The following is a 72,089-nucleotide window of genomic DNA, read 5'->3' as shown; positions in this document are numbered from 1 at the left end:
CCTTGATTGATCCGATTGAAGATAGCTTCCAGCTGCATGTTGTAGTCAAACTTCCCCTTCTTCAAGATTCTTCCAGCTCCTTCTTCGTTCTTCTCCATCCTTCCTCCAAATCTTCGGGATTTACATTCCTTTCTTGGCTTTGGCTGTTCTCTCTTTGTAGTGGTCAGACGGATTGCTTTCTTCGGTTTGATTCATACCAGGTGGGTTGCTCCAGGTTCCCATGCCCCAAGTTAGACTGGAGAGGTACTGCGGCCGAAGCTCCATGCTGGTAAACATGACATAGCAATCTGGGCTTGGTAATGCCCATTCCAACCACATTCTTTCCGTTTCTGCTCCACTGGACTTTCCTTCTTCAACAACTTTATTTTCCCCTGGACAGACCTGAACTGACATAAATAAAGAGAAAAATAGGGCCAAATGGCCCAAAAGTCGAAGACGCATCACACCTACACACTTAAACCATACTTGCCCTCAAGTATGTAGGTGGATTCACAAAAGATACGGACGAAAAAGTTGAAAGAAAAGAAATAAAACTACGAGACACGAAACTTGCACCAACATCAGGGTCAGATCATACTAACATGCATCATTCAGTTCAGTCAAACCACAAACCAGAGTAATGAATATGCATAAAGTGTGACAGCAGTCTCTCTTTCTCTCAAGTACCGTGCTAAGTGTATACACTCTTAATTTGCTGTGCCAGTTCTTCTAAGAGTTTGATTGAAAACTACAAGTGGACACACTAGTATGACTCATCAGAGGGTCTTTATTTGGTTGTAGTGGGGTATACGGAGCAAAGGTGGGATAAATATGGTTCAGTGGCTAATTCAGTATCACCCTTACTAAGCATACATGTTCAGTAAAGCTACAACCAACCCTTTATTCCCCCATTTTTAATAGGGTTCATCCTTTCTTTGATTTTTGGCAACAATTTTCATTCATTTTTTTTGTGCCCAGATTTTCTTTCTTCTCTCCAGTTCCTTATTTACTATTTCATGCACTCCAACAATTCTTTCTTTTAGATATAGCAATAGAAAGACTCAAGAAAGAATGAATTCGGCTCAAATTGGCATAACAAGGGATTCTTTTTGCATTTATCAACAACAAGGAATCTGGGGCCCTAATCAAAGAAATGTGCCCAAATCACATAAGTCATTACTAGCAATATAAGTTCTCCAACAAAATCTAGATTCCCTAGCACAGCAAAGTCTCACCAGAAACATGCAATTTTTTATAAATTTGGCCCTGATCTCACTGGTGGGGTACTATCTGTAAGCTCACAACTGCTATCATGCATATCATACTCAACCACCAAATCAAACCATAACCAAATCAGCATGCATATTCTCATCACCATCAAACAGTGCAAGTAAGACTCGACTCAAGCAAGACTCTAAAGACACTAAAACATGAAAAAATCAAAAGACAAAATAAAACCTAATCTAAGAGTTCAGGGTAGGGAAATTTAATTGTCTTGGTCGGAGGATCTCTCCTCCGCATTCAACCGGTCCATGATTGCCTTGAAGTCAGCGTCCATTGCTTCCCTCAGGGTTGCTATCTCCGCCCCCAACATCACCAGCTCGTCCTTCACTTCCTTCATCTCAGCCAACAACATCACACTCTCGCTGCTGACAAGGCGGGGTGCATCTTGCTCTTGTGGCCTCCTCGGTTCTGGCCTAGCTGCTGCTCCTTCAGGATACACCAAACGGTATCTCCCGCCTTCGTCGGCCTCAACCACCTTCCATCGCACGAACCTGCCCAGGTCCAGAAAGCGACTGTCGGCCAGAGCTGCATCGTCCGGGCTCTCCACGTCGAACTTAATAAGCTTCTCCGCCAGGATGGTCACCAGTGAGCAGAGGGAGAGAAACTTGTTAGTATGGGTTACCCCATACTGGAACTGAAGCGCCACGGTGAACCCGAAGTTCACCTTTTTCCTCTCCATCATACACCACAACAGGAAGACTTCCTGTTGGGTGACCACGTTGGAACCCTTCAACCAGCCGTAGATGTTGTAGGCCAGCCACCTGTGGCAGATCTGCAGGGCGGGGTCCCGAATCTCGTTCGACTTGCTGATATTTTTGACATACTTAGTTCCGGTAGACAATAGTGACCAGTAATGGTCAATCCGACTTCTCCACTCTGGTGTAGCTATAGTTTCCGCTTGCCTGTACTCCTCTTCGTAAACTTCTGTGGTTTCAATCACCCCCAGGTGGATATTCAGCTCATTGATCGAGAGCGGGAATATCCTACCTTGCAACTGGAACCGCAAGGTACCTGGGGTCTCAATCGTATAGTTTCCCTTGGGTTTAAACTCATCAGTACCCATGAATTCCTCCGTCAACTTCTGGAATGCCTTCGGATTCCACTTCAGCACCTTCTTCCAACCAATCCCCTCAAAATAACCCTCCACTTTCTCCTTTAGCCCCAACTCCTCCAAAGCTTCAGTCACTAGAAAATACCAAGGGGTAATTTCTCTGTTATGTAGGACGGCATACCTTTGGCTGTCTCTCGGTATGACCGCTCCTGAAGCAGTGGTGCGTATCAGCCCTTTTTGCTTTGCAAGTTTCGGCTGTGTGGTAGTGGCTGTACTGGAGGTGGGCTTCTTTGGCGCCAAAACATCCTCAGATCTGGAGCTATCCACTGTCTCAGTCCTCTCCGGATCTTCCTCGGCTTGCTTGCCTTTTCTCTTTTCAGCGGGGGTTGCCCTCCTAGTTTTTCTCTGGACTTCCTTGCCCTTCGTCTTACTTCCGGCCGCCGCCGGTCTGGTCTTCGTGGGCAGAGGGGGTTTGGTGACATCCAACTTCCTTTTCGCTCCAATCTTTGCCACCTTGCTTTGAGGGGTGGAGGCCTCCACCTCGGTCTCATGGGTGGCCTCTTCTCCCTCTTCTTCTCCTTCTTCGGACCCTGTCGCCGTCTTCCCTTCTTCAAAAGATGGCGCTAGTGGTGTAGGGAGAACTGGAGTGGGCTCCCGCTCTTTGGCAGTTTGAGCGGGAGTTGATTTCCTCAAAGCTTTCCTTGGATTTTTCACTGGCGTGATTGGTGCGATCTGTTCTTCCTCCATGGGCTTTTCCGATACCTCGATCATTTCCTCTGAGGTCTCCTTCTCTACCTCACGTTCTTCCATCACAGGGACGTCTTCTGGCCCTCTCTCCTCCGTCTGAATGGCCACGACCGGCTCTTCGGTAGCTTTGATAGATGTTTTCTCGGATGCGGTTCGTCTGGTGGTCCGTTTCGTCGGAGGTCGGGGTTTGGCAGCCTTCTTCTTCGCCGGAACTTGAGTGCTTCCGGAACCAGTTTCACCTTTTGTCTTTGCCATTGCGGGTTTTTGGGATTGAGAAAATGTTTGGAAAGTTAGGGTTTTGGGTAGGAATTTAGGGAACTAGGTGGTTTTTAAAGTGGTATGAGCGGTTACTGAAATTGAAAGTGGTAGGAGGTAGTGGAGATCGTGTGTAGCGGTTATGGAGTTTTAGGGTTTTGGAAGAAGTGGGGGGGAAGTGTTTAAAGGAAGTGGGGGTGACGGTTATGGCAGATTTTTTTAATTAAGGAAAGAAAAATCTCCCCAAAATTTGAATTTCAAATTTCCTTTGGAAACCCAAATGTTCCCGTCCCATCATGTTAGTCTGCTGCATCCGCCTCTCTGACGTCACCCTTCCCCGGTTGGACCTCTCCTGCTCGCAAAACTCCAAATCCTCCACCTACACACTTTGCAAAGCAAAGTGGGTTTGAATTCTCCGCTGGGCCTCCGCTCCCTTTCTTACTTTTTCGGCCCAACTCATCTGCAAGTTAGTGCATCCAAACAAAACAAAACAACTTAAAAGAAAAGAAAATTCGGTAAAGACCATACCGAAAAACAGCACTGGGTTGCCTCCCAGCAAACGCTCTTGTTTCTCGTCTTGAGCTCGACTCTTTCTTCATCATTACTCGTACACAGGGTCGAGAAGGTGGCATTCCTCCTTCTCCTTTTCCACTTCAGCAAGTTCATGGTATGGCTTCAAGCGATGCCCATTCACCACGAACGTATCAACTCCATTGTGATCATACACTTCTATGCTTCCATTTGAAAAAATCTCTTTGATCATGAACGGTCCTTGATTTATGCCTAATTGTTCTAATTTTAGGGGTTTGCATGTGCTTATTTTAAGTTAAATCTTCTGGAAATTGGTGCGTTTTATGGTCTATTTTATGCTTTGCAGAAGATTTAGGTTTTCGAGATGAAGAGTGCAAATCTTGGAGAATTTGGGCTAAGAATCGTGTGTTTGTGCACACTCTAGCATGGAAGAGAGGCAAAGCCCCCGTGCCAGAACCGAGAAGGCCGCGCCAGAGCTAAAACCCCGCGCGGAAGTCAGGCCAGAGAAGTCAGGCCAGAGGAATCGAAATGCCAGAGGAGTCACCAGCCAGAGGAGTCAAAAGTCAAAGGAATCGAGAAGCCAGAGCATAAGAATCACCTATTCCTCTGCCGAGAAGCGCCAGCATCAGAGAAGTAAAGTCCAGCGCTCGATAGCAGAGAACTCACCGTTCCTCTGGCGAATGCCAGAGAGGAAGCGATTCCGCTGGAGACCCATTCCTCTGGCGAATGCCAGAGCGGAAGCCATTCCGCTGGCGAGAGCCCCGAATTCGGCCGGAGTAGGAGTGTTCCCAGAACGCGCATTGCAGCTGGAAGTTGCCTTATTTTGCACGATTCTATTGCCTTTAGAATTCTTCTTTGCATGGCAACTTCCATGGTGATCCATAGGGAATTGAAGTCTATAAATAGGGCCATACTTTTCATTGTAATAATCAATCTTTTGCCCTAGTTTTAGACGCCATCTTTGAGATCTGTTGGCATCCGAAGCTTAGGATTTACTTGCTTTCTTAGTGCTTTCATAGTTTCGAGTTTTTATTGTTCTAAGTTAGATTTCAATTTCGTTTTTAGTTTAGTTTCTTGGATTGTGATTGAGTGACACAATTACACGTTCAAGATAATTACGGTATTTCGTATTTCAATTCAAGTTATTTTCGTTTAATCATGTTTATGCTTTTCGTTATTGTTTATGCTTTCTTTTCAATTATGCAATTTAAATTATGCACTTTAGTTTCATGCCTAGATTAGAAATCTCTAAATTTACAAATATTTAATTTCTTAAGTTAGGTTTAATTCGAGTTGTTTAAATTATTGCCTAGGTTAAGTTTAAGTTCAATTTACGTTTAAGTTTAAGTTACGTTTTTAAATCAAAACCTTTACTGCTTTCTTTTATTGCTTTTTCCTACGATACTACTAGAAGCCCTTTAAGACTTTCCTTGAGAGATGACACTGGGTCAGCTTACCATCACTAGAATGTCCTTGTCCTATTGCAAGTCAAACTAGAGGTGTTCTAGGTTGAGTCAGTCCTGACCACTTTGAACGAAGTTTCCCAGCCATCATCTTGAAGCGTGAATTGAAAAGTAGGACTTTTTGTCCCACCAGGAATTCCTTTTTTCTGATCTTGGCATCATGGATCCTCCTGGTTCGCTCTTTATAGAGCACTGCATTGTCGTAGGCCTCCAACCGAAGTTCTTCCAACTCACTCAGCTGCAGCTTCCTTGCTTCTCCAGCTAGGGTCATACTGAGGTTAATTTGCTTAATTGCCCAGTACGCCTTATGTTCGATTTCCACAGGTAAATGACATCTTTTCCCATAAAGCAAGCGGAACGGGGACATTCCAATGGGTGTCTTGAAAGCAGTTCGGTATGCCCATAACGCGTCTCCCAAATGGTTACTCCAGTCCTTGCGGTTAGGGTGTACCACCTTTTCCAGGATGTTTTTTATCTCTCGGTTGGAAATCTCAGCTTGGCCATTAGCTTGGGGGTGATATGCTGTAGTGACCTTGTGTGTCACCCCCACCTTCTTAGTCAGTGCTCTGATAGTGGCATTACAGAAGTGAGACCCCTGATCACTGATTAGAATTTTGGGTATGCCATACCTCTCGAACACTTGCTCCTTCAGGAATCCTGCCACGGTGTGAGCATCATTGCTTGCGGTTGCCTTGGCTTCAACCCACTTTGACACGTAATCAACTGCCACCAGAATATACTCGTAGTTCCTTAACTTTGGAAAAGGTCCCATAAAGTCAATTCCCCATACGTCAAAAATCTCAACTGGCATGATTGGAACTTGTGGCATTTCATCTCTTGCGGTAATACCTCCAGTCATCTGGCACTTCGGACAGCTCTGTACCCACTTTCTTGCATCCGCGAATATGGTGGGCCAGTAGAATCCACTCTCCAAAATTCTGTGGGCTGTGCGTTTTCCCCCAAAATGCCCGTTGTTTGCTGTTCCATGACACATGTCTAGAATTTAGGCATGTTCATCCTCAGGTATGCACCTCCGTATGACTTGGTCTGCTCCGGTCCTCCAAAGATATGGATCATCCCAGTAATAGAATCGTGCTTGCACAAGTAACTTCCTTTGCTCGAACCCGGTCAATACTGGGGGCAACTCTTTAGTGATCAGATAATTAGCTATATCGGCATACCATGGCTCCTGTTTGGTCAGAGCAAACAGTTCTTCCCCTTCCACTCGGGTGCTCATGGAGTATAACTTTTCGTCTGGAAAAGTATCGGTAATGGGTATACCATCATCCTCTTCCAGTTGTAAGCTGCTTAAATGATCCGCCACGAGATTTGCAGCTCCTTTCTTGTCCCTTATTTTGATGTTAAACTCTTGCAAAAGTAAAATCCACCTGATGAGTCGAGGTTTGGATTCCTTTTTGGCCATCAAATACTTCAACGCTGCATGATCCGTGTAAACTACCGCCTTTGTTCCCAAAAGATAGGAACGAAATTTCTCTATGGCAAACACCACTGCTAAGAGCTCTTTCTCAGTGGTGGTATAGCTGCATTGCGCTGGATTCAGAGTCTTAGATGCGTAATAGATCACGCAACTCTCTTTGCCTTTCTTCTGCCCCAGTACTGCTCCAACGGCATGGTTTCTGGCATCACACATGATCTCGAACGGTAAGTCCCAAACCGGAGGTTGAATAATGGGGGCTGACACCAACTTGTTTCTCAAAATTGTGAATGCCTCCTTGCAATCGTTATCAAACTCGAACGGCACATCTTGTTGAAGAAGTCTGGTCATGGGCTGGACAATCTTGGCGAAGTCTTTGATGAATCGCCGGTAGAAGCCTGCATGGCCAAGGAATGCCCGTATGTGCTTTACTGTTGTCGGGTAGGGCAACTTGGCGATGGAATCAACCTTCGCCTTATCCACTTCAATTCTCCTTTCCGAAATCACGTGCCCCAGCACTATTCCTTCCCTTACCATAAAATGGCATTTTTCATAGTTAAGGACCAGGCTCTTCTCTACACACCTTTTCAACACAAGCTCTAGATGCTTCAAACATGTGTCGAAAGAGCTACCATATACGGTGAAGTCATCCATGAAATATTCAATGCAATTCTCAAGTAGGTCAGAAAATATGCTCATCATGCACCGTTGAAAGGTTCCCGGTGCATTGCATAATCCGAACGGCATTCTCCGGTATGCAAATGTTCCAAATACGCAGGTGAAAGTGGTTTTCTCCTGGTCTTCATGTGCCACAAAGATTTGCATGTACCCGGAATATCCGTCGAGAAAACAGTAATAGGCATTACCAGCTAGTCTTTCCAGCATCTGGTCGATAAAGGGCAATGGGAAGTGATCATTCCTGGTTGCATCATTCAGCTTCCTGTAGTCAATGCAAACTCTCCATCCTGTTTGCAATCGGGTGGGCACAAGCTCGCCTTGATCATTCTCCACAACCTGTATTCCCGACTTCTTCGGTACGACATGGACTGGACTCACCCACTGGCTATCGGATATGGGATAGATGATTCCCAGTTCCAATAGCTTAAGAATTTCGTTTAGGACTACCTCTTTCATAACTGGGTTCATCTTTCTTTGAGAATCTCGAACAGGTTTGGCTCCTTCCTCAAGGTAAATGTGATGCATGCACTCCGTGGGACTGGTGCCTTTTATATCAGCTAAGGTCCAACCGATGGCTTCCCTGTTATCCCGTAATACTCTGACCAATCGATCTTGCTGCACAATGGTTAGATCAGCACTGATGATAACTGGCAGTGTCTCTTCTGGTCCCAAATAAGCATACTGTAAATGCTTGGGTAGTTGCTTGAGTTCCAAAACGGGTGCTTTTTGGATTGAAGGCAACAGCTTCTCGTTCTGCCCATACTGAGCCAATAACTCCAGTTTGCTTGTCTCCGTTCCTCCAGCTAAGTAGACCTCTTGGATTAGCTCCTTGATTTTCTGGTCTACTTCCACCTCAGCTTCCATGGTGCTTTCTCGGAGAGAGTAAAGTTCCATGATGGCTTCCTTCATCTCATCATCCTCCATATGTTCTGCATCCCGATCAGTCAGACCATACTGAATCACTTTCTCTGTGGTATCCCTAGAACCGAAAGCGATTCCCTGTTCTTGCACCAAGGGTTCAAACACATCGATCATGTCCACCGTTTCCATTGCTTGTTTCCTCTTCATGGTTTCATAGATGTTGAATTCCTCTTGGACTCCATCGAACTCACATGTTAAAATTCCGGTTTTCATATCGATCCTAGTTCCAGCGGTCATCATGAATGGTCTTCCCAATAGTATAGCATTCTCTCCTGTTTCGGGTCCGGTGTCCAGAACATAGAAGTCAGCTGGGAAGATTAAATCTCCAACCTTGATCAGTACGTCCTCCACCACTCCTTCCAGGTAAGCGTTGGATCTGTCGGCCAACTGTATGACCACACGGGTGTTCCTCATCTCGCCAATATTCAATCTTTTATATACAGCCAATGGCATCACATAAATGGAGGCTCCCAAGTCCATCATTGCCTTATCCATGTTTGTTCCGCCTATATTGCATGGAATGGTGAACATCCCTGGATCCTTCCGCTTCGTGGGTAGCTTTCGTTGGATCACTGCCAAGACACTCTCCCCCATCACGTAACGGACTTCTTCCTCCATTTTAACTTTTCTTGAACAAAGGTCTTTCAAGAATTTGGCGTACTTTGGAATTTGCCTGATAGCATCAAGTAGAGGTATGCTCAGTTCAACTTTTTGAAACATCTTCATCATTTCACTTGCTTCCTTCTCTTTAGCCTTCTGTCTCAGGCGTCCTGGGTAGGGTGCGTCGGTTAGGTTGCTACCTCCAGCTTGTTCATCAGTTGGACCCTTACCACTCTTATTCCAGCTTCCTCGAAGCAGTTCAGCCTCTGCTAACAACTCTTTTTCTTTTTCCTCTCCCTCTGGAAACTCAGTTAACACAACTTGGGCATGTTCTCTGGGGTTGATTCCCATGGCAGGGAGTTTACCAGCGTTCTCTTCCAATTTGGCCACTGCCTTAGTCAAGTGACTAATTTGCTGGTTGGTTTGGTTCATGCCGGCATGAATTTCATTGCGAAATTTCTCGCTTTCCTTAGCCATGTTTTCAATGGCTTCTTCCCAAGGTACTCTCCGGTGTGGTGGCTGATAAGGGAGTTGTTGTTGATTCTGGTTGTGGTGTTGAGGTGGTCCCAACTGGTACTGTTGTTGATGCTGGTTCTGATTATACTGAGGACGTTGCATCTGTGCGCCCATATTGTTTTGCTGTTGGGGCTGACCATCTTGCTTCCACCGAGAGTTAGGGTGATCTCTCCACCCTGGATTGTAAGTGTTTGCATAAGGATCATACTTCCGTGGATTCCCATCATGTCCTCCGATGGCATTAACGTCAACAATATCCTCGCCAAAATTGGGACAATTTTCAGATTGATGTCCGGTGGCATCGCAAAGGCCACACTGGCGAATCTTCTTCGGTATAGTCAGGCCCGACAGATGTTCCTTGAGTTCGTTCATGCTCTTCTCCATAGTTTTCTCCAGTTTGGACATCTCCTCCTTCTCTTCAGTTTTTCTTGGTTTTTCCAGATTTCTTTCATGCCCTTCATCGCGTGATTCTTCTGCCATGGTGCCCAACAATTGGAAGATCTCCAACGGAGTCTTACTCATCAATGATCCATTGCAGGCTGCTAGGACCAAACTGTGATCATTTCTCTGCATGCCCTTTACAAAACTCTCCACTTGGTCTTTTGGAGAGATCTGGTGATGAGGACAGTTGCTTAACATTCTCTTGAATCTCGTCCAATATTCGTAGAAGGATTCTAGCCCATCTTGCCTTATGCTGCGGATGTCCCATCTCATCCGCTCCACTCTTGATGCTGGGAAGAATTCTTCCAAGAAAGCTTGTTGCAGTTGTGCCCATGTAGTGACACTACCTTCGGGTAGGTCATACAGCCATCTTCTTGCGTTGTCCACCAAGGTAAAAGGGAAGAGTATCAACTTGACATACTCTTGCTGCTCATCATTGGATTGATGCATGACTGTCATCTCAAAATCTTGGAGATGAGTGTGAGGATCATCTCCTTGGTATCCATTGAACTTCGGTAAGATCTGAAGTAATGAAGGCTTCAGGTCATACCGACGAGGTGCGAACGGGTTTGCAGGTAGGGTGATTCCGTTCGGCCTTAAGTTGAGATTAGTTGGGTATGCCAACTGTCTGAGGGTCTGCGCCTGCTCGGCTGCTGCTTGCTCTGCTTCTGCTTCTGCCATAGCTTCGCGTCTCGCTATTCATGCTTCTGCGCGTAGTCGCCTTTCGGTGCGATCAATATCAGGGTCAACCACCAATGCTCTTACAGCTCTACGAGTTCCACGCATACACCAGTAGCGGAAAATGGAATGAGGAGAGAACAAAATTGCTGCGCGCCACTCCCCGGCAACGGCGCCAATTTTGACACACACCCGTCGTGCGGTGCGGGCAAAATATTTGTGTATGCCCAGTACAGAGAATACACGCTCCTACATCCAATAACAATAACTCAGTCTTAGTGGCAAGTGTAGGGTTGAATCCCGCAAGGAGTGAGGAACCACTTTGTTCTCCAACGATAAATTGAGGTGTCACAAGTCTCAATCTGTATATTCTGCACAAGAAAATAACAAGATAAATAATAACAAAGGGGTGAGGTTATTCGGTTAGGTCATAACTGTTGTTAACATTCGTTTTGGTCATAGGCATACTGATAATCCGTCCATGATCCATATAAACCCAAGGCGTGGCCCAAAGACATTGGGGCGTTTCAAGGGGTTATACTTCACATTTAGGATGGTTGATCCCATTGTGGTCACTTGGTCCGAAGGTCACACATTCCCCGGTCACAAGGCAGTGCTTCAGTTATCCTTAGATGGTGGTCATACCCGTTACTCACCAAGTATGACCCTCACCAACCTTCTCTCCCGAGGTCCCCAACTCCGCACTTTGAGTGACACATGCCTCCTGGACACAACCATTTTCGGCTTGTCAGCCGACTAGTCATAGACATGCTACGACGCCGAGATTGCTTTCCTCGTTTGATAACCATGGCTTTATGCCTCGTCACAATTGATGGATAGTCTCTAGAGAAGCCCAAGACTGGAGAGGGACAGTGTATCCCATCAATCCTTTCCCCACCGTCCGGATCTACAACGCCTTTTGTTGACGCTGCTCAGCTACTCGGTCTTGGGTATACCGGCTGTTATACCTTGGTACACCCTGGCCTTTGCTTGACATGGACAGCGTTTTACCGAACGGAGATCACCCGTTAGGCCCCTACTGCCCATGGTTTCGAACAGATCCTTCTGGAACCACGAGATTCAACCGAAAGAATAAATACCTCACGAATGTTTACATGTTAAAAACAATTATTTCCACCCCTAAAACCTCACCAACGGAATTACTCACACATAGCAGAATTCATAAATACGAAATGAATTAAACACATCATTAGACAAATGGAAATACTTAAATAAGATAAAATAATACCTAGGGCTACAAGCCTTGAATCTTGTTCGAATGCAAAACACAACGGTAATTAGAAATGGTACTGGAATGTAAATTGTTTGGATACCATACTTTGGCGAATTAAAGTAGTAAAACTAAAGTAAAACAAGAGTTCAAAAGGGCCAAGAGCTTGTGCACGCTGCACATCATCAATCTTTTATACTGTCGAATGGTCGAGGTCTAACCCTAGTTGTGCCAGCTTCATATCTTCATCGAGATCTTCTTTCCTTTTTTAGCTCAATCCTTGATTGATCCGATTGAAGATAGCTTCCAGCTGCATGCTGTAGTCAAACTTCCCCTTCTTCCAGATTCTTCCAGCTCCTTCTTCGTTCTTCTCCATCCTTCCTCCAAATCTTCGGGATTTACTTTCCTTTCTTGGCTTTGGCTGTCTGCTTCTCATTGTAGTGGTCAGACGGATTGCTTTCTTCGGTTTGATTCATACCAGGTGGGTTGCTCCAGGTTCCCATGCCCCAAGTTAGACTGGAGAGGTACTGCGGCCGAAGCTCCATGCTGGTAAACATGACATAGCAATCTGGGATTGGTAATGCCCATTCCAACCACATTCTTTCCGTTTCCGCTCCACTGGACTTTCCTTCTTCAACAACTTTGTTTTCCCCTGGACAGACCTGAACTGACACAAATAAAGAAAAAAATAGGGCCAAATGGCCCAAAAGTCGAAGACGCATCAAGGAGTCGAACTTCTGACAAGCTATAGATAGCTTATTCTCCTTGATTTCCTCGGAACCTACGCACATTCTTTCCAGGATGTCCCACATCTCCTTCGCAGTTCCGCACTTGATGATCTTCATGACATGCTTGTTGGGAACGATGCCGGAGATGATGCTTTTGGCGAGGTTGTCTAGCTCATCTTGCTTCCTTTCTTAAGTGGTGAAGTCTGATTTTTGCTTGGGCTGGACCTCATCGTAAGGATCTTGTTGTGGATCAACAGGAACCCTTTTGACAGTTTCGGTGATGGTGATTGGTCCGCTGGTGATGACTTCCCACATTCGGCAATGTTGGGCGGTGATGAAGCTTTCAAGCCGAAACTTCCATATGTCGTATTTTTTAATACTAAACAAAGGTAGAGAAGATAATCTGCTGTGGTTAGTCTCCATAAAAAAAAAAAAACAGATAACAGCAGATATAACAGATAGCAAGCACAAAACGAAAGAGAGAACTTTTTCGAGACCTTTAAGAAAAAAGATCTAGTTCAATTAGAACCTAGTCAGATACAGGTAGTTCTTGCGAACAACCTGCTCTGATACCAATTGTTAGGTCCTGAGGGTCTCGAATAGGTGTATGGGGGGGAATACACCTATGGGTTATTTTTCAATCAATCCTCAATCAAAGGGATCTCAGTCAGAGATCAAAACGAAACTTTGCATGCAAACAAAGACGCTTGTTTTATTGAAATCAGTTTTGACCAAACAGGGTTGACGACTGATACTGAAAGCTCTTCAGTAAAGAGTTATCAGTTAAGTTGCTGGAACTTAACTGATGCAAGTAAGGGCTTCAGTCGAGTTTGCTAAGATAGAGACGATAACACTCTTCCTGAATGACAGAAGATAGATCAGTCAGACTGATATCGTACGCAGCGGAAATTAAACTTAGTTTCGAAATAGCCTCGGTGGAGCAAGTTGTTGGTTATGGTTTCTCTTTGCAGTTAGTCAGTGTTCAGTTTTATGAAATGAAATAACACAAGTAAGAATGTAAAACTGAAAGATGTAAACAACACAGAGACTTTTACGTGGTTCGGAAAAACCCTTTCCTACATCCACGGTTGGTTGATCAGACCAACAATTCACTCCGCAAGTGCTTAACAGGTGCACTGCAAACCGAACCGTGTGCTTGCCGGGTGCACACAACCGTACACTGAAGAAAACCCTTCTCCAGTACCCACACTTCACTCGCGTCGGATTTCCATTGCTTAACACAACCCGTGCTAAGACTCTGAGAGTCAGAAAACCCTTCTGACCTCCGAATCACTCAAAACACTCTTATGGGGGGAGGTTTGAACGAGTGCCAACTATACTTACAAAGAACAAGTTCTTTGAAGCAAGTTTGACCTTTGGCTTCTGGGTAAACAGATATATGCCTAAGGTCTAAGAGAATATATGTAATCAGCAGTGACTGATTTTGGCTTTGGAATTCTCTTCTTCGATTCAAGCTTTGGGGAGGTTAAGCTTTAGGCTGAGTAGCAATTTCGGCAGAGCTTCAGCTTATGTCGTTGAATCGGTGAAGGTTGAAGTGATCCTCGAGCGCTATTTGTAGGAGAACTCTTGAATAGATTCGTTGGCGTAAATCGTCCTCAAGATTTCTTCCGTTGGAGAGCAATTTGAATTTGGGCTGAGGCTTCAATCTTCGAGGTTCCTTGTCTGGGTGGAAACGGCTCTCTTTGATGGACAGGAGATGTGACGTCTCTGAAAAGTAACCACCAGATAGGAATGACCTCTGCAGAGATAAGATCCTGAGATCTCTGCATTTAATGCGGCTGTACTTTGTGAGTACGTGGCTTCCTCTGAACGTTGGAAGATCAGTCCTAGGAGGAATGTCCAACTGATACTTGACTTTAGTATCAGTCATTTGCGCGCATTAAGTAATCAGTCTTCAACTGATTCTTCAATTGATACTTCAGTTGGTATCTGCAGACTTCAGTCTTCAGTCCTTCGTTCTTCAGTCTTCAATCTTCGACACCGCAAACTAAACTAGAAACGAACTCTAACACTTGAGTTCAAAGCAATTCTAGTCTATTACAGTTAAGTCCTATGAATTTTGGTATCATCAAAACAAGGGTTAGGATATTCCACAAGGTTTCCAACAGTTCTGAATTCACAATCGTAATAATTCACAACTAGGGTCTAGGTTTAGGGTTTCAGTTAAGTTCAGTTGTGAATTTACTGTTTCAGTTCAGTTGTGAATTCACAATTAGGGTTTAGGTTTAGGGTTTAGTGTTTGAGTTCAGTTCAGTTGTGAATTTACTGTTTCAGTTCAGTTGTGAATTCACAATTGTAATAATTCACTACTAGGGTTTAGTGTTTCAGTTCAGTTCAATTGTGAATTCACAATCGTAATAATTCACAACTAGGGTTTAGGTTTAGGGTTTATGGTTTAGGGTTTCAATTCAGTTCAGTTGTAAATTCAAAACTAAAAAAATCTGGTTGTGAATTAAATTTTGATTGTGAATTCGACTGGTTGTGAATTCACAAACAAAAAATTCTGGTTGTGAATTCGATTGGTTGTGAATTGTGAATTCACAACCAGTGTGAATTCACAACCAAAAAATTTTGGTTGTGAATTCACACTGGTTGTGAATTGCGGGATTTTTTAAAGGGGTGATGTAAAGTGGACATTTTTTTAATTTTTAATGTGAAGGGTATTTTGGTAACACTGGCCATTTTTTAATATTTTTATCTTAGCGGACAATTTTTAATTTTAGGGATAATTGCGTGAAAATACACAAACTTTGCCAAAAATTCATATTTGACGCAAAGTTAGGATTTTACATTTTAATACACCAACTTTCGTTGTTGTCCAAATTTGACACGACTTAATTCTTAAAAATTCAAAAAATAACCTTTTTGTAAATAATTATACAAAGACCCACTTATGTTATTATTTGGGACATTTAAACCTGTGACGCCCCAATTTTCTTATTAAATAAAAAGAAGTACTTTGATTAAAAATAATAAGATTTCAATATTTAAATAACTAAAACCCGAATCCAACTGAGAAAAGTAAATAAACATCATAAACTGAGTCTTTATTCCAATTGAAAATAAAACATTATTTCTTCTTTTATCTTGACCATCATTCGCCCCGCCTCTCATCGCCCGAGTCATCTCCTGAAAAAGATATTGTTTTGGGGTGAGTACAATAAACTCAGTGGGGTGCATTTATCCATATTATAAGAATCACAACAAAATATAAGTGCAATGAAAACTGTCTGCTCTTTCATATTGCCCGAAAGTAATAACTTTCTGTCTCTCAGCCCGAAGGCTATATAACTTTCTGTCTCATATAGCCCGTAGCTATAGCTTTCTGTCTCATATAACCCGTAGGTTATAACTTTCTGTCTCATATAACCCGTAGGTTATAACTTTCTGTCTCATAACTTTCTGTCTCATATAACCCTTAGGTTATAACTTTCTGTCTCATAGCCCGGAGGCTCTGCTTGCTTCTCACACATATAAATTGAGTAAAACGTATAATAAGGATAAATGTTAAAAGCAACGTTATAACCCCGCCTTAACCTTTCTTGTGCAAAAACTCGCAATTAAATAATCAAGTCTCGCGCGTCGTTCCTAAAATGAATTATAATTCATAATTAAAATATGTTTGACTAATGAATGCACATGATCATGAATATATATATATAGAAAGAAAGAAAGAAAGAAAACATGTAAACTTATTCTGCCAACAATTTTCTTAAAAAAAAGAATTAGAATTTATAAATATATAATTATGTATTCTGATGAAATCATATTCTTTAAACAAACATATACATATATACACACGTATAATTCTAGTATATGTATGTATATAACAAAGTTCTTTTCTATTTAAATTTACTAATATTTAAAATATACGAGTATATATATATTGCATAAATAAAAGGCACATAACTACTAATCATGTCAAACATAAAGTTAAAATTAATAAATCATGCGCATAAGAAATTAAGGGAATTAAGGTATACATGCTTAACACAAGTATATTATATATTACAATAAAAATCTATTATGTATCATAACTTTAAACAGATATACAAAAATGATTTCTACTTAATATATAAATATTAAACATTAGAAGGAACACTATCCAAACATATAAATATATATATACACGTATGACATCATTTAAATATGTATATATGTTTGCTTGTATAAATAAAATAATGACTAATTATTAGATCATCACTAAAGCATGTATCTGCACACCTACATATCTACATATGTATAGATTATAATTAAGTATATTCATGGGAATTGGAAACAGGATACACGCAGTGATAAAACAATTATAATACTCTGACATTTGAAAATTGAAGACTCACTACCATCATAAAGTTTTCTTCTAAAGACAAGACTTAAAAATAAGAAAAAAGGTTGTCTTTTCTTTCGAGATTGGATTGATAAAGAGAAGAATACAGAGAAAAAAAATAAGGGAAATGAGAGGGTGAGTTATTTACCTCTCCAGCAGAAAGAATTCGGTGGTTTATAGGTGTAAGGAAGAGAATGAAAAAGGGTGCTATTTATACTAGGAGCTAGGGTTTAATTTTGGTAAAAGAATCAATCAAGAATAATCTTTCCAAAATTTTAATATTATCAAGAAGGAAAGGTGAATTAGGGTTTCCAATTGGTGCTGAAAATTCTAGAGAAGAAATTACTTTGGGCTCCAAGAAAGAATTGGGCTTAAATAAAAATATAATTGTTTGGGCTTAAAATATGTAGTAACTTATAATAATAATAATAATAATAATAATAATAATAATAATAATAATAATAATAATAATAATAATAATAATAATAATAATAATGCTTGAAATGATTAAATGCTCATGCTCATGCAATATCTAGGCGCGACTTATAAGACTTAAAATTTAAATAGTAAAAATAATTAAAGAATTAAAAAAAAAATTGTAGTTAAAAAAATATTTTGGGGCACTACAAAACCAAAACAAGATATTTCCTTATAATGTTTTCTTTTAATCTTTGATCCGCGCCTAAAATAGTTTAAAAGAAAACATCATAAGGAAATATCTTGTTTTGGTTTAAATGTCCCAAATTATAACATAAGTGGGTCTTTGTATAATTATTTACAAAAAGGGGTTGTTTTTTGCATTTTTAAGAATTAAGTCGTGTCAAATTTGGACAACGACGAAAGTTGGTGTATTAAAATGTAAAATCATAACTTCGCGTCAAATATGAATTTTTGGCAAAGTTTGTGTATTTAGGTGCAATTTTCCCTTAATTTTACAATATGAAAGTGGCCATTTTAAAAATACACTCATATATATATATATATATATATATACACACACACATGTGTGTGTGTGTGTGGAGGGGGGGCGGGGGGGGGGGGGGGGAGAGTTCAATTAAAAATCATTTTTATTGTAAGAACTTACAACTAAATTAATTAATTTTTCATCTTAATGGATATGATTAAATCATATTCCAAAGGTTTTTTTTTTTTAGATTTAATAATTAAGAATAGTTATCTAATTTTGCATTTTGTGATCAACTTTGTTGCAATTTTTAAGAGATCTATAGTATTTTTCTATAGTAGTTTTTTTTATTCCTAATATACATAAGGTGTTAGAGGCAAATTAAAATATATTAAGTATTATTGATCAAAGGTATAGATTAGCTCTACATTCTTATCTTATGGATGGTTTTTATTTTAACTCAATTGAAGTGTTATATACGTTGAAACCTGAATTGGTCTGCCCATGAAGTCGAAGATAATTTTTTAGGGAATATAAATAGAATTAATAACATCAAAGTCATATATATTAAAGTAAATCATGTACGTTTTAAATTGAAATTGCAAAGTTAGATATCATAAAGTATAATATTACAATAATCATTACAACCTCAAAATTACAAATACTTATGTATTTTCTATTTTTCGTGTAAGGATATAAATAAAATTTTATTGATCAGTGGAATATTAGTATAATATTTTTTAGATATTGTAGTGGGCAAAATTCGTCAACTTGGCTTAAGCCCAATTAACCTTCCAAGCTGGACCAATGAGCTAAACAGCCCGGTCAGTCCAGCCCGACAAACTTCGAACCAACTTGGATCAATAACGAGGCTGACCCATTTACTTAAGAAAACTTGTTCGCCCAGCCTGATAAGTCAAGTTATACTTATCTCGAGATCAACCTGGACCGACCCAGGATGACTATCCCACTTCAAGTCCAACTTGTCTCAACAGTCCGGTTGAATAATTCACACTTAGTCCAAAGCCATCAAGTTAGTTCGCCAACCTGACATGACCCTAAAAAGTCAAATTGGCCCAACAGATTGGTGCATCTAGCTGGATATATTGCATGCGGCCCAATGGTTATTGACAACTAGGGGTGAGCAGAAACCGAACCGACACTGAAAATCGAACCGAACCGAACCGTATTGGTGCGGTTCGGTCCCAATTCTACTGGTTGTCGGTTCGGTTCGGTTTCAGAAAGTAAAAACCGAAAATTTTCGGTTCGGTGTCGGTTCTGAGTTTTTGGTTCGGTTTTAAACCGAACCGAACCGACAAATATAAATATTTTATTAAATATTTATATTTTATAATATATATTTAATTTTCTAAGAAACCATAAGTGAAAAATGAAAAATGAAAAATCTGACTCCCTCCTAAACCCTAGGCGCCGCTGCTCAGTCCCTCAATCTCCATTTCAATTTCTTCCGCTTCCAGCCTCTCACTCGGTCATTCCCTTCCATTCCAGCCTCTCATTCCAGTCTTTCGGCGTCCGCCCACCGTCCGCCCGTCGTCGGCGTCGCATCGCCGACTCCAGCCATCCGCGTTGCCGACTCTAGTCGTCCGCGTCGCCTACTCCAGCCATCCACGTCGCCGACTCCAGTCGTCCGTGTCGCCTACTCCAGCCGTCCGTGTTGCCCAGACTCACCGCATCCGCATCCTTCTTCCAGCGGCAGCCCATAGTCCAGACGGTTTGGCATCGGTTTGGAAAACCGAACCGAAACCGACGATTTTGCTGGTTCGGTTTCGATTCGGTTTGGCAGCTACAGTTGGTGCGGTTCGGTGCCAAATTTAAGCATCGGTTCAATTTTCGGTTTTGGATTTTTGGTTCGGTTTTACACCGAACCGAACCGATGCTCACCCCTATTGACAACATAGAAAGACAAAGTTACAAGGCCCAGCCGTCAAACCCTAAAACACGTTTCCCACCAAGCTGACACGATCAGACGGGTAAATCTTTGCGATCCCGTCCAAATCGCAACAACCCGGGAGATAAAGGCCTTGACGAGGCCAAACTGTAGAAACCCTAGCGGCTGGATGTCCACTATATAAATAGCCCGACTAGGTCATCAAACGGACACGAAATTCTACTGGCTCTCTACTCCGCTGCCAGGCTGAATACTCTTCCAAGTCGGATACGGCCTACTTGGCCTATCTCCGTCTCCCACATTCCATTATCACAACAGATCGTCACCGTTTCCACCCTCCGACGCCGCCTCCAGCCTGGAATAACCACGCATTCCAGCCTGTCTTTCTCTCTCATTTAATTTCATTTGTAATTCCGCTTTGCTATTCCGTTACTGACTTGAGCATCGGAGGCTCTACGGTCGACACCCCACCCGGTGCTCAACGTAGGGCTCTTACGTGTTCTCGTGTTGATAGGTTGCTAGTGCCCAATCTATCCGGACGTGCAGACGTCAACTTCAATTGTAGATTTTAGCCTCTACAATTTGGCGCCCACCGTGGGGCCCTAGCAATCAAGCGAATCAACGCACTTTCTTTATATCTCTACGAGCATCAATCATGTCTGACGGTTGTGACGAATCTGAAACTCTTGATGCACCCCACGTGGCTACTCAGGCTAACCTAGCCGCCCGGATCGCCACCAAGACGGAACTACATCACTCTTGATCCCGTCAAAGGGTACGTAGGCAACTCTACGGAGCATGGCTCTACGGAGCACAATCCGGCCCGAGAACTACATTTGACTTGATCCTCGCAAGAGGTATGTAGGAAACTCTTCGGAGTGCAGCCACCAACCTCAAATCAACGAGTTTCTAGCCTGCCCCGCGATGTTATCACTTTGCGAGAAACAAGTCGCCAACGATGACTCGTCTACATGGTCGAAACCAACCTGTATCATTGAGGAAGTAAACATCAGCACAACATAAAATTCAAAGACCATTGGCCCCTAGCCATCCAGTTGAACGAACCACCCAGCCTGGAGCAATCAACGAGATAGAAGAAGTTTGTAAATATTTATCTTTTTAAAGCTAGAATTAGCCACTTGTTAAAATGTCCACATGGTACTAGCCATAGTTGGTTGAAGTCAGTACGACCAAATATAATGAATTCCAGCTTGCTTCAATTTCAAATACTTGACTTGGACAATTTAGAGCCAACAACTCTACAATTTCATATTTTGCTTCAAAAATAATCCCAAGCCGACAAACTGCATGAAAGCATTAAATCAGCTAACACACCAAGATGGGACACAATTCGCCCAAGTCAAAAAAGTTGGCCAACGTCAGCCGATTCCAACTTGGATAACCAAATAAAATCAAAATCCAGCCTGGCCTTGCTCAAATCCAATAAATTCTCCAACATCGGGTCCAGGCTGGCTCAACGAAATAAAGATATAAGGATAAGTTACGTCTAATCATCTCTTCGACATATTATTCCTTTTTCAAATATACAATCTGCAATATGTTGCACCAATCCACACGATACTGAAGCCGTGATTTGAATAAAGCTTTTTACTTCATCGAATGAGATATTCAAACATATGAACACATATGCTTTCAACAAATTCGTATGCAAATATGGTGAGACAAGATATAAGGAAACCACATCAATTCATAGAATAAGCCAAATCTCACAAATAGTTAGCAATGTTGACTTCCCAAGAGTTCACAAATAAAAAATCATAATAAGAGAGACAGCTTGAACCGACCCAATAATCTAAAGTTCGAGCTGGAGGCATACCAATACGAGCAGTCAGTCAAGTAGCCAAGTCTCAAACAGGCAATACAAGAAAAATTACAAGATGTCTCTTCCCCGCATCAAGGAGTCACTCCCCCGCCTAAGGATGGTCGTCTCCAGTGGTCATCCCAGCAAAGTTGCTAGCAAGCTGCATCTCCTGCTCCACCTTGCCAGCCTTCCACTCATTGAACTCATCAACGTACTGCTGGACATCCCAAGTCTTGGGAGGCTAATTCTCGAGATATGCCAAGGCCATCTCGCCCCGAACTCGAACCTCCAACTCACAGCTTGTAATGAGGATTTGTTGCTCTAACGCAACAACCTTGGCTTCGAGTTCCTTGCAGTCAGCTGCAGCTCGCTCCAGCCGGCGAGCATCCTCCAATTTGGCAGATTCCAACCTCTTGACAACTTAACGGGCTTCATCACGCGTCTTCTTGATGGCCGCCATCTCTCCCTTCCAGTTCTCCCGCTCGGCCCTTAACTCACTAAGCTCCGTCTCCATAGCAACAGTTCTCTCCATGAGGAAGGCGGCTTTCTGCAAACTCTACAACAAATACGAAAATGTAACAAGTTAGAATCATTCTCATATCAATAAAATAATCTACACTCGAAAATATTTACCAAGAAGGCATGATCGAAGAGCTCACTAGCCACACTGCCACTTCTCATCTTCTTCAAATAATCCCTGTCACGTGGGAGTAATAGTTGTTTGGCCACCCCTCGAACAGGTCCAAGCTGGGCATGCGCCGATACATTCGGAAATGATAGGTTGACTTGATCGTCCGCCTGGTCAGATAAAGTGAGGTCAACCTCAGCAGATCTCTTCTTCTTTTGAGCTGGAACACGAGTCGAGTGCGGGACACGTGCTGTAGCAACATCGTCTGTAACCGCGCCACTCGAGCTAGCAGCCTTCTGCCTATTCTTAAAAATCACATCCATGGCAGCGCCCTTCCCAAGCAGAGGTGGAACATATGACTTCGACATCCTATGATCTGCATCAAAATAAAAACACTCAGACGTATAGATGATAAGTTGGAATAAAATGGAATTGACAAGCAAAGCAATACCTGCGGGCACTCGACTCCACAAAGAGCTAACTCGCAAATTGGCCTCGGTCAAAATGTTGCAGAAATAGCGCTCATCTTCACCAAAACTTAAAAATCAATCGATCTTGCTAGCACTATCGAAAGCCAAGCCGGTAGGCCCCCTCCTTAGACAAGCTGCAAAACAAAGGAAGTACGAAAAATATAAGTTATGAATACATAAAGATGATAACAAGTTACTACAACAAAAAATACTCAAATTCCAAGTCATCCAACATGTAATACTCACTACAAGCTTCCCACGCTTGTGGAATAATCGACTCATGCAGTTCCCCTAGTGCGTTATTGGATATGAAAAAGTATCTAGAACGCCATTTCTTAGCGCTATCCGGAAGAGATAGCACAAGTGGACGATTTACCTTAAATTGATATCGAACATTATCAGTTCTATGTGTCTCCAAACTATAAGCCTGCAAAACTTCAGAAAAACTGAAGTGAACACCCCTCAGCTCGCTAAAAACCTGAATGGCCATGAGAGTACGCCATACGTTCGGAACCAATTGACCTGGAGCAATGCGGTAGTAAGTGTAAGCCTCGAACACTAGTCGAGAAAAAGGAAACGAGCACCCATCTGAAGAAAACATTCATACAGGACCGTCCATCCTGGATATAACCAATCCGGCCTTTCCGAATCGGATGGAGCAGCCAGATTGGCACAAGGAGGAATAACATAGGCAGCACGGAGTTCATCCACCTTGTCAAAAGTTATAACGGATTTCGGGCTCCTGTCTCCCAGCTTGTATGCAGGAATACTCTCTTCAAGCGGCCCAGAAAGATTTTCACCAATCCCATAATCAAACACAACCATATCATGTCCGGCCCGGGACCTATTCCTTGGCATGCCATTTACAGTATCTACACAGCTCGTGTCATCATCCGATGATCTAGAATTTTTACTACTCGCCCACTCGACATAAAAGATGCAGACATGTCCAGAAATACCTAAACAAATAAATTGCTAAGTAACAACGAGAGAAAGGCGAGAGAGGAATGATAAAAAAGTAAAGCGTCACGACACAAGGAACATCTTGCCAATACAACCTGACAATAAGAAACAAGCCTTGCAACGAAAAGATGAAAGAAGACACAAGTCCTTGAAATAATCATATACTCGAGGGTCAATAAATTTGAGCAAAATCGACACGAGCAAACTTAAATTCAATGGAGTTGGTGATTCTATCGACTTGACTAACTCTACGTATGATTCATCAAAATAATTTGCACAATGCAAAATCAAAATTATAATGTGAGATTATATTCCCCATATTCACATGGGATGTTAGCAGCGCATTATGTGTAGGTTCAATGCCTATTTTTAAATTGCCATAAATCAATCACAGAAGGCATTTAACTAAAGATAGTATCAATATCCACACCATTAGCAACGCAAAACTAATTTACCATGAGTAAACAATTTCTACTTATTACAGTATTGATATTTTAAATCACAAGCTGTGGGCAATATAGCATTGAAAGGCAAAAGCATTTGGATACAACAAGCCTATCTGCTACTAGATACAAGCAACTCTCATAGATACAAGCAATTCCATCTCAATCCAAAATCAAAACCAAACATGGGCGCAGGATTCAACGAATCAAGCTGTCAACAAATCAAACTCCATAGCATCGACAAGGGATAACAAAAAAAAAATTGCTTAACCGCGCCGCTGCCACAGAAATTCCCGGCCAAACGGCCACCGAAGTCGACCATCACTCACTTCTTCCTCATTTAGAGCAGACGACCACCACCACTAAATCCGCCTGTCCAACATCCGATCGCTTCTCGAGCGGCGGCGCTTCCATAAGCGAAAACTTAAGCCCCAAATTGCTCAAATCGCCCTATGCAAGAACGACCCGCCGCCGCGGCTCCTCCTCCGGCGAAGCAACGCCCGACCGCCATTTCTCTCCTATTCCAGCCACCTCTCCACCCAACCAAGACTACACAGCGCCGCGCTTAGATTCGTAGGGTGGCCATTATCCGTTCTCGACAGCAGCGAGGAGAAAGGGACCAGCCCTAACCCATCTTCGCCGTCTGAGTCCGCCACATCTACCACTGTTGGGAGCCGGCGAGTCAGTCTTCCAAGATCCGTCGCTGCTCGAACTTCAGCGAGGCCCAGCAAGGCCAAACCTCGACTCTCACCCACCTTTCTCGACTCCCTTTCTATCACAAATTACCGCCATCGTCAAATCGAGCGGCGGCGCCACCCCTCAAATCCCAAATCTACAAATCACGCAGCCGATTAAATCACTAAAATCGGTGCTGCTCTCTCCTTCTTTCAGTCTTCTCGGCTCCCCCTAAAAAACCACAGATCCAACCCTCCTCCTTCGAATATCAGGCGAAGGGCGCCCCCTCCTGGCTGGTCCTCACCCAACGGTCGCAGCCACGAAGCCGCACCGGAAAAAGCCCTAGACATCACTCGCCACTCGATCTCCCTTGATCCGGCGATTTGAATGCTTCAGCCAGACACGAAGAGAGAGGCGCCAAGAAGAATATGATGGAGAGAAATTAAATATCCCCTTCACTCTTCTTTGGAACCAAACGATTAAGTCAAGAAAGAAATGTCTGCTTTCCTCTTTTTTCGAACCAAGCTGGAAGAGTTAATTACTCAATTGGGTTCAATACGTTGAGTACAGCCGACTGGAACAACTAATTATTTCGACAAATGGGTCAGGCTGGAGTAATTTAAAAATTCGCCTAATTCGAAACTCCAAGCTGGGAGCAACAAATCATTTTGACAAACGAGCCAGGCTGGAGCATAGCCTATTTGAATCGTCCCCTCCTCTTTTCGCGAGCCAGGCTGGAATCAGCCCATTGGAAAATTGAATTCAACGGATTGCTTACAAGCTGGAGCAACTAATTAATTTGACAAATAAGCCAGACCGGAAAAATTAGAAAAATCCGATACCAAATATCCAAATTAAGAAGTATCTGCTTAACTCAAATTTGGGCCAAGCTGGAGATTAGCCAAATTGAAAATTGAATTCGATATACTGCATACAGGCTGAAGTAGTTAACTATTTCAACAAATAGGCTGATACGTCACATATATTTTCTTTATTTATTTTTTTCAAATTTCGAGCCAGCTGAGAGAATAATCAATCTGAAGAATTTTACCCAATTGGACTCAAAACGTTTCAGACATGCTGGAGCAAATAGTTATGTCGACAATGTGCCAAGCTGGAGCATTGGAAATTTGCTCCATTTCAAAATTTCAAGCTGGGGCCGTCTAAAAAAAAATCCAAGCTGAAAGATATGCACCTATTTCAAATTATCAAGCTCCAAATTTCAATAGAACAAGGGGAAAAGAAACCCCCAAGCTGGTGAAGCGCTCCAAAGCTCAACAAGCTGTATTTCGAAGAAAATAAACTTCAAAATTGATTAATCGCTCCAAGCTTATAAAGTACCAAATCCCATGTTGGCAAACCGATCCAACTTAACTCACATATTTACAAGCTGGCATTTAAAAATTCGAACTTGTCCACGCTGTCTACTTTCGCGATATTATTTACAGGCTGGTAAGCTAATTTATATATACACGCTTTACAAACCGGTCTCGAAATTTAATAGCAAGTCGATGCTAACTGGAGTAATTTTCTTTCTACAAACCGATTGGTTATATCAACTGAGACAACCCGACGTTCCGAGAAATTCACCTCTACGGAATAGCTATAATCAAAATTGACTCTCCAATTAGAAAATTCTAATTGTAGAGTGGGGGGCTAACTGTAGTGGGCAAAATTCGTCAACTTGGCTTAAGCCCAATTAACCTTCCAAGCTGGACCAATGAGCTAAACAGCCCGGTCAGTCCAGCCCGACAAACTTCGAACCAACTTGGATCAATAACGAGGCTGACCCATTTACTTAAGAAAACTTGTTCGCCCAGCCTGATAAGTCAAGTTATACTTATCTCGAGATCAACCTGGACCGACCCAGGATGACTATCCCACTTCAAGTCCAACTTGTCTCAATAGTCCGGTTGAATAATTCACACTTAGTCCAAAGCCATCAAGTTAGTTCGCCAACCTGGCATGACCCTAAAAAGTCAAATTAGCCCAACAGATTGGTCCATCTAGCCCGGAAAGCTATAGACCGACTTGAGTCCACAACCAAGCTAGATATATTGCATGCGGCCCAATGGTTATTGACAACATAGAAAGACAAAGTTACAAGGCCCAGCCGTCAAACCCTAAAACACGTTTCCCACCAAGCTGACACGATCAGACGGGTAAATCTATGTGATCCCGTCCAAATCGCAACAACCCGGGAGATAAAGGCCTTGACGAGGCCAAAAGCGGCTGGATGTCCACTATACAAACAGCCCGACTAGGTCATCAAACGGACACGAAATTCTACTGGCTCTCTACTCCGCCGCCAGGCTGAATACTCTTCCAAGTCGGATACGGCCTACTTGGCCTATCTCTGTCTCCCACATTCCATTATCACAACACACCGTCACCGTTTCCACCCTCCGACGCCGCCTCCAGCCTGGAATAACCACGCATTCCAGCCTGTCTTTCTCTCTCATTTAATTTCGTTCGTAATTCCGCTTTGCTATTCCGTTACTGACTTGAGCGTCGGAGGCTCTACGGTCGACACCCCACCCGGTGCTCAACCTAGGGCTCTTACGTGTTCTCGTGTTGACAGGTTGCTAGTGCCCAATCTATCCGGACGTGCAGACGTCAACTTCAATTGTAGATTTTAGCCTCTACAGATATTCAATAGTTTTTAGATATATAATGATTTTTAGATATTTAATAGTTTTTGGATATGAAAATTGATTAAAAATTAAAAAAATAAGAATGAATGAGAATTGAGAAAAAATATAATGGAGTGATTATACGACGCCACGTAGGATATAATTTATTTGTTGAAATGTTTATATAATAATTTTTTTAGATATTTAGTTTTTAACTATATCATGACTTTTAGATTTTTAATGGTTTTTAGATATAGAAATTGATTAAAATTTAGAAAAAGAAATAAGAATGAATGAGAATTGAGGAAGATTAGAATGGAGTGATTATACGATGCTATGTAGGATAGGATTTATTTTGCTCAAAATTACAAATAATTATGTATTTTCTATTTTTAGTGTAAGGATATAAATAAAATTTTATTGATCAGTGGAATATTAGTATAATGTTTTTTAGATATTTAATAGTTTTTAGATATATAATGATTTTTAGATATTTAATAGTTTTTAGATATGAAAATTGATTAAAAATTAAGAAAATAAGAATGAATGAGAATTGAGGAAAATTAGAATGGAGTTTGATTATACAACGCTATGTAGGATAAAATTTATTTTGTTGAAGTATTTATATATGATTTTTTAGATATTTAGTTTTTAAATATATCATCATGATTTTTAGATTTTTAATGGTTTTTAGATATAGAAATTAATTGAAATTTAGAAGAAAAAAAATAGGGAAAAGGTGCAGATAAGCCCTCCTAGGTGTAGCCCTTATAGCGTATACCTCCCCATTCTCACTGTGCGTGCAACTAGACCCCCCAACTCAAGAAAAATGGTGCAAATAAGCCCCTCGCCCTAACCTCCGTTTTCTCACCGTTAGTCAACATTATTTTTTTATTTTTAATTTTCTGTGGGGCCCACCATCTGAAGTCACTTGCCGGCGAGAATCCTGGAGTTGTTTTTGAGGCCGAATTGGGTCAACTTGTCGGAGCCATCGCCGTCTCTCAAGAATTTGAATCCAGCCACCACAAACACCTCTCCACAGCGATCTCCACGCTCATCTCCGCCACTTCCGCCACCCGCTCCTTCCTCTTCCGCCACGACCTCCACCTCCTGCCCTCCCAAACCCTAGCCCTATAATCACTTCTATCCTCCACCTCTCGCTCTCTCTTCCACCTCCTCTCTCTCGTCTCCATCCCCGCACCCCCTTCCCCCACCCCGCCCCTATCCCCGCCACCTCAGCAGAATTGGTTCGACCGCTTCATGGCCACCTCTCCCGATTACGATCCCCGATGGGTTCAATTCTTCAACCTCTCCAAGCCTTCCTTCACTCTGCTCCTCCGCCTCCTCACCCCCTCTCTGACCTCATCTCTCCACCCCCTGCTCATAAATGCCGCCCTCGCTGCAACCCTCTTCCGATTATCTCATTTGGCGTCGTTCTCCGCCGTCTCGCGCCGCTTCTCTCTCGACTCCCGGACTGCCTGCATGGCGTTTTACTCAGTCTACAGAGCCATTGTAGAAAATCTCGGCCATTTGTTTGAATTCAACTCGGATATCAACAGAATCATTGTGGGGTTTGGGTGGATTTCTCTGCCCAACTGTTGTGGCGTTCTGGGGGTTGAGAAGTTCGAATTGGAAAGCGATTTGATCGGCGAAAACAGGCGTTTGCTAGTTCAAGCTTTGGTGGACTCGGAAGGGAGGTTCCTAGATGTCGAAATGGGAGGAAATGGGTGGGCCCCACAGCAAATTAAAAAAAAAATAGGTTGACTGACGGTGAGAAGACGGCGTCTAGGGTGAGGGGCTTATTTGCTCCGTTTTTTTGAGTTTGGGGGTTTAGTTGCACTCACATAGAGTAAGGGGAGGTATACGCTATAAGGGCTACACCTAGGAGGGTGTATCTGCACCTTTTCCCAAAAAAATAAGAATGAATGAGAATTGAGGAAAATTAGAATGGGGCGATTGTACGGCGCCATGTAGGATATAATTTATTTTGCTTTAAATATAGTTTTCCCAAGATTGATGTTTCCAATTCTCAAAATTGTAACAAAAAATAGAGAGAATTTAATTTGACAACGAAAAAATTTCCCTTAGTTTGAGGACTATGAATTATAGAATAAATAATTTCTTTCCGAGTCCAAGAATATCAATATACAAATTGGCTTTTTTGCTTAGAGTTACACAAAAATCCCTGAAATCATCCATTGATTTTGGACAATGAAAGAATCATGGGTAGAAAAGTTTAGCAAAAAGAAGTTCATTCCAAGTATCTTGAAGGCCAGGCAAACACCAATGCACACAATCCGCATAGCTCACCGGATTGGCCAGCTGCTCGGGCGTTAAAGGGCCCCACTGCTTCTTGTAAATGGAGGTGTGTGCATCCTTTCTGTAGCTCGAGAGCTGCGTGATGTTGAGGAACGTGATCGGATACCTCGACTTCCTAAACACTTCCCCTATCACGTTCATCACATTCTTCCGACAGTCTGAACCCCAGTAGTTTGCATCCTCAATCATATTTGTCTCATTGTAGCAGTTTCCCTTTCCATCCCCTCCCCAATCGCCGCTCCTGTAAAATATTAGATTCAATATCTTGCATCAGACAACAATGTTATACTATTATTCAATGGCTCATCGTGTCATGATTTTCCACTGACTTTGCATGTATAGGCGACATGCTCGTGAAGAAGACTCTCGTCTTGCTGGGATCCATGTTTTTCTTGGCCCACCGCACCATGCTTTTCATCGCCATTCGATAAGCTTCCTCCGTTGGCACCTCCGCTATGTCTTTGTCTACATCGTCAAAGCTTCCTTGTCTGTTCAATCACAAAAATATAAATTACTTACTTTTTTTTTTTTTTTGAAATCCAAGACGATTTTGACTTACAGTATCTTGAACTTAGGCCCCCTCATCCACCAAAGATACGTATTGAACACCATTATATCGACTCCTTTCCAGTGCTTGCCGTGCTTGTTGATGGAGCCCTTCCGCACCAACCTGTCGCTTATTCTGTGCACGATTGGATTGTCGGAGTTGGACTCCATGAGAAACGGCGCCCAGTAGAATTCAATTGTTGCATTGTAATCCTGCAAAACCAATGAAGCTGAAGCTATTCGATTTGTTTGATATAATGTGCATATGCAAATTGATTAATATACCTTGGCCGTGAAAACCGTGAGCGAACCGTTGGTGGTCATGGATTTGGCGTGATCGGGTAGAAGCTTGTGAACAAGGCAGACCATGGAGACGAACTGCCCCCAGTTCAAAGAGTCGCCCACGAACATCATTCTCTTGCCTCGCAGACTTTCTAGCACTAATGTCGCGTTGAAACTGTCGTGTTTGATCAACCACAATTAATTGGATACATAAATTTTTAAACACATATATATAAAGAGAGAATAAAACCTTGGAAGAGAGCAGGCGTGAGGCTGCCATCGCCAGTGCTGGTAGTTGGTGTCGGGGCGGCCTTGTTCCCGACACGTCAGCTGCGGCTGGATGTACGGACAGTCGGACTCCTCGTACAGCGGGCGGCGCTCGTCCCACACCCACCGCCCGCTGAAGACGTCGCAGCCGCTCTCCGCCTCTTCCACCGCGAAGGCTAGCTTTTCTCCCTTCTTCTCTGAACACCAAAAAAATGCATCACTCATATATTAGCACTAAAAGCCAGACTCAAAACACGATAAGTCGAAACAGCTCACTTGTTGCCAACGACAGGCTCCGGTACGGGCCGTAGTCCTCGAATTGGCCGCCGATGATGCAGCTGAAGTCTACGCTGTAGAGGATCGTCACGAACAGAATAAAGGCCAGTAAGGTGAAGAGGTACGGCGACAGCCGCCCCTTGCGGAGGAGGGCGGCGGACGTCACCTTCATGTTTTTGGCTATTGAGGTTTGTGTTAATTTTTGCGTTATTATACACGAGGAGTGCGTGCGTACGTACTTGAATAAATACAAGTATGCAATTGTTGGGAGAGACTTTTGATTCCAAAAGTTTCTCTGCTGTATGGATAATTCTTTTGATTAATTATATATATATGCACTTTTGTATGCAATGACATGATCACTACTAACAAGAGTATTATACATTTATTTAATTCTGTATAGTACTAAATTTATAATATTTCATTTGGTTAGGTGCAGAAATGACATGATCACTACTAACATACATTTACTATATAATAGTATTATAGTATGGAAGTTATTAAATGCTGATAATAGAGTTATAGTTGCAAAAGAGAAAACACATATAAACGATCATTCTCATGTACTTTTTGAGTCATTTCTTTGGGCGAAATATAACTATACATTTTTTTTTTGACTTGGGGGAGTTGGGGAGGGGGAACAGTGAGGTTTGAACTCGGGACCTCACTGTTCACACACAGAAGGTCTCACCGTTTGGTGTCTCCTTGGGGACAGAATTATAACTATACATGTGAAGTGAAAAATCAAATAATTAGTAGCAATGATAGAATAACGGAAAGGAAATTAAAAAACCTTCCAATTTTACGTGATTCTTATTCCATTGAAAGAGTGAGATTAGGGAAATTATATTCTTGACGATAAAATTACTCAATCATTCATCTTCCTCTACCATGTCTACCAAACCACCATCATGATGAATGGGAATTTGATCATCATCTATTATTGTATGATGTACTTGAGTAAATAACTTCTCTTGGAAAGGCAAAGAAGTCATTGAAGTTGTTTCATTGCTCGCGGTCTTGCCTTCACTTTGCAAGCTGCCAACCAGTTTCACCTAGTCACATTTCCACTTGGGTATGTGCAGTAAGAAACTTGAATAGCTTGTGGTGTTAGGACAAATGGGTCATATTTATTACTCCCTCCGTCCCAATATTGTTGGCCACATTCTTTTCGGCACGGAGATTAAGAAATTGAATGTTATGTTTTAATTGAGTGGTTTAAATTTTTAAATGACTTTTTGTTTATCTTAATTGCTTAATTAGCAAATCTCCCAACAACCACCACAAATCTGCTGGAAACTCTCCGGCGGCCGGTGATCAGCGACCGGCGAACCACCCCCAAATTCTCCCCCTCTCTTTGAATGGAATCCACATCCCTTTTGTACTTTCCCAAGCCAGAACAAGAAAACGAAAAGAAAAGGAAAATTGTAATAATAAAAAACATGATCCAAATGACCAAATTCAGGAGCACCACCACCGCCCTCAAACCCCAATCCAGAGCCGCCGCCAAACCACCGCCTGGAAACAACGACAACGGCGAGAGGGGAAAGGAGTCGCCGCCGCAGTGAGGGGAAAAGGGTCGCCGCCGCAGTGAGGGAAAATGAGTCGCCACCTGAACCCTAGCTTCTTCCCCAAACTCTAACTACCGACTCTTTCGATTTCCGGCCACCATGGATCTGACATAAAATATGTACAGAGAGGGGAAGAAGGGGAGATAAATCGGCGCTATCAAAATCCCTAGCCCCCAAATCCGCACACACATGCAAGCTTCGGCGCCCATCAAAAGCCATGCGGCGAAGAGCAAACCCGCGCCGCCCTCGCGGCCCTCCGATTCGAGCAAAACATAGAACAATCGTGTTCTCCAAAGCCATCTCCAAACTCAATGAACCCAAACTAGAGAAAACGAGAGAGGGGAGATAAATCGGGGACCAGAGAAAAGAGAGATAAGGGAGAGGTCAAAGGGCAAGAGGCGGCGGGACGGGGCGGCGGCCGGCGCTGGTGTCATCCGCCGGAGAAGAAGAGAGAAGGGGGAGAGACTGTGTTGGGTGGGGAGGGGAGGCGGCTGAGTGGTTGTGTTTGTGTGTGTAGGGTTTAAGTTTAATTAGATAGCCTGATTTTAATTAAGTGAATTTAATTAAATACTAATTTTTCCTTCTTTTAGAAAGTAGCCAATAATAGTGGGACAAACTAAAAAGGAAATGTGGCCAACAATATTGGGACGGAGGAGTATATAAATGAGTTTGGTTGATGGAAACCAACTTAAATTCTCGATCCACAAACGTCAAAGTTGGATAAGGGTCAAACCATTGACACTTAGCTTGAACAGAGTGGGTTTTTGATTGGTAGCCCAGGATACTCCAAAATTACAACCTCCAACAAACGCCCATAATAATCTTGTTGAACTCCACCTAACACCGAACCCTTTACACAAATTCCATTGTTGTCAGTTTTATTTCTCGACCTGTATTCCACTGTGTGAAATTTAAATCCATTGACATAAAAAACCTTTATAGCATGTCACCCTTTGTAATGGCCCCAACGACAGATGACACGAGTATATGTTGTCAATTTCATTGTTTGGATCTCCAACCTAATACAAGTAAAGTGTCAATAAAAAGAAAATTTACATATAAATAATTATGTGAAACTTTTAATAAAATTCTTACATAAGATTTGAACCAATTGAGAAACTCAGTATCAATCTTGATCTGGTGCTGATTGGTTGTGATCCTTGGGAATTTATATTTGATTTAATCAAAGAACAACCCAGTGTACGTGTTTGTAACCTCTAGGCAATTGTTAAGGACGTACAAATGTGCAGCGTCATACTCTTCTTTTTGCAAAAACCTTGACGAATTCTTCCCAAATATTCTACCAATATTCTTGAAAATAGACAACATATGTGGGTGATCTTCGATACCACTAGATGATGCACCAACAAAGTTTCTTGGAATATTTCGTTGTTTACTTTGAATATGACCTTCAAAATAATAGGAACAAAATGCAGAAGCTTCTTCAACAAGATATGCATTTGTGATTGATCCTTCGACCTTTGCTTTGTTTTTAACAGTTTTTTTCAACTTTCCTAAGTACCTCTTAAACGCATACATCCATCTATACTGAACTGGCCCTGCCAACAATGCTTCATATGCCAAATGGACTGGAAGATGTTCCATTGAGTCAAAGAAACTGGGGTTGGGATATGTGTTCTAGTTTGCAGAGAATTACTGGAATATTTTGATGCATTTACCAAAGATTGTCAACTTGAAGATTTGGTGATGCCAATTCTTTAAAAAAAATAGACACAAATCTGTTATTGTCTTCCACACATTAATCGGAAGAAGTTCTTTGAAGGCAATATGCAATATTCGCTGCATCATCACATGACAATCATGGCTCTTCATTCCAAACATTTGTAGAGTGCTCAAATTCACATATCTCCCCAAATTTGAAACATATCCATCGGGAAATCGGAGTTCTTCAATCCACTTCAAAAGAATCCTTTTGTCATCATTATCAAGCATATAAACAACCTTTGGATACTTACCAGTAGCATTGTTGCCTTGTAACTCAGGCATGCGACAAAAAAAAAAATTAATTCTTCGCGGGATTTGCTAGTGTCTTTTGTTTTGCCTCTAGCATCCATGATAGTGTTGAATATATTATCAAACAAATTTTTCTCAATATGCATAACATCGAGATTATGTTGAATAAGTAGTGAACGCCAATAGGACAAATCCCAAAATATGCTTTTTTTCTCCAACCAGACTAGTATGATCTTTGACGTTTAGATATACACAGTCTAATTTTCGGTACTGTTAATAATTCAGTGACCTTTTTTATCCTCAATCGCTCTATCTCAGCCAATATTTGATGTCTAGTTAGTTCTGCTAAGGGACCTTCTCTTACTTGCTTATTTTTTATGAAAGCAGTTTTGTTAGGTCCGGAGGTTCTCGAATAGGTGTATGGGGGGGAATACACCTATGGGCTATTTTTACAATTTCCTCTTAAAATAGAGAGATCTCAAGAATGAGATGAAAACGAAACTTTACACGCAAACTATAACGCCTGTTAACTGAAAACAGTTTTGACCAAACAGGGTTGGCGACTGATACTGAAAACTCTTCAGTAAGGAGTTATCAGTTAAGTTACTGGAACTTAACTGATCCACGTAAGGGCTTCAGTCGAGTTTGCTAAAACAGAGATGATATAAGTCTTCCTGATTATCAGATGATAGATCAGTCAGACTGATATCACACGCAGCGGAAATAAACTTGTTTCGTAATAGCCTCGGTTGAGCACGTTGTTAGTCTTAGGTTTCTCTTTGCAGTTATTCAGTATTCAGTTTATCAACAGTAAGAACACAGATAAGAATGTAAAGACTGAAAGCTGTAAATAACACAAAGAGTTTTACGTGGTTCGAAAAACACTTTCCTACATCCACGGTCTGTTGATCAAACCAACAATCCACTCCGCAAGTGCTTAACTGGTGCACTGCAAACAGAACCGTGTGCTTGCCGGGTGCACACAGCCGTTTCACTGAAGAGACCTTACTTCAGTACCCACGCTTCACTCGCGTCGGATTTCTCACTCCTAGCACGACCTTGCACTAGGATCTCACGGAGTCAGAGTACCTTCCTGAACTCCTTTTCACTCAAACACTCGGTTTCTTTCTTACGAAAGGAGGTTTGAAAAACTTGCCAACTAGACTTCAAAGAACAAGTTCTTTGGAACAAGTTTTGACCTGGACTTCTGGTAAACAGATATATGCCTAAGGTCTAAGAGAATGTGTGTAATCAGTAGTGACTGGTTTTGGCTTTGAAATTCTCTTCTTTGATTCAAGCTTTAGGGAGATTAAGCTTTGGACTGAGTAGCAATTTCGGCAGAGCTTCAGCTTAGGTCGTTGAATCAGTGAAGATTGGAGTTGATCCTCGAGTGCTATTTATTGGAGAGGTCTTGAATAGATCCGTTGGTGGAGAACGTCTTCAAGATTTCTTCCGTTGGAGAGCAATTCGAATTTGGGCTGAGGCTTCAATCTTCGAGGTTCCTTGTTTGGTGGAAACGGCTCTCTTGAGGGACAGGAGATGTGACGTCTCTGATAAAGTAGCCACCAAATAGGAATGACCTCTGCAAAGAGGGATGATCCTGAGATCTCTGCATTTAATGCGGCTATACTGTGTAAGCACGTGGCTTCCTTTAAATGTTGGAAGTTTAGTCCGAGGAAGAATGTTTAACTGATATTTGACTTTAGTATCAGTCTACTGAGTCCTCGAAGCACGCATTAATTAATCAGCTCTGAATTGATTCTTCAACTGAAACTTCAGTTGGTATCTTCAGTCTTCAGTCTTCAGAACTGCTAACTAAACTAGAAACGAACTCTAACACTTGAGTTCAAAACAGTTCTAGTCTATTACAAATTAAACCTAAGGATTTTGGTATCATCAAAATAAAACCTGATATTCCATGGGGTTCCCAACAAGTTTTATTGCGACGAAAATGATGATTAGCAGGTAAGAACCTTATGTGACAGTCAAACCACAATTTTTTACCACTTAATGGTAATCTAAATGAATTTGTATCATCAATACAATGGGGACATGCCACTTTGCCAACTGTACTCCACCCAAAAAGCATAGAATAAGCTGGAAAGTCGCTAATTGTCCATAACAATGCAGCTCGCATCTGAAAATTATTTTTTGATGAAATATCATATGTTTGTGCACCAACTTCCCAAAGATGTGTTAGCTCAGCTATGAGGGGTTGGAGGAAAACATCAATCATCTCTTTGGGGTTATGTGGTCCCGAAATTATAGTTGTAAGGAACATGTTTTGTTCTCTCATACACATCCATGATGGAAGGTTATAAGGTGTAACTATGATTGGCCACGAGGAGTATTGTTGCCCATATTTGTTGAATGACTTAAAGCCATTTGTGCAAAGACCCAATCTTACATTTCTCACCTTTGCTGCAAAATCGGGATATGTGGTGTTGAAATGTTTCCACGCAAGTGAGTCAGCGGGATCCTTCATCACACCATCATCTTGTGACGTCCTGGTGTTTAATGAAACCAATACCTAAAACTATGGAGAAAAACCATGAACTATACCTAGTGTGATGTCTGGAAGCAGACGGAGTAAAGAACAATTGGAAATCTTGCACGAAAGGAGAAAATATCAGTTGTATTTGAAAATGTGAGATAGCGTAAATCACAGTACACGAGCTCGGGCCCTATTTATAGATTTACAAGCGGAGGGGTAAAATAGTAAAAACATCTTCGGTGCATGCGTCTTGCGTGGTGGAAGGGTATGCTGGTAATTTCGATAGTATGCGGGAGACCTTCCCACGCGTTTATTGGCTCCTCTGATGGAAATGTCTTCTCTGGCGAAGGCGTCTTCTCTAGTGATGTTGACATCTCTGGCATGAAGGACTCCCCGGGTAAACATGTCTTCTCTGGCAAGGGCGTCTCCTCTGGCGGTAATGACTTCTCTGGCATGAAGGACTCCTCTGACGTGGATGACTTCTCTGATGGAGTTGACTTCTCTGATGACGATGACTTCCCTGACGATGGTGACTTTTCCGGCGCGGATGACTCTTCTGGAGAAGAGGGCTCCTCTGTCAAGAATGACTTCTCTGGTGCGGATGACTCCTCTGGCTAGAGTCATTCCTCTGATGGATGAAATCCTTCTGGTAAAAATGGTTCTTCTGACCCATACGGCTCCTCTGATGAGAGTGATTCCTCTGATTTGTACTCTCTCCCTACTCTGCATATATTGCTCCTCACCAACCACTCCCCCCTCTAGTCTGGTTGAACCGGGTATTCTTCGTGTTCAACCAGTGGTGTGTTATCAGCATCAACACTTTGTTGTTTTCCTTGACCCCTGTAAATCATAAAGACATAAGCATTTTGACATTATGAGAAAATAAAAAGAAGCCCTGTAAATTGTTCTCTGGCGTTTTTGTTACTCCCGTCCCCTGGTCTGGCTAGTTCACTCTGGAGAGATGCAACCAGTCAGAGGACTCGCCCGCGTGGATGACGTCATCCGCATTAAATGTCTGCCCAGTCTACAGTATTTTCCCCGTACCCCGAGGTTACTTTTTAACCTTTGCGTCCTTTCGCCTTTCCGTAGAAATTCTCATCCGTTGATTTCTTCCGTATGCCACGTGCCGTTCATCCTGCGTGCTGGTGGTTACCCGCGTACAATCTTACTTAGCCGATTCGAACTCCCCTTTTTTCACTATTCTTCTTCTCCAAGTTTTCCGAGCGAATTTTCTGCATTTTCCGGCGATTTCCTCACTGTTCCGGCATTCTCCCACGACCCTTCCGCTCCAGGTTTTACCGTCCATCTTTCTCTGGTCAAGGTAACTCGCGTATCCTCTTCACTGCAATTTTGTGTTTAATCGTAGTGTAGTGGTATAACTGTTGGTGCTCTGATTGAGCGTGCTAGAAACCCTAGGGTTGGCATCTCCCATCATGGCCTGCACCTCCGCCCCTCAACCCTCTCGCTCGCCCTCTCCTTCTGCCCGAGACCCTTCATCTTCCTCCCCATCGCGGCAAGATCTTGAAAATCTTCCTTCCCCCTCTGTTTCTGACGAATCTCAAACTGCACCACCTCCTTCTCCACTTAAGAAAAAAGGGAAAAAGCCCCGCCAACCCCCCAAAAGTGTTCCTCCATCCCGCCTTAGTGTCGCGGAGGTGGAGAAATTGAAGAGCAAATGTAGGCGTCCTGAAGGTTTGAAGTTCGAGGCCTTCTCTAAGGATTCAACGCCTCCCGAGAGCCTTCACCATCACAAATTGATAGTTGTTTGGAAAGCCCAGATAGAGGCTGGTTTAAGGCTCCCTCCCCCTACCTTGCTGGTTGACGTTTGTAATTACTTTCACATCCCCTTTTTTCAAGTCGCTCCTTCTGCTATCCGGAGGTTATATGCCTTCCATGTTTTGTGCCGGGCTAACGGTGTTGGGGACACCGCCAAGCTATTTTGTCAGACCCAGACCCTTCGCATGCAGGGCAGTCCCTTGTATAGTTTTGCCTCTCACCCTAAATATCCTACTACTTTTCTTTCCTCCATGAATTCCTTGGATAAGGGCTTTCTGGAATATTATTGTTATGTGCGCACCCTTTTCGGCAACTGGCGCGATTATGGTGCTTCGGAGCTGGAATGGCATACAAGTCGCACTACTTATAAATCAGCCTCTCCCGAAGTCCCTTCTACCCGTGACCAGAGTATTATAGCTCACCTTAATGCTATGAATAAGGCCCAGCCTCTAGACTGTAGGTACCTGGCCGAGAACAATTCCTCTCTGGCATATAATGGTCTGTTTCCCCTGTATCCAGAGAGATCAATAGGTAAAAAATATACATTAGAAAACACATTAGCTTTTGTTACCCTGCTTTTAATGATGTGAAATTTTGGTTTGCAGATATGTCTTGGAGATCGAAATGTGGGGACAATTTGCCTGACACCCCTTCTCTTGCTGGCAGCGGAGCACTTGGCCCAAGCGGTTCTGCTTCCGGAACAAGTCCCTCGGAGCAGCCTGCTGGGTCCGAACTGATCCCCATTCCCCCTGTAGTTGAAATCCCAGAGGGGAATGTGGAAGCCTCGCGCCCCTTTGATGCGGAGGAAGTTGATGCGGGGGCTCTTGTTCACAGAGGTAGGCACTCCAGTGCTGGTGATGCCGCTGGCACCCGTGAAGAAGATATCCAAGTCGTGGATATTACCGATGAGGTTCCTTCACCTGATTCGGCTCCCGATGCCACCCTTGCCGATCTTACGAAGAAGAGGAAGAGAGGTTCCCTGATCTCTGTGGGTGAGAAGGAGAGACAGGAGGGCCTAAAAAAGGCTGGCAAGTCCTCAGAGCCAGCGAGGAGGTCTGCTGGTGGTGTGAAGATTCTCCCTCCTGCTGGGGACAAGGGCAAAGGGCCAGCGAAGAAGTCAGCTGGTGGTTCCAAGGTTCTCCCCTCTGCCGGTGGAAAGGGTAAGGGCAAAGCTGTGGTGCCCTCGGCTGCTGAGTCAGAGGATCTTGTTCCTGGGCCAATTTCGAGTTTATCGGGTAAGGAATTAATTAATGCGCTGATAGCTCGTGTCCACTCGGAGGACCAGGAGAAAGTGGAGAATTTGTCTCGGGCGTCTTTGGCTACTCAGCTATGCCAGCTGGCTCTTCAGGTACCCTGCATATTATATCTTTGCCATAAAAAATTCGAGTTACTAACCTCTCTATTGTTCTGTCGGGCCCCCTTCTGTTTGCTTGCAGGTGGAATCACGGTTATGGGGTGCTGTTAAGTGCATCCATGACTATGATATGGCAGAGAAGGAAAGAGAAAAAGAGCAGGTAGAGGTCGCCAAGCGCGATGATGTTGTTGCTGGAGTTGTGGAGCGCTTGAGCAAGGCTGAGGCGGAGGTTGTTGAGTTGAAAGCTAAATTAGCTCAGGTGGAGGTGGAGAAAGCGTCCTTGGCCTCCGAATTGTCGAGGGCCACAAAAGAGGGCCATGAATGCCTGGCCAGGTTCAAAGCTGGTTATGAAAGAGACTACGAGGAAGCCAGGCGGGGCTGGAAAAGGATACTTGTGGAAGCTCAGAACCGCGCGTTCGTCCTGGGGGCTCGAGATCAACGCCTGGAGTATTTCTTGTCTCCGTGGGGTCAACACTTCCTAGGGTTGATGTTGGAAGGCACTCTGGAGGCTTTCAAAAAGACTCCCGAATACTTGGAGGATTTTGGACCCCTCTTTGCTTATGTGATAGAGCAAACAGCTTCCAAGGCATTGGAGATGGCGGGGGCCACCCCAGAGCAACTTGCCACTTTGAATTTCAGAGCCCTGATGGATAACCTCCAGGATGAGGAGATAAATAAGCGGATGGGGATCCCTGCGCACTCTCCAGAGAAGCCAGAGTGGTGGTACCCAGTACTAGAGAAAGCCATTCCCTATTTTTCTCTTGGGATTGGATCTGACTCGCTGCCCTCTACTCCCGTGTATGCACCTGCGTTCTCTGCTTCCCTGGTGCGCTTTGTGAACCGGCTGCGGGATCCTTCTGGCGAGAGCTCCCGAACATTTTCCCAATTCGGCCTGGAGCCTCCCCTGCCCTCTGACTTAGCGGCTTCTGTCTTCACTGACTCTGCCTCTTCCCCCGCTGCAGTGGAACAGCTGTTCGACCTGTACCAAAATGAGGATCTGTATGTGCAGGAGGCTGCAAAGTTGTTGGATTTGGGAGTTCGTCTTCCTCAAGTGAAGGAAACTGGCCTGTTGCCCGTGTTCACAGAGAAAACCGCTTCTGGTCATGCTTCTGCAAGTGGTGTTCCTTCCCCGGCTCCATCTGTCTCTGCTCCTGTCTCCTCTGCTGTTGCCCAAGCTGCCTCTATTCCTCCCTCTTGATGCTCCTGTCTTTACCCAAAAGAAATTTCTGTAACTCTTTTAATTTGTACCAGCTAAACACTTACCTTCATTTTTTGATGTATAGCTCTGCCTTCCGGGCGCGTTTTTAATGAAATTTCTTTCCCTTCCTCGCCTCTTTTATCTTTGTTGCCTATATTGTTTTCGTTGCTTGTTGATGACTCCTCTGGCGAGGATTCTGACGATTCCTCTGGCGAGGATTCTGACGACTCCTCTGGCGAGGATTCTGACAATTCCTCTGGCGAAGGTTTTGACGACTCCTCTTGGCGAGGATTTTGATGACTCCTCTGGCGAGGGTTTTGATGACTCCTCTGGCGAGGGTTTTGATGACTCCTCTGGCAAGGATTTTGACGACTCCTCTGGCGAGGATTCTGATGACTCCTCTGGCGAGGGTTCTGATGACTCCTCTGGCGAGGGTTTTGTTGACCCCTATGGTGGAGGCTTCACCGCCTCCTCTTACGAGGACTTGGTTGACCTTTATGATAGGGATTTCACCGCCTCCTCTTACGAGGGTTTGGTTGATTTCTCTGTCAATGATTTTGCGCTTCCCTTCCAAGCTGCTTCCCATCCGAGCTGCTTGCCATCCCAGCTTGAACACTCTGCGCGGAGCATGGAAGACCCAGAGGGGGTGCAACCAACTTTCGCGGCTTACGATTAAATAGTAACCCTCTGCGCGGAGCATGGAGGACCCGGGGGGTGCAACCAACTTTCGCGGCTTACGATTAATAGAACACCCTGCACGGAGTATGGAAAACCCTGGGGGTGCGACCAATTCTCGTGACTTACGGTTAAGGGCAACCTCTGCGCGGAGCATGGAGGACCCGGGGGGTGTAACCAACTTTCGCGGCTTACGATTATGTGCCACCTCTGCGCGGAGCATGGAAGGCCCGGATGGCACGACCAACTTTCGCGGCTTACGATTGTCAGGGACCTCTGCGCGGAGCATGGAGGGCCCGGGTGGCACAACCAACTTTCGCGGCTTACGATTGTCAGGAACACCCTGCACGGAGCGTGGAAGACCCGGGGGGTGCGACCAGCTTTCGTGGCTTACGGTTAAAGCAACCTCTGCGCGGAGCATGGAAAACCCGGGGGGTGCAACCAACTTTCGCGGCTTACGATTAAGTGCTATCTCTGCGCGGAGCATGGAGGGCCCGAGCGGCATAACCAACTTTCGCGGCTTACGATTGTCAGCAACCTCTGCGCGGAGCATGGAGGGCCCGGGTGGCACAACCAACTTTCGCGGCTTACGATTGTCAGGAACACCCTGCACGGAGCGTGGAAGACCCGGGGGGTGCGACCAGCTTTCGTGGCTTACGGTTAAAGCAACCTCTGCGCGGAGCATGGAAAACCCGGGGGTGCAACCAACTTTCGCGGCTTACGATTAAGTGCTATCTCTGCGCGGAGCATGGAGGGCCCGAGCGGCACAACCAACTTTCGCGGCTTACGATTGTCAGCAACCTCTACGCGGAGCATGGAGGGCCCGAGTGGCACAACCAACTTTCGCGGCTTACGATTGTCAGCAACCTCTGCGCGGAGCATGGAGGGCCCGAGTGGCACAACCAACTTTCGCGGCTTACGATTGTCAGCAACCTCTGCGCGGAGCATGGAGGGCCCGAGTGGCACAACCAACTTTCGCGGCTTACGATTGTCAGCAACCTCTGTGCGGAGCATGGAGGGCCCGAGTGGCACAACCAACTTTCGCGGCTTACGATTGTCAGCAACCCTTCTGTTCTGGTTGAGCGTGACCCCTCTGCTCTGGTGGAGCGTAATTCCTCTGATTTGCCCTAGTCTTGCTGAGAAGCAATTTTTGAATTTAAAAATTGGGACCTACGGGTATACACCCTACTCCCCCCTCTGGTGACATGTGCAATACTCTGTTATGAACATGTTGGCCCAATTATTTCTTACTCCCTTCTCCGGCCCATAAGCTCATGCGGGTCCATTACCCCTTAGCCCATTTCTTAAGCCCAGAATCGCCTCTATATATATCCTCTTCCGATCCTTCAAACCCTGGATTCTGTTGATGTTTTGCCTCCCTAGATCGGTTGTAAGGCACTCAAGTAAGGGAATTTCCCCTCTAAACACTCACATCCCTGAGGGCTCCGCCTTTTCCCCTGTGCTTCTGGTGTAGATCTCTAACTTTGTGGTTGTAACGAGTGGAGTTCCCTTGCTTGAGTGTTTTATAACCAGGCTTCTCAGATCTAGACGTTGATTTCCCAGATCTGGGCGTTGGGTTTCCGGATCTGAGCGTTGGTTCCTCAGATCTGGCCTTTGGTTTGTTCCTCCTCTGTATTCTTTCTTTTTGGCATTTTGACTTGTTGTTTTTCTTGGTATTCTGCAGACACAAAGTGGAGTTGAAGTAGATCTGAGAGGTGAGCGTGTCCCAGCCATGAAGAAGAACTCGGAGTGTTGGATCGTGGAAGAAAAGGTGTTAATCCCTGATGTTTGTTTTCCCTCTGACCTGCTAAGAAGCAGTTTTTTATTTTGAATTTGTAAATTGAGGATTACGGGTATACACCATACTCCCCCCTCTGGTGACATGTGCAATGCTCTGCATGAACATGTTAAGTGGCATTTGTAATGTAAGAAAACGATAAATAAAGTAAATAAAACGACACCAGGGAATTCCCTAGAACCACATATCTGTTTTATTGATATTATGGCCCCGGACCTCGTTAAAACCCCTGTGGGGAAAAAGAGTATCCGGTCTACAAAGCGGTCATTCCTGCTAAGAAGCAGTTATACATAGAACTTTTTAAGTGTGTTTATATTCCATGGCCTGGGGAGAGCTCTGCCGTCTGAATCCGACAGTATGTATGCGCCGCCTCCCAAGACCTCTGTGATGATGTATGGCCCTTCCCAATTGGCTTCGAACTTGCCCACCGCCTTCAACGCATCAGCTCGTTTGAGAACCAAATCACCCTTTGCCAATTTCCACACTCTGACTCTCTTGTCATATCCTGCTTTGATAATGCCTTTGTACTTGGCCGCTCTGACACGGGCTTCCTCCCTCTGTGCCTCCACCAAGTCCAGCTCTGCTCGGCGGAGCTCCTCATTGTGCTCAGTGTCATACGTGGTAATCCGGTATGATTCTAGTCGTGCCTCTGCTGGTATCACCGCATTGGATCCATACACCAGTGTGAATGGTGCCTCCCCTGTCGCCGTTTTTGGACTAGTTCGGTAAGCCCAAAGAACGGTATCCAGCTCCTCCACCCACTTCCCTCTGCTCTAATTTAGCCTCTTCTTGATGCCCTCACATATGGTCCTATTAGCCAATTCCACTTGTCCATTTGCCTGTGGATGAGCCACCGAGACAAACCGCTGTGTGATATCCATTCGATCGCAGAAGTCCGCAACCCGTTGCCCTGTAAATTGAGTCCCATTATCAGACACGATGATGCGTGGCACTCCGAATCTGCAACAGATATTCCTCCAGATAAAACGTTCCACTGTAACTTCATCGATCTTGCTCACGGCCTCAGCTTCGACCCATTTGGAAAAATAGTCCACTGCCACAATGAGAAAGCATTTCCCTCCAGGTGCTGTAGGCAGCTTCCCAACTATATCAACGCCCCATTTATCAAACGGACAAGCAGCGTACATTACACCCATGGGCTCCCCTGGTATGTTGATTTTCCCGGCATGCCGCTGGCAAGCTTCACACTTGCGGACAAACTCTCTGGCTTCCTGGTTGATGTGAGGCCAATAAAAACCTGCCCGAATGATCTTGCGTACAAGGTCTCGAAATCCGGTGTGCCCGCCGCAGCAACCTGCATGAATCTCTTTCAGAGCAAAGTTAGCTTCCTCTGGCGATAAACATTTTAGCAGAGGTTGAGTAAAAGATCTTTTGAAGAGTTGATCATTGATTAGGCAGTAATTTTCATAGCGGGCCCTTTGGTTGGATTCTCTGCTTAGTCGTTCCCCTGTCTTCAGAAAGTGTATAATCGGAGCCCGCCAATCATCTCTGATCTCTACCGAGAACACCTGCGAAGTTTCCATCTCTCTGGTATCACAGAGTAAAATAATCTCGTCGCTCCAAGTTTGCTCTACTGCGCTAGCCATGCGCGCCAGTAGGTCGGCCTTCGTGTTCTCCTCCCGAGAAATCTGTTCGAGCTTAAACTCCATGAATTTTTCTTTCATTTCGCTAATTTTGGTATGGTACGCCTTCATCCTCTGATCCTTGACATTGTAACTTCCCGAGAATTGTTGTGCAACCAACTGGGAGTCTGTCTTTATAATGACACACTCAGCTTTAAGCTCTGATAGGATGTGAGCCCCTCTGACCACGGCCTCATACTCCGCCTCATTGTTAGATAACCGACAGGTGAATTTGATGGCGAACTGGTATGTCCCATAACCCGGCGAAGTAATATAAACCCCGATTCCGCACCCCTCTCTTATCACTGATCCATCCACATAAGCCACCCAAAACTCTGGTATGGGGCGACGAGTTGTTTCTTGTATGAAATCTGCCAATGCTTGCGCCTTGATCGCCGTTCGTGGCTCGTATTCTACATCGTATTCCCCTAGTTCCACAGCCCATTTAACCATTCTTCCCGACAAATCCGGGCGTCCCAACACTTGCTTGAAGGGAAGAGACGTGCGTACTATCACTCGGTGTGAAAGGAAATAGGGCCTCAACTTTCTGGCGGTGACTATGACTGCCAGAGCCGCCTTCTCAATCACTGTATAATTCTGCTCAGGCCCTTGTATGATTCTGCTGACAAAATAGATGGGTCTCTGATGACTTCCCTCCTCTCTGATTAGTACAGAGCTGATTGACTCCTCCCCCATAGCTATGTATAGATACAACGTTTCTCCCGGAACTGGTTTGGTCAGAGTTGGGAGTTTTGCTAGGTATACTTTAAGATCCTCGAACGCCGCTCGGCATTCCTCTGTCCATAGAAATTTGGTTCCCTTCCTCAACACTTTGAAAAACGGCATGCTTCGTTCTGCCGATCGCGATATAAACCTGCTCAAAGCAGTGATACGCCCATTCAGAGTCTGTACCTCCTTGATTCCTCGGGGCGGTGTCATTTCTAAAATAGCTTTGACCTTGTCGGCGTTGACCTCAATCCCTGCTGGCGTGACCTTATACCCCAAAAACTTCCCTGTTGTGACCCCAAAAGTGCATTTGGCTGGGTTCAACATGAGTTTGTGATCTCTGACTACTGTGAAGATCTCTTCCAGATCAGCCACGTGATCCTCTGCCCTGACACTTCGCACAAGCATGTCATCCACGTAAACTGAAATGTTCCTTGACAATTGTTCTTTGAAAATTTTCTCCATCATCCGCTGATATGTGGCTCCTGCATTCTTCAGACCAAACGGCATACTCTTCCACCCATATACTCCACAACAGACGGCGAAGGCCGTTTTGGCGATGTCTCCCCTGTTCATCTTTACCTGATGATACCCTTGGTACGCATCCATCATGGATAATAAGGCACATCCTGAAGTGGAGTCCACCAATTGATCAATCCTTGGCAGAGGATAGTGGTCCTTCGGGCAAGCAGCGTTTAAATCTCTGAAATCCACACACATCCTCCAGGTGTTTGTTTTCTTGGGTACCATTACCGCGTTTGAGATCCACTCTGGGTATTGCACTTCCACAATATGCCCAGCTTTCAATAGTTCATAGACCTGCTCTCTGATGGCAGCGTCTTTTTCAGCCCCAAAATTCCTTGTCCGTTGCTTTACCGGCTTGACCTTAAGGTCCACGTTGAGGCAATGCTCCGCCAACCCTCTATCGATTCCCTTCAAATCTGCGGTGCTGAAAGCGAACACATCCGCATTTCGTCGAAGACAACCAATGAGCTCCTTTCTGACTTGATCACTCATGGCCGATCCAATCTTAGTCTGGAAACCCTCTTTCCCTGGAAATAACTCTATCATATTGCAAACATCGCTAGTGGACACCAGCGCGGTTTTCTCTGTGGAGTCTCTGTCTTTTAGTAAATCCGCCAGCTCTTGGCGCTCTTCTGCTGGGGCGTGCACCTCGCCCACTTTCCCTCTCTTCCGGGCATCCGACCCCTCTGTCCATCTGTCCCTTTTCTGTCCTGCTGACTGTGTGAGCATCTGTACGTGGCATGCTTTTGATGTCGTTTGATCGCCGCAAACTTCTCCCACTTTTCCACCCTCGATTGGAAACTTCATTTTTAGGTGAAACAAAGAGATAACTGCCCTGAATGCCGTCAAGGCGGGCCGGCCGAGTATGACATTGTACGAGGGTTTAGGCATATCTACCACTAAAAACCGTACCATCCTTGTTTTGTTGCCTACAACTGTATTGCCAAGAATCAACGGCAGCTCCACATACCCCAAAGGCATGACCATCTCTCCTCCAAACCCAAACAGAGGAGCATTTGTCGGCTCAATATGAGCGTTAATTCCCATATTTTGGAGACATTCCTTATACAAGATGTTTACAGCGCTGCCCGAATCCACGAAAATACGATGAATAATGCAGCCGGCAATGTCCGCTGTAATGACTAGTGCATCATCATGCGGGTACATTAATGTGCGTATATCTTCTGCTCCAAAAGTGATCGCAGGCTCCTCTGCTGCGGTGGTGACTTCCATGACCCTTTTAGGATAATACCCTGTTTTAACTGCTCTGACGACTTGCTTTTTAGCCCTATTTGATGTGGGCGTCCCGTTTTCTCCACAAATCATGTGAACTTCCCTCCTATACGGGGGGGGAGGAGGAGCTTGCCTGTCTGCCCCCTCTCTGCGATTATCCCGGTTGTCATCAAGTCTGCGATCTCTGTTGTTCCCCTGCTCTTGTCGCTGATCCCGGTTATTTCTTTGATCCCTCTGATCTCGCTGGTCCCTCTGATCCCTCTGGTCTCGCTGGTCTCTCTGATCAATCTTCCTCTGACCTCCGTTTCCCCTGTCAATGAGATGGTCGAGATATCCCTGACGCACCAGTAACTCCAATTGGTGCTTAAGGTGCCCACAATATTTCGTGTAATGCCCAAAGGAATTGTGATATTCACACAACTTATTGTTAGGCCCTTCCTGTGGCGGCCCAGTCCGGTAGGTCCCCGGTGCCCTAAAGAACGGCTGATCCTTGATCAGATGAAAAATTTCTTCTTGTGGTTTAATCAAGGGCGTGTATTCGGTAAACCGCGTTACTTCATTCACTGTGCGCTGTTGATTAGATGGCATTCCTCCCTGAGGTGGGAGTACCCTGGGAGGCAACCCTCTGAATGGGGCCCTTTCTTGCTGTCTCTGTCTTTCGGGTGCTTCCTCAGCTTTCTTGACTCTGTGTTTCTCATTTTCCACCTTCCTCGCCATTTTGGCATCCTCCAACTGTAGATAACCCGGCAGCCTTGCCATGATGTCATCAAAATCCCTTGCCGGTCGAATTTGTAATTCGTCAAAAAAGATCCCTGGCCTGAGTCCTCTGACATAGGCGCAGTTTTTAATTTGCGATTCTGCCTCTGGCACTTCCAGAGCGGCAAGGTTAAACCTCGCTGTGTACTCCCGTAGCGTTTCTCCCTGCTCCTGCTTAATATCCATCAGCGAAAGGGCTGACTTCCCTACCCTTCGTGAACTCGCGAACTGCCGCAAAAAACGAGTCTGTAATTCTTCGAAAGAGTGAATGGAATTTGGGGGCAGCGTTCCAAACCATAACTGAGCTGGTCCAGTAAGAGTAGTGGAGAAAATTCGGCACTTAATGCCCTCCGTGTACATGTGCAGCGTAACCAACCCTTCAAACCGATTGAGGTGTACCTCCGGATCGGTAGTGCCATCGTAATCTAGTGAGATGGGCTTGTAACTTCTAGGTAAGGTATCTGCCAAGATATCGTCCGAGAAAGGACTGCGGTTGTTGATCGGGTGGAACCTTGATGTCTTAGCTCTCTTGTCCCCCTTATGCCTCCCCTGCTCCCTTCTGTCTCTGGGCGCATTACGAGCGTGGCGCTTGTGGACTCTGTATTCATGTCTGCCAGAGGAATACTCCAGCTCCCTCTCCTCTGACCTCTCTGTGTAGTGCGATTTTTCCGATCGATGGGACTTCTCCACCCGATGCGATTTTCCTGACCTTTGTTCCCTATCCTCCCTTCGGGATTTCTCCCTAAGTGATTCCTCCAGATCCTGGAGTTGATGTTTCAGCTGAGACACTTGGTTTTTTAACCGAGCCTTCTCCCTTGGTCTCTCCTCCTCGAACACCAGGGAGACGGATTGACTATCAGACTCGTCAACCCTCTCTTTTCTAACAACACTGTTGAGTCTGACCCGGCTCCCCTCTGGTCTTCTTTCCACTTCCCTGTCAGCCGGATCCCCTTGCACTTCCAGAGGCATCGCAGCTTGTTTGTTGATTGCTAAAGCGTTTACCTCCTGAGCAGCGGGAGGTGGGGCCTCAGTGCCCTGCAAAGTAGCCGTTCCCACCAGTGGAGCTACAGTGGGAACAGTGGACAACATGGGAGTTCCTAGTGCCTGACGCACAGCGGAGTAGTGAAGCAGCGCCATCATCTGTTCCATTGACCCCAACGTAAGCTATCCCGCTCCAGGCGCGGGAGTTAAGCATGGCATATCAGATCCTGGAGTCACCAGAGCAGATCTCTGGAGGCTTGCATTCAACCCTGTCAACGGAGTGGCGGAGATAGCCTGAAACCCTGGTGGGGTAGTGAAGGTAGCATTGCCCTGTAGGCCGGTGAACAATGAAGGAGGCACCTCAGTGGTGAGAGCAGCGGAGTCGAACTCCCTCTCCAGGTTGCGGTGAGCATCTGATGATCCCATGGTACCTACATGTAAGCAAAGTGAGAAAAGTTCCAAGGGCAAAAGAACAAACCCTCCGTTACCGATGGGAGTCCCAATATAAGAAATCCAATAAAGAATCCCGAGCGCCGGTACGAAGACCGTTAAAAAGTTCCGAGTAATTCTACACTCTGGAAAATAAACCCAGAGTATAGATTGAGAAAAACAGAGCCCTCAGTAAAATCCAGCAGACGCGAGATACCCAGAGATAAGTACAAACAGAGCAACCACCAAAAGACATGTTAGCCCGGTTCATTAAACATGATAACAAAAAGAATTATGTAAAATACTACCATAATATGAAGATTAGTCAAGGAAAACATGGAGAACATGAATAACAGTTTCCCATAAGTGAAGATCGTCCACAAAACAACAATATGAATCTCACCATAACTAAGACAAAGCGTTTAATTATCATATTACTGAGGTAAATCCCTTGCATCGACGACAATAAATACTCTTGAGATCGAAGACTAGCCACAAAACCCATAGATCCACAGCAAGAAACCCCAATATATCAGGAACAGAACAGAACTTCCCATTCAACCAACGAAATCGAAGATCAACCACGAAAAACATGGAAAACGCCCATAAACCCCCTCCCTTAAACGAAAAACGTCTATAAGCCCCCGGCATAGAACTAACGTAACAAAAACAGATTATCACCCCCGATTCAGCGATACAAAGCGAGGATTAGTCACCAAAACATAGGAAGTAACGGTAATTATCAATTGCAAACAAAGAATACCCACGGATTAGCATCGCGAACCCGAGCACAACAGAAGCAAAGTATTAATCGGCGTATTATCGATGTAAACCCATGAATTAACAGTAATAACCACACGTTTCACTGAAAATAAGATAAAACACGAAGATCGCCCACAATTATCGCACTAATACGCAAAACAACCACATACAAGCAACATAAACCCAAAATATCGGGGATCCGTAAGGAAACGACGAACACCATCGGAACAGAGCACCCAATTACAATTTCCTCATGCAAAACATTAGATCGGTGAAGAGAACCTCAATTCTACAAGAGAACCCCTTATTCGCAGATAACTCCCCCAAACAAACGGTAAATAAACGTAAATTTCCCCTGATTCATGTTTTACGCCCGTCGCCACCTTTCCCCATGCACCCAAAACACAAATCAACGCAGAGCTCAACAGATTAACCACGTATTAAACCAAAAAACGCAATTAAACGATTAAACACAGCTGGAAATTCGGATTATCGGACCAATCGGTGCCAACGCCCGCAAATCCGATTGAATTCACAGATCTGCGTACGCCGGCGACCGTAATCTCACGTCTTAATTCAGTAGCTTTCCCACAGACGGCGCCAGTTGGTGTTTAATGAAACCAACACCTAAAACTATGGAGAAAAACCATGAACTATACCTAGTGTGATGTCTGGAAGCAGACGGAGTAAAGAACAATTGGAAATCTTGCACGAAAGGAGAAAATATCAGTTGTATTTGAAAATGTGAGATAGCGTAAATCACAGTACACGAGCTCGGGCCCTATTTATAGATTTACAAGCGGAGGGGTAAAATAGTAAAAACATCTTCGGTGCATGCGTCTTGCGTGGTGGAAGGGTATGCTGGTAATTTCGATAGTATGCGGGAGACCTTCCCGCGCGTTTATTGGCTCCTCTGATGGAAATGTCTTCTCTGGCGAAGGCGTCTTCTCTAGTGATGTTGACATCTCTGGCATGAAGGACTCCCCTGGTAAACATGTCTTCTCTGGCAAGGGCGTCTCCTCTGGCGGTAATGACTTCTCTGGCATGAAGGACTCCTCTGATGGAGTTGACTTCTCTGATGACGATGACTTCCCTGACGATGGTGACTTTTCCGGCGCGGATGACTCTTCTGGAGAAGAGGGCTCCTCTGTCAAGAATGACTTCTCTGGTGCGGATGACTCCTCTGGCTAGAGTCATTCCTCTGATGGATGAAATCCTTCTGGTAAAAATGGTTCTTCTGACCCATACGGCTCCTCTGATGAGAGTGATTCCTCTGATTTGTACTCTCTCCCTACTCTGCATATATTGCTCCTCACCACGTCCCATGCCAACACATTTGGGCTAAAGTAGTATTAGATGCGTACAACCTTTGTAGCCTTGGAGTTAATGGAAAATAATGCGACAACTCCAAATCTATATTTGAGTTAATGGAGTTATTGCATGTTATATAGTATTTTCCAATATTGAATTTTTCCAATTCTCAAAATTGTAACAAAAAATAGAGAGAATTTAATTTGACTACGAAAAAATCACCCTTAGTTTGAGGACAATGAATTATAGAATAAATAATTTCTTCCGAGACCAAGAATATCAATATACAAATTGGCTTTTTTGCTTAGAGTTACACAAAAATCCCTGAAATCATCCATTGATTTTGGACAATTAAATAAGAGGCAGCACCCTAATGTAGCCAAAACCTTTTAGTCATAGAAAATTCTAGCCATACAAATAAAAATATGGAAATAATAGCATTTCTGACTAAAACACACTTTTAGTGTGTAAAAGTGTAAAATACAGTATTACACACTTTTTAGAAGCGAAAAAGTGTGTAACAGTGCATTTTTACACTATGAAATACTTTTTCGCAATCACACATTTTTACGTTATTACACACTTTTGTGAAAAAATGTGTAACAGTGTAAAATACACTATTACACAATTTTTGCAATTATTACACGATTTTTAAAAAAGTGTGTGACAATTTTACAATGTTACACACATTTTCGCAATTACACACTTTTGCAAAAAAGTGTGTAATAATATTAAGGGGCATTTGCAAAAATGCCCTTTTCTTATAAACACTTGTAAAAATGCCCACTTTCATAAGTGAAAGTGGGCATTTTTACAATTGTTTATAAGAAAAGGGCATTTTTGCCTATTAACACTAATATTAATGGTATAATTGTACATTTACATTAAAGAAGGTTAGTTTTTCCATATTTTTATTTGGGTTGACACTTTTTCCTTTTCTTATACAAGAGGGCTAATTGAGTCCATTAACTCATTAAAAATCATGGATAGAAAATTTTAGCAAAAAGAAGTTCATTCCAAGTATCTTGAAGGCCAGGCAAACACCAATGCGTACAATCCGCATAGCTCACCGGATTGGCAAGCTGCTCGGGCGTTAAAGGGGCCCATTGCTTCTTGTAAATGGAGGTGTGTGCATCCTTTCTGTAGCTCGACAACTGCGTGATGTTGAGGAACGTTATCGGATACCTCGACTTCCTAAACACTTCCCCTATCACATTCATCACATTCTTCAGACAGTCTGAACCCCAGTAATTTGCATCATCTATCATATTGGTCTCATTGTAGCAGTTTCCCTTTTCATCCCCTCCCCAATCGCTGCTCCTGTAAAATATTATTCAATATCTTGCATCAGAGAACAATCTTATATTATTCAATCGCTGATCATGTCATGATTTTCCACTGACTTTGCATGCTTAGGCGACATGCTGGTGAAGAAGACTCTCGTCTTGCTCGGATCCATGTTTTTCTTGGCCCACCGCACCATGCTTTTCATCGCCATTCGATAAGCTTCCTCCGTTGGCACCTCGGCCACGTCTTTGACTTCATCGTCAAAGTTGCCTTGTCTGTTCAATCAGACAGACAAAAAAATATAAATTACTTATACTTTTTTTTTCTTCGAAATCGAAGGCGATTTTGACATACAGTATCTTGAACTTCCCCATCCACCACAGATAGGTGTTAAACACTATTATATCAGCTCCTTTCCAATGCTTGCCGTGCTTGTTGATGGAGCCCTTCCGCACCAAGCTGTCGCTTTTCCTGTGCACGGTTGCATCGTCGGAGTTGGACTCCATGAGAAACGGCGCCCAGTAGAATTCAATTGTTGTATTGTAATCCTGAAAAACGAATCAAGCTATTTGATTTGTTTGATAATCTGCATACGCAAATTAGTCAGCGCACCTTGGCCGTGAAAACCGTGAGCGAACCGTTGGTGGTCATGGATTTGGCGTGGTCGGGTATAAGCTTGTGGACAAGGCAGACCATGGAGACGAACTGCCCCCGGTTCAAAGAGTCGCCCACGAACATCATTCTCTTGCCTCGCAGACTTTCTAGCATTAATGTGGCATTGAAACTGTCGTGTTTGGTCAACCACAATTAAGATGCTTTTCTTTTGTTGGATACATAATTTTTTAAAGATATATAAAGAGAGAATAAAACCTTGGAAGAGAGCAGGCGTGAGGCTGCCAACGCCAATGCTGGTAGTCGGTGTCGGGGCGGCCGTGTTCCCGACACGTCAGCTGCGGATAGATGTACGGACAGTCGGACTCCTCGTACAGCGGTCGGCGCTCGTCCCACACCCACCGCCCGCTGAAGACGTCGCAGCCGCTCTCCGCCTCTCCCACCGCGAAAGCCAGCTTTTCTCCCTTCTTCTCTTAACACCAAAAAAATGCATCACACATATATTAGCCCTAAAAGCCAGACTCGAAACACGAAAAGTCGAAACAACTAACTTGCTGCCGACGACAGGCTCCGGTACGGGCCGTAGTCCTCGAATTGGCCGCCGATGATGCAGCTGCCGTAGAGGATCGTCACGAACAGAATAAAGGCCAGTAGCGTGAAGAGGTACGGCGACAGCCGCCCCTTGCGGAGGAGGGCGGCGGACGGCGTCGCCTTCATGTTTTTGGCTATTGAGGTTTTGCGTTGATTATAGACGAGGAGTGCGTGCGTGCGTGCTTGAATAAATACAAGTATGCAATAGTTGGGAGAAACTTTTGATTCCAAAAGTTTCTTTGCTGCATGGATAATTCTTTTGATTATAATTAGCTTGTGTGAAGTGGAACACAACTAATACTAATTAATATGGGTAAAGATTTTCTTACATGTATATACATAATACCCTTAAAATTGATTCTATTATTAAAATTGATTCTATTATTAAATATTTAAGATCATGGCTGATTTGCCCCTTTCATATATTATCGGTTATTTTATTAAACGTAACAAGTTTTTTGGTTTTTACCTTCTATACACTATTGAAAATAAATCATGGATTTGGATCCTTAAAAATCACTACAGTCCTTAACAGATATGCAATCAATCTTACTTCAACGGTCTTATTTAAAAAAAAAAATGCTTGAACAGTCGCTCCAAGTTCCAGAATGAAGCCAACCATAATTTGTTGATTTGCCATGCCAAAGAAAACGTTTTCTTTTAATTTCATTTTTCCAGCTATTTCTTTCTTTTCTTCTATTTTTGCTCTTTGTTTCCAGAAATTGGGGTATTTATTTTAAAATAAAATTTGTAATATGCATTATATTATAGATTGTGATAAAAAATTTATTAATGTATAATTTGTAAAAAAAGAGCTTAAAATATGAAAAATATGATCGATTAAAGTTTGAGATTATTAGGGTTAAGGTGCAGATCTACCTTGAAGTGGAGGCCCCTAGAGCGTATACCCCCCATTCTCGACCTTGGCTCAAATACACCCCTAGAGTCCATAAAAAGGTTGCATTTAATCCAGCGAGAAAATGGCCGTTTCTCGCCGTTAACTTATTTTTTTTCTTATTATTCTGGAACGGGGAATGGGCCCGCGTGTTCCAGTCCTTCGACGTTGTGGAGACCGCCGACGAGGAAGACAACGTCGTGCAGTCGGCATCGGTGTCGGATTCCCGAAAGCTGACGGAGGAGTAGTAGACCGCGGCGATGATGCTGAGGATGCCGAGGAATCTGCCGGAAGGGCGCCGATCTGCACGACGGTGAAGTCCGAGGTTTCGGTCGGGCTCTCGGGCGCGGGCGCGAGGCACGTGCCGATGAGGAAGCACACGGTGCCAATGAGGAAATCCTTGATGTAGCCGACGACGAAGATCTCGACGGAGACGGCGGAGATGTCGCCCGAGACGAATTCATCGGAGACGCGGAAGAGGAACTTGTCGTTCCAGGTAGGGTTTTCACCGCCGAGCGAGTCGACTTGGGTGCGGAGCTTGGCGGCCGGGTTGACACAGGTGAGGGTGTAAGTTTGCAACGACGGGGAATTGCTCGATCTGCAGGCCGATGGTGGCGAGGAAGATCCCATCTTGTCCGTCCAATCAGAATCTTGACATGCGCCTCCACTTCCAGAATTAGAAAAATAAAAAATAAAATAAGTTAACTGCGAGAAACGACCGTTTTCTCGCTGATTTGAAATGCACCCTTTTTATGGACTCTGGGGGTGTATTTGGGCCAAGGTTGAGAATGGGGGTATACGCTCTAAGGCCTCCACTTCAAGAGTGGATCTCCACCTTAACCCAAATTATTTAAAACTTATGTTTTTAATTATTTTTAATTTTCTTGAAATATTATTGCTTTGACCAAATTTCTTGATACCCCCGCCATTTTCTCTTTTTCTTAATTTTCTTAGTTTCGCTAATTTTTTTTTGTAGAAATTTTTAAGTCTCTTACAATTCTTTTGATACATTTTTTTTATTTCTATATAATTTTTCAAATCAACATTATTCGATTATTTCATAAAAGTATACTACGATATAGAAGATTATAAGATATTAATGAAATTAATACTAATAATTAAAAAATTGAAGAAACAAACTATAGCTATGAAAATTGTGCCACGCGTTGACCGTGTCGTGATCAATTATTTCATATAAATATATTATAATACATTAAATTATAAGATATTAATGAAATCAAAACTAAAAAAAAAATTGAAATTGATATAATATTGATTATAAGATATTGGTGACATTGATACTAAATATTATAAAAAATGATATAACAATTATAATTGCGAGAATTTTACCACACATTACCAATATAAAATTCAATAAATACCTTTCGAGTACATAAATAAATAACTACTTAAATCTATTGCAAGATTCTAATTTTCATATACACGTAATTTTCTAATACACACATTTAGGGCTGGAAAAATATACCGAAAACTCGGTATACCGGCCATACCGTACCGTAAAATATCGTAAAATACCAAATTTAAGGTATACCGATTTTTTTGGTAAGGTATGATACCGTACCGAAAATTTACTGTAAGGTAAAGGTATGGATTTTCCAGATACCGGAGTATACCGGTGTATACAGATACCGTGGTATATACCGGAAAAATCAATAAATACCGTATTAAATGTATATACCGGAACACGGTATGATACCGTATTACTGGTATACCGAATATTACTGTATATACCGGTGATGCGGTATCATACCTTATTCTGGTATACCTTAATATTCGGTATATTTCGGTAATAAGGTACAATACTTATTCTGATATACCGCAGTTGTCCGTATATATTGGTATACCGAAAATCGTGGTATATATCGTATCAAAATCTATAATTTAAAATATATATTTTTATGTTTATAATTTTAAAAATATTTATAAGTTTTATAAAATGATGTATATATATATATTATGTGAATATATACAATTGTACATGAATTTATAAATATCATCAAATGATACAAAAATAAATAAAATATAGTATATAGTATAAGTCATACAATAAAATAAAATTGTTTATTTTGATATTATAGTATAGTTATAATATATAACTAAAATTATTGTTTTACAATAGATTATACATCTAACTTATAATAGTTACATATATAATATCATACTTGTAATATTAGTATTATATTATAAATAATATTACGACTAACATATAAATTATATGTAACTTATAACATCTATATAATTTACTATATATTACATGAATGCATACAAGTATGCGAATATAAATATCATCAAATGATATAAAAGTGAATAAAATATAATATAGTATGTAAGTTATATAATTTAAATATGAGACTAATTATTATATGAAAGTATTGAATACTTGGGCACGAAATGATTGATTAATAGTGATTTTAGTTTTAAGTATATGTTCTGTCTTGGAGTCTTTGATTTCATTTAGTATGTCTTCTATTTTTTTTTTTTGATGAACTAAATATATTATATTCTCTAAAGTTTAGGATTTTCTTTTTCTATATATAAAATATAATAGAAATTACATCTGATGGGTGTTAATTTACATGGATATCATTAATAATAAATGTATTACTTTTTATTTATTTGTGATATATTTTAATTATTATGTCATTATTATATTTGTTAAATATTATTCATTATCTAAACATGTTTTAAATAAATAAGTTATCAATTTTTTATCGTATTGAATTTTTTCGATTTCGGTAATACCGATTATTTTGGTATACCGTTAAAATGCGGTATACCGTGAAAGTACGGTATACCAAAATTCGGTAAGGTATACCGAAATAAAGGTACGGTAAAAGTTTTGTATATTCTCCATACCGTACTTAAGGTATACCGAACTAAAGTATACCGTAGGTAAAGGTAAAGTAAAGGTATGAATTTTCTCCATACCGGAGATAAAGGTATGATCGATTTAATAAGGTATACCGTACCGTCCCACCCCTACACACATTATCATATTATATCATTTGGATATTTTAAATAACTTAAAATCATATATTTAACTTTTTGATTGATAAACTTTACTTAGCACATTTTTACTTAATTATATATATACACACATAATATACTTTTAGGTTTATTTTTATTTTAATATCGTAACATAAGTAACTGATTGGTTCCAATCTTAGCGGGTCGTCAAAGGGGAACTCCCTCAAATTCTGTCGATCTTGCGACGTTGTTAGCGGCTACGGTTCTGACTGCTATTGCTAATGTTACTTATGCTACTATGGTCGCTGGTAATAGCGATCCTCTCCTACTGCTGGAGACAGAGTTCCTATGCGGATATCTCTAGACCGAAGTCTCGCACCCGAAGGCTTGATGTTCTTGTTCATCGCCTCAACACCCCTGAACCGAACGTTGATGGAGAGTTTATTACGGCATCTATTCATGCCTCTATGTATCAACATCGTGTTAAACAATTTGAGCATGCCGTCATTGGGCGGCTTTATCTTTGTAAGGGTGATAAGCCTAAGTTGGCTGAGGTAATTAGGCTGGAGCTCCAAGATTTGTAGAGAGTTACTTGTGAGTGGCAATTAAGTCCTATGAGTAAAAGCTTCTATATTTTTCGTTTCGAGTCTGCTGAGGATAAAGCTATTGTAAAGCAGAAGGAGGTTTGGGAACTTCCGTCTGGCAATTTGAGAATACGGGAATGGGTTCGAAATTTTGATCCATACAAGGAAATCTCGTCTCTTCGCTAGGTTTGGACTCGTATTTATTGTTTACCTGTGGAATACTGGACTCCTCAAATTATCACGGCTGCCGGAGTCTTTGGACACTATGCTCAGGTTTTGATGGAGGTTGATTTGGCTCTTCCTTTGCCGGAGAGCATTCTTTTTTACTGCTCGGATAAATCCTTCTATGTAGAATTTGGGTTTGAGCAAGTTGCGTTTTTTTGTTCCAAGTGCAAGATCATGGGGTATGCGACTGCGAAGTGCAAGAAAAATCAGAAATCTGACTATGGCGACTGATACTGACAAGCATACGAAAGCCAAGGTTCAGGATGATTTCCAGCAGGTGAAACCCCGCAATAACTGGAAACCTAAACCACATAGAGAGCCGGTTGATGATGGGAAGGAAAATCAGTATGCGGTTCTTGCCAATCAAGATGAGGACATTCGCGGGCCTGATTTGCTAGTTGCCTTTACGGTTCCGATTAACGAGGATACTCAGGAGATTGGTTCGGCTGCTTTGGAGGAGGGTCAGATTGAGGATGAGGAGGATTATGATGTTGATTAGGGCTGGGAATTTCGGGATCGGGTAATTGGGTACCCGATACCCGACCCGAAAAAATCGGGTATCGGGTACCCTATACCCGAAAAATTCGGGATCGAGGTCGGGGTCGGGTGTTTAGGGTGTGAAAAAATCGGGTATCGGGTATACCCGAATTACCCGATTTTTTAATTAATATATTTTAAATTACTCCCAATCCCAGCCCAGCCCACTGCCGTTCGGCCCGTTCCCATTTCAAAGTAACCCCCAGCCCCATGTAATCCCCAATCCCATCAATTCATCCCAAATCAATTCATCCCTCGATTCCCTCCCAATTCCCAAATCAATTCATCCCTCCCAATCAATTCATCCCTCCCAACTCCAGAAATCCCTCCTGTCTCCGACGAGTCGGCGACCCAGCGCGCCCCTAGCCCACCCGCCGTCGCCCAGACCAGAGTCGGCGACCAAGCGGCGCCCCTCGCCCAGACCAGAGCCTGCCGCCATTGGGGAGCTCGCTCCCAGTCCCAGCCCTCCAAGTCCCGCCGCCGCGCCGCTTGTGGAGCTGCCGCGCTTGTCGCCAGTGGAGCTCCGACTTCTTCTTCTTCTTCTAATCTTCTCTTTTTTTTTAAATACAGATTTCCTATGTCAATGTTGAATTTGCTGCTTTGAATTTGGTCAATGTTGAATTTGCTGCTTTGAATTTGGTCATTTTCTTCATGTGAATTTGCTTATTAGCCTCATTTGAATTTGATGCCCTGTTACTGCCTTGAATTTGCTCCTTGTTATTTGTTGGTTTAGGGAAAGTCGAATTTCAGAAAAATTAACACTTTTGATCGGGTAATTTAGGGTACCCGAATACCCGACTCGGGTACCCGAGTCGGGTATTAGGGTACCCGATTTCAATTTCGGGGTCGGGTATAGGGTTTAGGGGATTTTCGGGTTCGAGTACCCGATTTTTTCGGGTAGGGTACCCGAACCCGACCTGATTCCCAGCCCTAATGTTGATGGATCGGTGGATGGAGTTCAGGAGCCGAGGCATAAGCAAACCTCGGCTGAGAAGGGACGGATGATGGATGAACAGAGGGTTGATGCGGCTGAGTCCAGTAGGCGTGCTGTTTATGAGGTTTCAACGTATTTTTCGTGTTCTTGTTACTTTTCTGTTACAAGGTGATATTTTTGGGCACCAACAGTAATTGATTTGGATTATTTTATTTTAAAAATATATTTTGTATTTCTTATATTTTGATTATGTTTAATATTTATATTTATTTATTTAAATATATCATTTAGTTTCAAAAATCGTCCTGCATTGCATGAGCAAACATATTAATTTTAAATGACATGACAATCATGTTGGAGAAAAAATTATATAGCGTCGTTATGAAGAGACAAATCAAACACTTTCCAAAAACCACGATCTTCAAATAATTTGAAGGATTATGATTTTGAATGCGCAGTTATCAGGACTTGTGATCGCTTGTTGGTGAAGGAAGAAGGAGATCGTTGGGGGATTCGATTGAAAAATTCCAAGACTAGATCCAGAAAGATAATCAATAATAAACATCACAAATATGCCTCTCGTTATTCAAAGCAAACAAATTAAAATCATTGAAACCAAACAACTTTAATTCGATTGATCAAATACCATACCTACCCATTCTTTTGTTAATTTCTTCAACTTTACCGGTCATCTTAAATCATACACCTTCTGTTTTTTACATAAAAATTATGCATTTATTTCATATTTGATATACCTTTTAATTATATGCATCTTTTATCTTTGAACATTACTATGTGCCCAAAGATTTCCCACATAATTTTGGGGAGCGAAAAGAGTATACGAAAATATGGAATCATCTGATTCCCTCTTTTATTAGGGGTGAGCAAAAATCGAACGCAACGCAAAACCAAACTGAACCGCACCATTTCGATGCTCTGCGGTTCCGAAAATTGAAAACCGAAAACTTTTAGTTCGGTTTAGATTTTAAATTTTTGGTGTGGTTTTGCACCGAACCGAACCGATAAATATATATTTTATTATATATTTATATTATATAATATATATTAATTTAAATTATAATTTAATAATTGTAAACCCTAAAAACACAATCTGAAAGTGAAATCTCAAATCTGCGCCGCTGCCTGCTACCTCTCAGTCCTCTCCTCTCTTGTATCTTCAATTTTCGATCTCTGAGCTGCCGGCGACCGCTCGTCGTCCAGCCTAGTCGTGCGTCTTCTTTTCGGCGCGTCGCGACTCCCACCTTCCGGGTACCGCGACAGCACAGCCGCGACCGCCTTGGCGTCCCACAAATCACTGGAACGAGTTGCAACTCACTTGCTACAAATGACATGAGATATGTATAAAAATATTTGTTGTAGTAGTTGTGAAGACAGAAAACAAGTAAGCTGATTTATACGTAACAATATTATGAATGTCTCTACATAGTTTTCTTTATTCTCATATTTGCTTATGAAGCATGACAGCATGTGCTGCACTTCTTCAGCATTCATCTCTTCATTTACGTTGCGCTATATTTCTTTCAAATTGTGAAGAGGCGATAAAAGATATATTTTTTTTTCCCATAAATTCATTCTCCCTTTAAGGCCTTCAAGCAGAGGAAAAGTATTGATCAAATGTGTTCTTGTGGCAGTAATTTTCCTCCAAATTTTGTATCGGTTCGGTTTGCCACCTCCTATTGGTGCGGTGCGGTCTCCATTTTTACCATAGGTTCGATTTTCATTTTTTATTTTTTGGTGCGATTTTGCACCGAATCGAACAAATGCTCACCCCTTTCTTTTATCTACACCCACTAGTAAGTTGTAGCATGCTTCCAAGCTAGGGATGACAATTTACCCGAGGGTAACAGATATCCGCGAGTACCAGACCCTAATAGCTGCGGGTTTGAGGGGCATTTGATATGCATGGATAGTTTCGTGGTTACAATTCACTATCCATTTAGTTTGCGTGTATAGGTTTGGATACTTACTATCCATACTCGCGAAACTCATTTACCCGCGAAAAATATCCACGAAAATACCCGTGAAATAATTGTTTATTTCATAGGTCGAGGAAATAATGAAAGTTTTTAGACATGTCTTAGGGTTCAATGAGGATTGCTCTATTTCAACTGTCGAGGAATAATATAACTTTGTTGGATTTTTAATTGATGAATCTGGATATCAATTTTGGATTTAAACTATCATTTGTAGATTTGAACATCGATGAAAGATGTGGATTTGAACTATATGATTTGTGGTTAATTTTTTGTGTTAAATTTATTATTAATTTATATTTAAATACTGCTTCGTGGGTATCCAATGAATAGCGTGTGACGGGTATTTGACAGGTAGCGAGTGGCAGGTATCCGACGGGTAACGGGTTGACGAATACCCGACGAATAGCTGATATCAGCGGGTGACGGGTTTGGATAGCATTTGATATTCACGGATAGTTTCGTGGTTACAATTCACTATCCATTTAATTCGCGGATATGGGTATGAATAGCCACTATCCGTGCCCGTCGTATCCGATTGCCATCCCTTTTCCAAGCTAACATGAAACTATTCAAGCAGAGAAATTTCGAAAAAAGAAAAACAAATAATTTACTACATAAAAATAGCAATAACATGAAAGCAGAAGTCGATCCGTTCCTCAACTTATTTATTGTTATTGTCATTCACATGAGAATTATGAGCATAAGGTCAAATTGTAAAAACTATATATCACCAATGACCTAAGATCACCTAACTTCAGCGAGATTGAGATAATCCTTTGCATAAGCAATGTCAGTAGATCTATGCGCAGACATTCCGACATACACAGCCACAACCAAACAAATGGATGCCATGACGACATGAGGGGTGTAGGTGGGTGCAAATAACCTTCATCTCGTAAAGTTGTTGCGCTCTCAAAATTTCAGCCGTGACATACCACATTCACATTTTGTCGTGGCAGTGGCAGCTCAAAAATCGACTGGAGAATACGAGCTCCTGTAAACTTGTGAAGGTCCTGTGAATCTCCTCACTAAAGAATGAAACAAACTCTGCACCGATAGCGGTGGGGGGAATTAGAATATACACAAATGCTATCTCCCCTTAATAGAAAAGTAGGCAGAAAGACTAGCAACTGTTGAAGGATAAAAGCACAATTATCAGATTGAAGCACCTGTATTCTATGCGGTAAGCTAGCCCACAACTCCAGGTTGGGAATTACCTGAAAATGGCAATTAACAAATTTATCAAAATCATGGTGATTTAACCAAAGAAATACTGGTATGGCTCCATGACCAGATTATTTTTCTTCTTATTCCTGAAACATACATGTCACCACTTTCTACATAGCAGGTCGGAAGAGGCCATAGCATGAACACAATATAGAGTACCAAACACCTTGTCCTAAGCATAAATATTTTCATAAGGAGAAAATGATTCTTCTCTTATGTCATTAAAAAACAGGATCATGGAGAAATTGAAGAGATGAGTTCGTGGTGAAGAATGACAGAGAAACGTGGCATTTTCTCCTAATTGAAACTATCAAGAAGGCACAATAGGAAGTCAAAAGTATAGGGAACTTCTTCAGATCATTTTCATGCATGATATACACATGAACTCATCTAATGCTTGATCCAAATTGATTAAGGCCATCAAGTTTAGTCATCCCTGGACAGTGGTAGATGCATTTCCATACATGTTTAAATCTCATTAAGGAGAGTTCGTATTCACACATTTATACTATTTTCAAGCTTCAGAATTAATTGTAATAAGTATTAGATCAAGGGTTGTCTTGATTTAATTTTAAACTTCTCTTAGTAATTAGTAAATGAATAAACCTAAAATGATATTCAAAGTAATATTTCAGGAACAAACACATAATAAAACAGTCAAATTAAAGCTAAACAGGAAAAGAGACAAATCAAGATAGATTAATGAAACCACCAAATACTACGCCTAAAGAAACGAATAATGCAGTGAAATTTACTTCTCTTACATAATAACACTACATATTTATTTTTAGAACTGGGATAAAATAACCTTGAGTTTGCCAGTTGAGGATATAATGATTGGAGCTTTATAAATGAAGTTGAAACAATGTAAATAAGAAAATCCTATAGGCTCTATCCAAAAAAAAAAAAAGAAATCCTATAGGCCTTCTTGTACAGAAATTAGGACAGAAGGTTGCTTTTTTTTTAATTTTTCTTCAATAGTTATAACTTAAAAGTTGTAAACGGTGGGCTGGGAGGCCCCACATCTTTTCTAAAACATATGGCAGAGGGCATATTAGAAGATGATTTTCTAGGGTTGAAGAGGGTGCAAACTTGGAAGGGTTTAAAATTAGAATGACGAAAGCCCCCCTCCTCCCAAATCCACTGTTGCAATGCATCTTGGTTGTTCCTTCGATTATGAATAGCACCTAGTAAATGTGTTAAGTAGCACAATAATTGGTCTGCAAATTACCACCCCTTTTATATAGGAAGTAACAGACACTAGCTACTAACATTAGAACCATTATCTTTTCAGCTGCCAACTTATGATAATCCCTAAGTGAAAGAAAGGTTCAAAAATCACCAAAACCTGATTAACTTTGGTTCCCTCCACTATTAAATGTCTAGTTGTTTTTCTTGATTTTACAATTGCTATGGGTAGGCGTGTGCAATCGAACAAATAGAACAATAGTAATTTTGTCTTCAGTATTGGAGCCCTTACTTCTCTTCAAGTTCTCTGTAACAGGTAATTGCTAATTTGCTAGTGCAACCAATTCATCTCAAGCTTATTGCTTACACTTTTCTCATGGTGAAAAAGTTTTCTCAGTATCATCTTGTTCCCTACTAATTTTTATTTGCTTTGGATCACTCAAGATAGCTCTTGGACATCTATAGCTCCTATATTTGAGTCAGTTTTTTACTTAGGGGGGTTTACTTTGAAGGATTAGGCTTGATAGATAAAAATAGTAAGCTAATCCCTTGTTTACTTAGATGGATTGAAACTTTGGGATATCCCAAGACCCTTGATTATTTCTATCATTTAATCTAGTTTCGCTTGATTCTTATCCCATTGAAATGGTGGGATTAGAGAAATCCTACTCTTGAGGATAAAAATACTCAATCAATGCTCTTATCAATCATGCAAAGTAAACGCCCCCTTCGTGTACTAAAGTGGACTGAGTTCAATTCAGAGATCTATCAAGAAAGTAACTGAAAATGAGCTTTATTTTAATCCTCCAGAAATATTTTTTCTCAATTATTTTCTCAGAGCAAAACCAAACACATTCACATTTTAAGTACCTTTTTCTTACTAATAACATCACACTTCCCAATATACTAAAACCAAACTTTTATCTTAAAACCAAGAAATAGACAGACATATCGTAGGAACCAAAGCATTGACCCACAATAACAAATCCACTGAAGCTGTTGGATAAGTCTACTTAATAATGACACTAGAAATCCTTAACTTTTAATCTAAAGTTTTTGCGACTTTCTATTGTATGTTTAATATCCATTCAAGTCCATATGATGTATCCAACAATATCATTACTTTCAAATTGATAAGACATAGGGTTGCATGAAACTCATTAATAGGGTTGGTTATTGATTTGAACATGGAATATCAAGAAGCTTTAGCCAACAAACCAAACAATTGATAAGAAAGTGTCAATAGGGTTGCATGAAACTCATTAATAGGAAAAACATGGAGCATTATACCAAACAACAAGTAATGAACCCTTCAAACAGAAATATGGGGCGATTAAAAAATTTATAACAGATATTATGATCAGTAAAAAAAAGATTAAATTACGAATGACATAAAAAAAAGATAAGAGGTTCTACATACATCTATTCCACGAACATGCAGGAAGAAATACCGGTAAACTGCACCAGCCAGTAAGTAAGATCCAAATAGGCACAAGATTCTACAAAAACCAAAGAAAACAATATCACAAAAAACAGGATCTTTTGCCAACTAAAGGTGCAAATTGAGAAGGTCACATCAAATGATCTTACATGATGATGAAGGTACCAAACCAGCCAAGTCCATTTCCATTAGAGGATATAGTCCTGGCACAGCCTAATGGATGCTTCAGCTCTGTGTTCTGGCAGTTTAAATTAGTAAACTTGTAAAACAAAATCCATTTATTTACGAACTAAACTATCCTCAGAGCACTCTAACATCGAAAACATTATGTTTAATAAAAGAAGGGCCATCTCAATCACAGCATTGCTAATGCAATATCTATGGTTGCAAGATGATACTTAGAAAACACATAATGCTCTGTTGTACTCATCCAACCTACATTATGAGGAAAAGATCAAGAAAAACAAAAACACCATCAGACCTCTATATTTTAGACATAAAAGTCAATTGATTCAGAAATGAAAGATGTGGAATTTTGCATAAGACATCCCTTAAAATCAAAATAGGAGAATCTGAACCACATGAGGATTTAGCATATTTTATTCACTTTATAATGCATAGAGAAAAGGAACTGCTGAAAGCTAAATTACTTCTTCTTTCTTCCATGATACAATTTGCAATATAATATTTTCCAGACTTCCCATTTTTCTCCATCTAGTCCTTCTGGGTTAGCCACCATCATCACTACTTATAATTTAAAAGTTTACCTGTTGCAGATTAATAAATGGACACTTACACTAGAAAAAGGGAGCATCAACTTATCCCACTAGACACTTGTTTTTTTTTTAAAACAGCCAGATGAAATGTGATTGCCTTCAACTGTGCACTGAACAATGATTTCCTTGTTAAAAAAAATCTTACAAATGATCACATGAATAGCATGCGCAAATGCCACATATATAAAATTTACACAATTATAGTTATTACCAAGCTATGATTTAGAAGTCAAACAAGGTAGTCAGGAAAGACTACATTACTATATGAGACTCGACAGGATATCAAGGACTTACATAATCACAGAACCCAACGTTCTCCAACACCTGAGGATCCTGAAAAATAGCAATATGGCCCAAATAGTCAAAAAAACTAAACCCGATAGTAGCATGAGGAATCACTATAAGGAACTAAATGACTAAATCATACTTGGACTCCATTTGAATTACATATAACTGATACAGAGAGTGAACAATTACGCTTCAGACCACTGTTTGTCATCTTAACAATCACACCTTTTTCAGGACTTCTCTTATCTGCCATAAAGTGGACCCATAAGACCAAATTATGTACTATTAGAACCACTCACCAACTTGTATATCAGACTTTCTGTTTTTAAAATTGACGAGAACAACTCACCAAGGACATCAATGAGTGTGCTCGAAGCCTGACCAAGACTTGTACAAACAGGATAACCTGCAGTAAATTTGATTTATGGAACAAACAGACTAGGCACTTCTTTATATACTTGTGGCTATGCCACATATTAGTTGTATTAAGGAACAGAGCTTCACAAATTGAAGGTGATAAAGAAATGAGAATGCATAAAAGATGAGGGACCAAACAAAATAATATTTCCTCTTAAGGTTTCAAATAATCAGATAAATTGTCTGAAGAAAAAAAGAATAAATTAAAACCATCATCCCCTAAGAGCACTCTAGTATTTCCTTCAAAGGAACACTGTCCTCAACCACTCTTGACAAGAAACACGGTTCTTTCAAGTATTTTAGTAGGTATCATTTTGCGTACATTTTTGCCTCAGACTGTTATATATGTTTGCATATCTAGTATCTGCTTCAGTTTCAGGTTGTGTGAAGCAGCCCAGTATGTAAATAGCAAAAACAATGAATTGGTACAGGTCAAAAGTAGTCTGATCCATATAATATATATACATGAATTCATATAAATCTAAGCTCCCCAATGCCCTAATCCCAGAAAAACACTTATTGACCACACCAAATATATGCCTCAAGAACCCTTTTTATGTAACTAAAAGAAAAAATTCTTATTTAAACTCATTGCTCAAGTTTAATCCATCCAATTTTAACAACTTGGCAATCGTTTATATGAATTTTGATCATAATTCAGTTGGGTGAACATAAATGTAGTAATAAGTACCAACCTTCTATTTTGCTAGAAACAAGTGCACTGCAACCCATACCACAGCGTGATTGACCACCACAGTCCTACAGAAGTAAAAGAATGCAGATATCAGAAGTTGACAGTTACACTTAAATTTATATCATTCTTAGTTCCCTTTTAAGATAAATAAGGCACCCAACCTAATCTATCAATCATGTTGATGGTCCAGATTACCCAAATTGATATAAACTGGAGAATAAAAACTTCAAAGTTGGCAAGGTGCAATTTCTCAATAGCTAATCCCATCTATACGGGCCTTTTACTTCGGAGGATTAGCCTTGATAGATAAAAATAGTAAGGTTAATCCATTGTTTACTTAGATGGATTGGAACTTTGGGATATCACAAGGCCCTTAATTATTTCAATCATTTGAGTTAATTTTGCTTGATTTATATCCATTGAAAGGGTGGGATTTGAGGAATCCTACTCTTGAGGATAAAAATACTCTATCATGCATCTTATCAATCATGCAAACTAAACGCCCCCTAAAGCACTGTAGTTATCCAACTCATATAACTTGCTGCAAAAATTTGCATCCTGGATACCATATTCTGTTTAACAAACATCCCTTCAGTAACATAAATTATGCAACTGAGACCAAAATACACATGAAATTATATTAACTACTTTCTGATATTTTTACCATAACCAATATCAATATTCAAATTATTTGCAAAATGATGCTGCTTAAAAAAAGTTGTCACCTTACAACCAACGCACATAGGAGGATCATGGTTGAATATCATTGAACCGCAAAGCTGCACCAAGTCAATAGAGAAAATTATATACATAAAAATGTATTGGAATTGACTAAATATATCTCAATTAACTCAGAACCCAAAAAAATGTTCTAATAGCAACCCAATGAAAAGTCACTATAAAACTTATAGTATGTGGTATCTTTTAATGAATGGGAAAAGAAATACTATAAAATAGTAACCTGATGGAGCCAACCTGAAACCAAACCACGGTCCCATTTGCAGCCACCTTATAATACCTAAGTCATCCCCAAAACAAACAAAGAAAAAATAGGTAAATATCAAAAACTGTATATTTGCATTGTACAATTAAATAGTGATTTCCCATTGTATTAGAATTTCAATATCACACTACTGAAACACTACATGGCATATTGTACAAAGCCCATAAACACACATTAGCATGCATATGTTAACACAAACTCACACATTACGGGGCGTTTACTTTTGAGGATTAGCCTAGATGGATAAAAGTAGTATAGGGTAATCCATCTGAAAAGTAAACCTTAGTGTGCATATGTAGATGGACAATGGATAAAATACTGTATATCACTAAGTATAGCGTAGACTCTACTATACCACTGCACTAAATTACAAGCAACCATGGGCATTATACCACTTCAAAATTCCTATTTTTCACCTAGACATTACACCCCAAAACTTGAAACTCAACCATTCTCCAAATTCCATGCATCAACTAAGCAACATGCATTCTGAAAAAAAACCGACTCGCACAACATGATAACAACAGATATGCATGGAGGCTTCTGGTAGCAGAGATTGTCATAGAACATCGCAAATTAACAACGAGGGTCCCACCACCAACCCCACACCAACGGCTGTAAATCAATCAAAAGAAAAAATTCGGAGAACGCAACAGCATCAGGAAAATTACCCATCTTCACTCAGGATGCCGTGCGGAAAATTACGAACCGGTGAGTCCAGGCTGTAGTAGTAGACCTTCTTGTTGTTTTCGACATTGAGTTCACACACCGCCGACGCGGCGGCGACTCGGTGCAGAATCGTTGCCACAAACACTAGAACGAGAAACTGTGGGCTCGGAGAAATGCCACCAATTCTCATTTCTTCTCCGAATCTCGGAAACGACAGTCCCTATGAAACTTCGAGCATTTGCAGTGCACGAGATGAATCTCGTTGAAATCGAGAAGTCGCAGAGTATTTTGGACAACGATGTTAAATGGCGGAGGAAAATCTTAGGGAGGCCCAAATTGATCAGCCCACTTATAAAAACATTTTTTAGATCTCACATTCTTCACATCACACCACAATTAAAGATTGAATTAATTATTCCTTGTTTGTTGTTTAAATTATTTTTTAAACTCATTAATTACTTTATCATTTTTTTCCAACCGAAAATTAAGATTTTTTATTAGATGTTAGTTATATCATTTTAGGAAATCAGAGAAGAATACTGGAATGATCAAGAAAGAAAAATGAGACAAGAAAAATAGGATGGAAGAAGTATTTTTTAATCAATTATGTTAAGTAATAACTAATAAACTTCAATGTATTATATTTATGCACAATCTATTTAATATTTTTATGTCGCCAAATAAGATTGAAATTAAAAGCATCGGATTTTGGCGTTTATAGCATGAACAATAAAAGGAATAAGGTCCATATATCTTTCTAAGGTATATTGTGAAAACAAATACCTTCTTATTATGTAACTTGTACCCCCTCCAATTTATTTGATTTGATATGTATTTCTTCCCCAAATATCCCATTGAATTGGGCTTATTTCCTTTTAGATGATCATTTTACACTATAATAAATATAGAATCACACATCTTTACATTATGATTTTTCTTTACATTATAATTTTATTTTTCTAAATAATTATACCGAAAGAAAATATGTCAAGTCAGTTGAAACAGAGAGAATAATAATTATAATTTTTTTTATTTTTAGTTTTCAACAATTAACCTCATTGGTTAACGAACTATTAACTATTTGTACAACCGAATAGTATCATTTACACGGTTCAGATCAGAATGTGGGTACGGGTCAGGGTTCAACCCGATTATACGGTATAAAAGATTGTACCTAAGACCAGCTCTTGCAACTTATATAAAAAAAATATGAGAATATATTAATAACTTTTAGCTATTGAGCTAGAGAACAATAAATTAAAGTAGCGTGCTAAAATTTCACAAAAGAGATTAAAAAAAAAAACTGACTTGGAGATAAAGAAGATATATGATCATACTGTCTAGAAATTATTAAAGTCTGTCACATTGCCAATTGCGATGAGTTGATTGACGTGTTTTTAAAATGGCTGAAGAAGGAAAATAACAGATGGTTAAGACTATTTTTTTTAAAAAAAAATATAAGAGATATCTAATATATAATTAAATAAGTAATTTGCATGCAGACATG

The 72,089-nt window shown here is 41.9% G+C and overlaps 3 protein-coding genes and 1 pseudogene across 4 annotated transcripts; 1 reads left to right on the top strand and 3 right to left on the bottom strand.

Annotated features, from left to right (window-relative positions):
- The first annotated feature begins 25,299 nt into the window (after nt 1-25,299).
- On the top strand, nt 25,300-29,097 carry LOC130998221 (uncharacterized; annotated as a pseudogene).
- Nucleotides 29,098-29,427: 330 nt separating this feature from the next.
- Nucleotides 29,428-31,267, bottom strand: LOC131002012 (protein trichome birefringence-like 33). The gene is made up of 6 exons (XM_057928688.1): nt 31,024-31,267; nt 30,731-30,944; nt 30,484-30,655; nt 30,212-30,411; nt 29,982-30,140; nt 29,428-29,893 (listed from the first exon to the last, which is right to left on the bottom strand). Exons 1-6 carry the CDS (start codon nt 31,193-31,195, stop codon nt 29,554-29,556), a joined length of 1,257 nt encoding a protein of 418 aa, XP_057784671.1. The 5' UTR covers nt 31,196-31,267; the 3' UTR covers nt 29,428-29,553.
- A 21,877-nt stretch (nt 31,268-53,144) lies between these two features.
- On the bottom strand, nt 53,145-54,937 carry LOC131002011 (protein trichome birefringence-like 33). Its single transcript, XM_057928687.1, has 6 exons — nt 54,680-54,937; nt 54,387-54,600; nt 54,129-54,300; nt 53,871-54,064; nt 53,633-53,791; nt 53,145-53,549 (listed from the first exon to the last, which is right to left on the bottom strand). The coding sequence occupies exons 1-6, from the start codon at nt 54,843-54,845 to the stop codon at nt 53,210-53,212; spliced, it is 1,245 nt and encodes a 414-aa protein (XP_057784670.1). The 5' UTR covers nt 54,846-54,937; the 3' UTR covers nt 53,145-53,209.
- An 8,574-nt stretch (nt 54,938-63,511) lies between these two features.
- LOC131002009 (uncharacterized) lies at nt 63,512-70,959 on the bottom strand. 2 transcript variants are annotated; one of them, XM_057928685.1, is made up of 11 exons: nt 70,585-70,959; nt 69,886-69,928; nt 69,636-69,689; nt 68,912-68,975; nt 68,149-68,205; nt 67,939-68,045; nt 67,806-67,844; nt 66,885-66,973; nt 66,715-66,793; nt 64,049-64,096; nt 63,512-63,926 (listed from the first exon to the last, which is right to left on the bottom strand). In XM_057928685.1, the coding sequence occupies exons 1-11, from the start codon at nt 70,770-70,772 to the stop codon at nt 63,846-63,848; spliced, it is 849 nt and encodes a 282-aa protein (XP_057784668.1). In that variant the 5' UTR covers nt 70,773-70,959; the 3' UTR covers nt 63,512-63,845. The 2 variants fall into 2 exon arrangements, with proteins under 2 accessions (XP_057784668.1, XP_057784669.1); XM_057928686.1 differs by having other exon boundaries at nt 69,872-69,928; nt 70,585-70,667.
- Nucleotides 70,960-72,089: the final 1,130 nt, after the last annotated feature.

The sequence above is a fragment of the Salvia miltiorrhiza genome, chromosome 8 (genome assembly GCF_028751815.1).
Source record: "Salvia miltiorrhiza cultivar Shanhuang (shh) chromosome 8, IMPLAD_Smil_shh, whole genome shotgun sequence".
In the NCBI taxonomy this organism is placed as follows: Eukaryota; Viridiplantae; Streptophyta; class Magnoliopsida; order Lamiales; family Lamiaceae; genus Salvia; species Salvia miltiorrhiza.
This window is presented reverse-complemented; position numbering and strand designations above follow the sequence as displayed.

Excerpts from the sequence above, each read along its gene's own strand:
- LOC131002011 (XM_057928687.1), bottom strand. The coding sequence starts at position 54,845 with ATGAAGGCGACGCCGTCCGCCGCCCTCCTCCGCAAGGGGCGGCTGTCG. Across the intron at positions 54,301-54,386 it reads CACGCCTGCTCTCTTCCAAG|TTTCAATGCCACATTAATGC; the intron begins GTTTTATTCTCT and ends CAAACACGACAG. Across the intron at positions 54,065-54,128 it reads TCACGGTTTTCACGGCCAAG|GATTACAATACAACAATTGA; the intron begins GTGCGCTGACTA and ends TTCGTTTTTCAG.
- LOC131002009 (XM_057928685.1), bottom strand. The coding sequence starts at position 70,772 with ATGAGAATTGGTGGCATTTCTCCGAGCCCACAGTTTCTCGTTCTAGTG. Across the intron at positions 67,845-67,938 it reads GTAATTCAAATGGAGTCCAA|GATCCTCAGGTGTTGGAGAA; the intron begins GTATGATTTAGT and ends GCTATTTTTCAG. Across the intron at positions 66,974-67,805 it reads ACGTTGGGTTCTGTGATTAT|AACACAGAGCTGAAGCATCC; the intron begins GTAAGTCCTTGA and ends TTAAACTGCCAG.
- LOC131002012 (XM_057928688.1), bottom strand. The coding sequence starts at position 31,195 with ATGAAGGTGACGTCCGCCGCCCTCCTCCGCAAGGGGCGGCTGTCGCCG. Across the intron at positions 30,656-30,730 it reads CACGCCTGCTCTCTTCCAAG|TTTCAACGCGACATTAGTGC; the intron begins GTTTTATTCTCT and ends CAAACACGACAG. Across the intron at positions 29,894-29,981 it reads ATGTCGCCTATACATGCAAA|GAGCGGCGATTGGGGAGGGG; the intron begins GTCAGTGGAAAA and ends AATATTTTACAG.